The sequence below is a fragment of the Danio rerio genome, chromosome 3 (genome assembly GCF_049306965.1).
Source record: "Danio rerio strain Tuebingen ecotype United States chromosome 3, GRCz12tu, whole genome shotgun sequence".
Classification (NCBI taxonomy): Eukaryota; Metazoa; Chordata; class Actinopteri; order Cypriniformes; family Danionidae; genus Danio; species Danio rerio.
The window spans coordinates 37,573,576-37,645,664 of NC_133178.1; the positions used below are offsets into that span (position 1 = coordinate 37,573,576).

General features: G+C 35.3%; 2 protein-coding genes and 1 long non-coding RNA gene across 14 annotated transcripts in view; 1 reads left to right on the top strand and 2 right to left on the bottom strand.

Moving 5' to 3' along the window:
• The first annotated feature begins 578 nt into the window (after nt 1-578).
• LOC137490693 (uncharacterized) lies at nt 579-3,684 on the top strand. The gene is made up of 7 exons (XR_011010610.2): nt 579-684; nt 790-911; nt 1,780-1,863; nt 1,984-2,038; nt 2,138-2,213; nt 2,288-2,464; nt 2,802-3,684. It is a non-coding gene; the product is annotated as an uncharacterized lncRNA (long non-coding RNA).
• Nucleotides 3,685-6,086: 2,402 nt separating this feature from the next.
• On the bottom strand, nt 6,087-46,375 carry si:ch211-198m17.1. 10 transcript variants are annotated; one of them, XM_068219286.2, is made up of 15 exons: nt 46,165-46,375; nt 31,183-31,245; nt 23,401-25,548; nt 23,174-23,275; nt 22,286-22,392; nt 18,685-18,743; nt 18,459-18,604; nt 16,892-17,026; nt 16,637-16,679; nt 16,144-16,181; nt 13,814-13,904; nt 13,521-13,710; nt 11,061-11,075; nt 8,994-9,080; nt 6,087-8,469 (listed from the first exon to the last, which is right to left on the bottom strand). In XM_068219286.2, the coding sequence occupies exons 1-14, from the start codon at nt 46,235-46,237 to the stop codon at nt 9,039-9,041; spliced, it is 3,252 nt and encodes a 1,083-aa protein (XP_068075387.1). In that variant the 5' UTR covers nt 46,238-46,375; the 3' UTR covers nt 6,087-8,469; nt 8,994-9,038. The 10 variants fall into 10 exon arrangements, with proteins under 10 accessions (XP_068075387.1, XP_073800922.1, XP_073800920.1 ...); XM_073944821.1 differs by lacking the exon at nt 11,061-11,075 and having other exon boundaries at nt 25,382-25,548; XM_073944819.1 differs by lacking the exon at nt 8,994-9,080 and having other exon boundaries at nt 25,382-25,548.
• Nucleotides 46,376-63,929: 17,554 nt separating this feature from the next.
• znf281a (zinc finger protein 281a) overlaps nt 63,930-72,089 on the bottom strand; it is a 21,070-nt gene continuing 12,910 nt past the window's right edge. Inside the window, exons 3-8 of one of the 3 annotated variants that reach the window (XM_073944825.1) lie at nt 71,301-71,402; nt 71,042-71,165; nt 68,785-68,868; nt 68,516-68,634; nt 66,892-68,433; nt 63,930-64,936 (exon numbers count right to left, since the gene is read on the bottom strand). In XM_073944825.1, the coding sequence (XP_073800926.1) occupies nt 64,862-64,936; nt 66,892-68,433; nt 68,516-68,634; nt 68,785-68,868; nt 71,042-71,165; nt 71,301-71,402 (2,046 nt within the window). In that variant the 3' untranslated portion in view covers nt 63,930-64,861. Of the gene's footprint in view, nt 64,937-66,253; nt 68,434-68,515; nt 68,635-68,784; nt 68,869-71,041; nt 71,166-71,300; nt 71,403-72,089 lie in introns of those variants that run through there. The other 2 variants (XM_073944824.1, XM_001922353.9) reach the window with 2 other exon arrangements.

A 72,089-nucleotide genomic window follows, 5' to 3' on the forward strand; every position in this document is an offset into this window, starting at 1 on the left:
ATTGTACCTTTAAAGGTCCCATATTGGTCCTTAGGGTACAATTTTGTACTCAAATGGGCTATAAAGGTACAAATGTCCAGATTTAGGTTTAAAAGGTACATTTTTGTACCTTTTAAAGCACATTTGGATACAAAATTGTACCGTAAAGGACCAATTTGGAACCTTTAAAGGTACAATTATATATTTTGTTTCCCTATAGGAACAAAATTGCACCCTCAGCTCATGATAAGATCAAGACACTATATAACACTAATTTAAATGCATTAATACTAAACATTAATACTAAAATACATAATTTATAAATATAATAAATAAATAAATAAATTGATTGAATTAAATATTTTAATAATTAAAATTTTTTCATGTATTTAAATAAAAAAAATCTCAAAATCGTTAATAATTTAATTTATAATTGAATGTAATTTTAATCATAAAAAACGTAAATACTGGTCTTTGCTAACTGTTTAAGACCCTATAGTATATGGGATGTAGAATAAGAAGAACCATGCAGAGTGACAGCATCTTCATACAGGTGGTGATGTTGCTGTCTCTTTAAGAATTTGGCTTGTTGAGACGTTATAGTAGTGTTTGTTACTGAGGCGGTCGGTCGAGTATGCTGGCTGTTTACAAAGAACTTCGCACGCTTTTCAAAGAAAAGTCTATTTTCGAGTCCACATTTTTCAGGTAAGAATTGTATTAAAGATGTATTTTCAGTCTCATTTTTACATGTGAAGCCGTGTTCTGTTGATTTTGTCTGACTCTCGGGTCTCGGCTTTCCCCCGCTTTAAGTACTCCGGGCTGGCTGGTGTACGTTGGCCTGTAGGATGGAGTTTGCTAAGATGTCTGCAGCTTATTAAAGAAGTTTATACAATATGATATCGAAGTCACCGAGGGACATAAGTTTATATAAGGTGAGTATTATATGCTGTTAGTTTTCTCGGTGTAAAAGCTCCCTTTATCGCTTACGTTACGTATTCGCGCCTTATATCTTACGTAACTGCTTTATTAATAAGTGTTGCCACGGCGGAATATAATCGCAACCCAGATAGCAAAATACACTCGGGCCAGTTGCGGCTAGATTCTCGCCTGCCCGAGTCCGTCTGCTGTATCGTTAACGTTACTTGGGCCAGATGCGGCGGCAGAAGCGAGCCGACGCTGCCGTAACCGTGCACCGGAATCGGGCCGTGAGTAATGTGCGGTGTGGCCCGGAGCTGGCGCGACTAAAGTCTTCATATACCTTGATATAAAACCTTTTGTTATTAATACTGGAAATTTGTAATTATCGATAATGTTTTATATTTTGAGGCCATTTTCTAGCCACGGTTGACCGAGGAAATGTAATTGTAGACGGTTATACACCGCCATTTTGTGAAGCAAAATCACAATTTTGTCACCGGCAATGCGACTGATTATGTAACGTAAACGTGGCTAGTTACAAACGTGGCGTGTGTATGCTTGTACTTATCTTCGTTTCAGTGTCTAAGTTATATTAATGTTGAGGAGTGTCCACAAACTCTCATGTCCAGAATTGTTGGTGCTTTAATATCGTTTAACGTTATACTTATGTTAATGTAGAATAATTATTAACATACCACGTTGTATAAATCGACGTTTTAAATTATTTGTTCTTTAATGTAATAATTTGTCTTATCTGTTCTGAAACTGGTAACTTACCTTGAGCTATTTTACCTATTTTATTAATATCTCAAAATAAATAAATAGTTATTGCTTTATCTTATTGCTTTCCAGAAGTTTATGAAGTTTCCAATTGTATTTCAGGACAAGATTGAACAACATAATGTAGGCTAACAGCATCAGACCAATGAAGGCATGTCATATGAAAGCATGGCTCAGTTACAAGATGTAAGTATGTCTCATTATCTATACCATGGTTTTAATGGCTTACATACTATTTTAAATTTGTAGGTTTTTACTTACAAACAACAATAAATGTACACCTACGTGTTTAAAATTATTTTCTAGGTATTCATCGAAAGATGAGAGATCAACTGAAGAATGCTATGGACCTGACTCTAAGGTACTCTTTCTAAACTTTCTCCACTTGATTAATATTATTAAATTCTAGCTTTGTATGGATTCCTTCATATTTGTTTGTATGCCACATCTTATGTTCCAGGAATTGATTTTACAGCAGCACTTCTCATGTTGCCAGCCTTGTTAAGCGAGACACTTCAACATTTCGTTGTGCTCCGGTTCGTATGTTGTTTTCTGTTTAGTATATGCTGTGATAAATGCATTTTATAATTCTTGATATTCTTTATATTAGGATGACGCAGTGGGTAGTGCTGTCACCTTACAGCAAGAAGGTCGCTGGTTCGAGCCTCGGCTGGGTCAGTTGGCATTTGTGTGAGGAGTTTGCATATTCTTACAGTGTTTGTGAGGGTTTCCTCCAAGTGCTCCGGTTTCCCCACAAGTCCAAAGACATGCGCTATAGCTAAATTTGGTAAGCTTATTTGTCTGTAGTGTATAAATGTGTGTGTGAATAAGTGTGTCTGGATGTTTCGTAATACTGGGTTGCAGCTAGAAGGGCATCTGCTGCATAAAACATATGCTGGATAAGTTGGTGGTTCATTCCACTGTGGCAACCCCAGATTAATAAAGGGACTAAGCCAAAAAGAAATTGAATGAATGAATGAAATTTATATTAGTCTTTTAATCTGTGATACTTTTTTTTTTTAATCAGTGAATATTAATTATTTTACTTTCTATGCATGTTGATTTTCTCTTCATCAGTGATAGAGTGACTGATATTAATGTAATTATTGCTTTGTCATTTACAGTGAACCATCTTCACCACATCCAACAGTTCAAGTACAGGAGGAGGCCACCGACTGGACAACTGTGTTAACAAGACGAGTCACGGCAGTCTTCAGAGTTGATGGGATTGTGATTGGCCGGGCTAATGATGTGGACGAATATACATTTTTGACATATCCATCTTACTAGAAGAACACCTTGATGTTTCTGCAGTGGAATGTTTTGAATGAACGGTGGACGGTGACAAGCCTGGATCTACTCCAGTTACCAAAGTGATCAACCTTGTTTTTTGTTTCTCTACATGCTCAATCATAAAGTTAATCCAGCACACTGCTCTCATTCATGCATAAAGCAAAATTTTTAAATAACTTGTGGTCCTAATGATCCAGATATGAGTGCTTTACATGTCATGTTTATCAAAAGCATAAACACATATTGTGTTACAACTAATTACAACTCCACTTGAGGATGATGAGGAGTAATCTACTGATGTTGAGGAAGAGGCTACTGATGTATTTGGTTTTCTGCACTGTTGAAGCAATTTATAGAGAAAAATTGCCTTCATTCTGAAATACAGAGAAAATTTTGATGACAAATTATTTATTATGACTGAGTATTCTGACTCAAGACAAATACTTTGGACTTTATAAAGTGAAGTACTTGATGTAGCCTGTGTAATGTGTTTATAAATCTTAAACAGTATTCTTGTGGTCTTTGTATTAAGGGTAGATTATATACTGTACAGTGAGTGAACAGTTTTTATTTGTTATCTAAATTGTTCTTTTTACTGTTTTACATGTCTGCTTTATACTTGCTGTGTAATTTTATTCCTTAACACATTCAGTTGTGAGTTGTAATGAAATATTTCTACATTAATAAATAAAAATGGACATCTGCGAACCAAAATATTTAATTTATTTATTTATTTGTGCATGCAGTTACCAAAGGATCAAAATGCCTGGGTCAGTACCCTGAAAATGCTATATAATATAAAAAGGTACATTTTTGTACCTTCGGTGGGGGTACAAAATTGTCCCTTAAAGGGTACAAATGTAGAAGGTACAATTTTGTACCTTCAAAAAGAGGTACAAATTTGTACCCTTAAGGGTACCACCCCAGTGACGGGCCATTTGTACCCTAAAAGGTACAATTTTGTACCTTTTTTCCTGAGAGTGTAGGCAAAGCATACACAACATACTAATAGAGAATCAAGGATTACTCTAATGAGAAATAGAAAAAATACTATAGAAACAAATTCTATTTTCTACACTCTCCAGGACACCGGCCCTCCAGGACCGAGTTTGGAAACCCGTGGTATATATTAAATTGAAAACAAACAAAAAAATTATGAACAAAAATCAAAATGTTCAATTTCATTAATTTATTTTCTTGTCGGCTTAGTCCCTTTATTAATCTGGTGTCGCCAGAGCGGAATGAACTGCCACAAAATGTTTGTAAATGTAATTATTTATAAAGATTTATGATGTACATTTCACAGATTTCTCTATAGACATGCTTGTTAAGTATGGCAATCCCTTTTGTTTAAGCTGGTTTTGACAGAAAAAAAGTCACATCACTGGTCAGTATTGGACTTTCATTCCATAAATGTTATATTTTCAGCAAATAAGATTTTGTTTAAAAGGGGGTTTTTGTTTAAAGGGGGGGGGGGGGGGGGGCTAATTGGGGTGAATGTGAAAAGAATGTCAAGTGTGTCAAATAGGAGTGCTAATGCCCTCTATTACACACATTTAGGGGAATAGGGAAGAGAAAAATTCTATGAATTCTGCAGTCATAAACTAATCCTCTACTTGTTCCAAACATTTGCTCACATTTCTGTTAAACAGAAAAGATATACTGAAGATTACTGAAAAAACATGACTTTTATAGTATTTTTTGTTCCTACTATGAATGTCAGTAACATTATTCAGTCCATCTTGTTTTGTGTTCAACAGAAAGAAAAGTCTTCAGTAAAGTTTAGAACCTCTTGAGTGTTAAGATATTTTTTTGGGTCATTTAATTGGTCTATAGGTGACGCAGTGGCGCAGAAGGTCTCCTCACAGCAAGAAGGTCGCAGGTTCAATCCTCGGCTCGGTCAGTTGAAGTTTCTTTGTTGAGTTTGCATGTTCTCTCCATGTTGGCGTGGGTTGCCTCCGGGCGCTCCGGTTTCCCCCACAGTCCAAAGACATGTGGTAGAGGTGAATTGGGTAAGCTAAATTGTCCGTAGTGTATGTGTGTGAAGGAGTGTGTGTGAATGTTTCCAAGAGATGGGTTGCAGCTGGAAGGGCATCCGCTGCGTAAAAACGTGCTAAATAAGTTGGCAGTTCATTCCGCTGTGGCAACCCCAGATTAATAAAGGGACTAAGCCGAAAAGAAAATGAATTAATTAATAATTGGGCTATATGCACACTGACTTTTAATTTTCAGCCAGGCAGCCAAAGGGCTTCCGTTAAACTGTCTTTCTATTACAAAATTGTCAAATATAAGATCTGATTTCATTAAAAAAAGCGATCTTCACTGCCTGTTAGATATGATATAAAGTGGGTCTCAGATCGGACAAGAAGCACTGCATTAGATTCCATTTCCCCCCACCATGTCTTTATAATATGTCAGTTTATTTTACCCCAGTATTTTCAATGGAATTTCTGTGCTAGCCTGTTGCTACTGACGGAGTTGGTGGTTACAACAGTCTTTCATCTAGTTTTACCCTTGAACAACTAAATCAGGGGTCACCAATCCTGGTCCTGGAGGGCTGGGGTCCCTGCAAGGTTTAGCTCCATCTTGGCTCAACACACCTGCCTGGATGTTTCAAGTATACCTACTAAGACCTTGATTAGCTTGTTCAGGTGTATTTGATTAGGGTTGGAGCTAAAATCTGCAGGACACCGGCCCTCCAAGAACAAGTTTGGTGACCACTGGACTAAATGATTGCTTAAGTCTATTTAACTGAATGTGTTGTAATTACATTATGACATGGATGCTGGAAAAAACAACCTTGTGAAATTGAAAATAGTCACATTAACCTTTCACCGGTAGTTTATCGTTGGCTTTAAAACTCCAGCTGTCCATAAAGCCCATTCAAACTGATTACCATCAAAACCGGTAAATGCCAAATAAATATATAATATTACTTTAATTAATAAAACTATATTACTTTTTCTTAACACTTAGCAAAATAGCTGAATTTAATTCAGCTATGAGTGGAAATATGAGTGAATATGCATAAACACACAACAAAACAAATTAATTACTTAATGAATAAAAACACATTGGTGAATGTGTGGAAGCATACACAAAAACACCTAGACAACTTTTAGATAACTACATCTTTATATTAATTTATTTAGTTTCAACATACAGAACAACATGAATAATCACTCTGTCCCAAGAGCATTTATTTTTACAAAAGCCTTATGTACAGATAGAAAACATCCCAGTGACACATAAATAAGTCTATATGTAGCAAACAGACAGTTAAATAAACACTGTCAGGTTCTGGTGTACATAAATTTGATTATTGGCACGTCTACAGAGGAGACATGATTAAAAGAAAACTCCTCTTTAATTCATATTTCTCCTATTCGAAAGACCACGTCAAAGTCAGGCACAGAGATCAATTTCTGCTGGCATGCATTGTCCTGGCAGGAAATAAATTAATTCTTTGGAGAAATATATGTATATACCAAAAAGTCATAAATACAATGTTCTGTCATGAAACTCTATCCACTTGTTAAGTTGTGATGTAGGAAATACTGTTTCCGGGTCCAAGCCCCTACTCATTTGAACTAAGAAAATATTATATGGCCACTTTTTAGTCCTATCACACATTAAAGGGAATTTTATATCAAATCATGCTGTACACAACCATCTCTGGACTTTCTGCATTACAAATACCAACATTTTACCAATTTATAAAAATGTATTACTTTTAGGCCAACGGATATTAGGTATGGATATTTATGTATTGTGATTGCGATATAATCGAAGGTATTATATCATTTTGTAAATGTTTTTTATTATTATTTGTCGAGTCTCCCCATACAGTTTGATAGAGTGCTTGGACCCGTAAGCTGATTTGCAAGACGTCACACTTAACAGGCGGATTGGGCAGGCCCATAAGTTCTATGTTTCCAACTGCATGATTGGTTGCTGTCCCTTCATCAGCCAATGAGCTTGATCCTCAATATTTAAATACCTCAGTGTCATTTACATTAGCATTCTGCCATGCATTTACTTCTACCATCCTCCACCTGTGTATGGATCTGCTATAGGAGGTTTATGTATGTTATGTTTGCAGCAGAAGCGTTTTACATTCTCAGACAGTATATGTTTGTGAAAATACTGGCAGTATAGACCATTTTAAGGGATGCAAACAAAAGCAATGGTCTTATTGTATTTCCTGTTTTACATTTTTCATTTCTATAGCTTCAGAGAATCCAAAAAGAGCCACATATTGATAATGTTATGGCAGCTGTTTTAACATTAAGTTATGATTAAATTGCCTCTTGTTACAGTTATGAAATAATTTGATAAGCAGGAAATGTTCATGGGCCAATGACATGACCACATTGAAATGGTCTAGAAGTACAAGCTCTGCACCAATAATCATTGATTACAAACGTTTCCATATACATATAACTATACTCTCTTCAAACGTTGTCATGACAGAACTGAATATATCAGAGGGCATTGTCATATAACTTAAAACACACACAGACACAAATACAGACACCCTTTCTCCTTAAAAGTGCAATTACTGGATTGATTAGATGCCTTTTAAAAACAAGAAACTGGATTATATTGAATATTATGCCCCTAATTTATTGCAATAACAGAATAATTTCAATAAAATGTGACCATAGACCACAAAACTAGTCATAAGTGTCAAAATTTAGGAAGAAAAAATAAGACCTGAAAGTTAAATAAATACGTTTGCATATGGTTTGTAAAGAAAAGACAATATTTGGCAGAGATACAACTATTTGAAAATCTGGAATATGTTAAAAAATATAAATACAATGTAAAACAAATCTATAATTTGACCCATATGTAGATTTTACTATTGCTAAAAAACCATGCATGCAACATATGACTGGTTAAGTCATCAACGATCACTTACATGGTTCAATATTACATCCTTTTATAGTAAAGTGTTCTGAGATGAAAACCATAGCAACATACGGATGATCTTTGAAATATTAACAAACACTGGATATGAAATGTGCAGATGAAACATTCTAAAAAAATAAAGACATATGAACAGAAAAAAGAGTGTTCTGTGTTCATCTCTCATCCTCATACATAAAACACACCAGTCAAACTTGTGGAAAAAGAAACCCAATCATCAATGCACTTATAGGAAGCGAGCATTTTATCCTGGGTAATAGAATTTAGAATAAAAGCTGCATTTTAAAATATTAAAAACGATAAATCTCTCTAAAGCTGTTTGCATGTATGCACTGAGTCAGCTGTGTGGTTAATCTTTCCTGAAATGTTTTGATCCAAGGCCTTTTTATAATTCACGTTATTATTATTGCACTCTTGTCCTCTTACTTTCCTCTTCTGCATTCCTCATCTCTTCTCATCTCCCGGTATGAAATAGGGGTTTTCATGACCCACCAGATAAGAGTACCGTGTAGGGTTCGGGTCTTTAAAGGTTCTCATGCTATCTGAAGTGAGATCATACGAGCCCGTCTAAGGAAGAAATGAAAGGTCATATTAGCCACACAATCAAAAACACAACAATCCATAAATCATAAAAGTCTCTTTTTACAATACCAGCATGCAGGACAAATCACAAAACACTGCTTAAAAAAATCCATGCAAAGCTTATGATGGCATGCAAAAAGTCCAAAACAGATCAAAATCAAGATGTCATGCAGAGAATAATAGCAATTTACTGCAGAACCAGAATGTATGTAGTGGTGGTAAGTCCATCAATCACACAGAGAAAGGAAGAAAATAGAGGAATATTCCTTACAGGTTAAATACAGCTTAAAGGGACAGTTCACTAAAATTAGAAAATCTGGACCTTTTTTACCGACCAATCTCCTGCGGAAAAACTGATTGACAGGTGGTAGTTTGTGTGCAACTTATCTTTATTTATTTATGATTTGTTTATGGGTAAAAAAGACCATGAGAGTCAGGTAGCTGAAACGGTAGGCTACAAAAATTCATTTGTTCAGAATTAATTCATTATTCATGAATAATTAATTCACCTCTGCCTATGACGACGATGCCATCGTCCATCGGAATGTTTCACATTAGACATCGTATGATGCCAAATTGGTCAACGTCACCCAACCCTAGTTTTTATAAGAATTTACAAGTTGAAACTTGAGGATTACAGTTGAAACACTAAAGTCACTTGGAATGTTTGAATATATATATATATATATATATATATATATATATATATATATATATATATATATATATATATATATATATATATATATATATCTTGTTACCTTATAATTATAAGGTTCTATCTGAATTTTTTGTCAAAATTGAGATATTGACATTCTTATCAAATGATAACTTATTAACATTATAGGATGTTTTTTATAAGTTGTTTACATTTTAATGTTTACATGTTTTTTCTTTTGGAGAAAGTCTTATTTGTTGCATTTCAGCGTGGATAAAAGCAGTTTTTAATTTTTAAAAATTCATTTTAAGGTCAAAATTATTAGCCCCTTTAAGCTATAATTTTTTTGATAGTCTACAGAACAAACCATCGTTATACAATAACTTGCCTAATTACCCTAACCTGCCTAGTTAACCTAATTAACCTAGTTAAGCCTTTAAATGTCACTTTAAGCTGTATAGAAGTGTCTTGAAAAATATCTAGTAAAATATTATGTACTGTCATCATGGCAAAGATAAAATAAATCAGTTATTAGAGATGAGTTATTAAAACTATTATGTTTAGAAATGTGCTGAAAAAAAATCTTCTCCCCATTAAACAGAAATTGGGGAAAAAATAAACAGGGGGCTAATAAATCTGACTTCAACTGATATATATATATATATATATATATATATATATATATATATATATATATATATATATATATATATATATGTATCGTTTCAAGACCGGTGCTGTTTATGGAGGACGAGGGGAAAAATTTTGTATTCATCAAAAATATCGTAATTTATGTTCTGAAGATGATAGCAGGTCACAGGAGTTTGGAATGACATGAAGATAAATAATTAATAACAGAATTTTCCTTTATAGGTGAACTGTCTTTAATTGAATCACTCTCAGGCCATCCAAGATGTTTTTTTTTCTGTAGTAGAACTTTTTTTTTTTGGCTAGTTTCTTTTTTTATGTGGTCCTTATTAAATTCATAAAATGTAAGTCGGTGGCCACCAACACCTCATTTTTAGGTGAACTATCCTTTTAATTTAATAACTCTCAGGCCATCCAATATCTTTTTTTTTCTTTGTTGTTTTATTATCATTTATTTTGTTCTTGGTAAATTCATAAAATGCAAGTCAGTGCAGTCCACCAGCACATTGAAAAAAACAACAAAACAAAAACATATACAAGCAAAACTAAATGAAGGTTCCAGATGACACATCAATTCCTCATGGTATGAAATGATTGATCTGAAGTTTTTGAATTTATGGTTATTGAAATGGCTATTATTTCATTTATTTTATTTATCATTATTATTTCAAAAATTTCCCTTTATAAGACATCAATGTTTCACCAGGAACCAAGGGTATTCCATTTGTCCCCCCTATTTTGTTGTCGCAGATTTTGCAGATAAATATCATGCTCATCTTTGATTGCATTTTACAGATAACCAAGAGCCAGGACTTCAACGAAGTTACCATTTATGTTAAGAATTGGTAAGCGTGATGTTTTTTACTGAAGACAAAAAGTTGCCTATATCTTGAATGATGTGAGAGCAAATTAACATCCAATTTGTACTTTCGTCTGATCTATCACTTCATGTCATAGTTGATGTTGCACGTGTTATTTTGGTAACATCTGTGCTGCAGAAAGTGCTCACTTAACTTTAAGTTGTATTTAACTCAGAACATGGGCACCAAATTCCCCATTAAGGCAAGTCAGTTCACTTGGTGGCCATATTCAGAACAGCCATTTAGTGTTTTAATGTATTGTTTTACTAACACAATTGTCTCTTTTTTACTACAGAATTACAGCCCATACAGTATGTTGTGCATTCATATATATCCAAGTCTGTCTCTGCCTTGACGCAAAAGAACACACATTAACAGCCCATGTTTTTTCCATCGAGTCGGTGACTTACCTTTCCTCCAATCTTCTAGTGTTTGGAGTGAGGAGGAATCATGTCGGGACACAAACATACACAACGACCACGATACGTGCACAAACATACACAGAGAGAGGTTTTTTATGAGCTAACTTGAATATCCATTATGTATGCTAAAATGAACATTTAAAAACAATAAAGTTTTAAAATCTACTTATAAATAGTTGTATGTACATGTATGTCATTACTATTGTCTTAGCTTCACACTAAAATAATGTTTCACACAAGCAATAGGCCCTCTTTACAGTTTGAGTGGCCTTGTTGAGATTCATCTACTTAACGAAGTTCAGTCAATCACTCAATGTAATCATTGATTCAGTTAGAAGGAGATTGTTAGCAGAGTTCAGCTTGACAGACGGAGTAAAGATTTGGAGATGAGCTTGAGTCTGATTGAACATTATGTTTAGGATTTGTTAGTGGTGTTACTATGTTAGTATGTGTCTATCCTGAAGCTGCTTGCATGTTTAAAATACATGAAGGGTTTTTTAATACTTGAATAAATTGAACTGTAACTTACAGTGAGTTCATTTCTACAATTAAAAAACATGTAGAATTATAAGCACTATAAAAAGTCAAAGTAAAAATTGTATATTAAAATTATATATATATATATATATATATATATATATATATATATATATATATGATTTTTTATTCAATTTATATCTTCATACTGATCATAAACATTTGGGGTCAACAAACTGTATTTTACATAAAAAAAATACAGTATACGCAATAATGTGTATGTATAAGTAATCACTTTTTTGTTTATCTAGATCAGGGGTGCTCAATCCTGTTCCTGGAGATCTACCTTCATGTACAGTTTAGCGCCTACCCTGATCACACCCACCTGAACCAATTAATTAGGACCTGAAATCCACTTGATAATTACAGACAGGTGTGTTTGATAAGGGTTGCAACTGAAATCTGCAGGAAGGTAGATCTCCAGGAACAGGATTGGCCAACCCTGATCTAGATTCATAATTTATTGTTTTGCGTTTGTATTTATTCATCCATTCAATTTCTTTCGGCTTAGTCCCATTAATCTGGGGTCGTCACAATGGAATGAACTCCCAACTTATCCAGCATATGTACGCTTACGGCTGCAACCCATCACTGGGAAACATCCATCCACACTCATTCACACACATACACTATGGACAATTTAGCCTACTCAATTCACCTGTACCACATGTTTGTGGACTTGTGGGGGAAACCGGAGGACCCGGAGGAAACCCACGTGAACATGGAGAGAACATGCGAACTCCGCACAGAAGCGCCAACTGACTCATGTGTTTAAATTAGTATTTTTATTTTATTAAAAAAAATTATGATTATATAACTTGTCCAAGTGACATGTTTGTTAATCTTTCAGAGTAAGGGTTTGTTACAACAGTTACAGCAGATTTGGTCTATCTTTGAGCAATCGTGAGCTACAGTATAATCAAAAGAGAAATTTAGTGTCATGAATTTCTTCCAAGTTAGAAATTAAATATTGTCCTTTACGTCATTTCTTTTGCATAAAATAATAAAAAGTGTCTAAAATGTGTTATCAATGTTGAAAAAAGTTATTCTGCTTAATATTTTAATAGCAAACTGACCCCAAACTTGAGAATGATCTTAATAATTCTTTTATAACATGATTAAATAAAACTAAACTTAATTTCACTTACTAATATATAACACTGAATGACAAAATCAGTCCAGACTATTTTTGGCAATAGTCAAAAGAGCATTGAATGGGTCAAAATTCTATGTTTTTTTTTTTCTTTTATGCCAAAAATTCTTAGAATATTAAGAAAGATCATGTTTTATGAAGATATTTTTAAAAAGTGGTTGCTTAAAAGGTGGTTGTCTCAACATTTAGAATTTTTTTCAACCCTCAGATTCCAGATTTTGAATAGTATCTCAGTCAAATATTGTCCTATCATAACAAACCATACATCAATACACAATTCATAAAGCCTCAATTTCAAAATAAGTGACAATTTTTCCCCAGAGTCACAAATAAGCTTTCCATGAATGTGTGGTTTGTTAAGACAGAACAATATTTGTCCAAGATATGGAATATAAGTGTTCAAAAAATCCAAATACTGAGAAAATTGGCTATAAAATTGCCATTATTGCCTATGAATTGCAATTAAGTGCACTTATATACAATGTTTCTTTTTCATGTGACCTTTTCTTTATGTAATATCCTAATTATCTTTGGCATAATAGAAATTATGTACTTTACAATGTATTTTTGGATATTGCCAAAAATGTACCCATGCAACATAAGACTGCTTTTGCTCTCCAGGGTCACTTATTAATATTATCTTTATTAAATCTTTCAATAAATCATTATTTAAAAACTCACTGTAAGCTAAAGATAAGTACACCTAGAACCTTTAACAGATTTACATCTCTGAGGTTCTATTAAAAGGGGATTCTCACCAATCCATTACTGTGCCCTTTCCCTTTGCCCATCGCTTCAGACATCTCCAGACTGTTCCCAGAGACATCATGGCTGGAGGTGGATGTGAGAGTGGCACGGGGGATATGGCCGACCTCTTGAGAGGTCCAATGGGTCCGGTAGTCCCCAGCAGAGTAGGGGCTGCTGAAATAATTGATGTCTGGCTTCTTCCTGCAGAAAAATCAATAATACGCACACACAATGTCAACAAATGCACAGAAAGCACAGAAAACAAATGCAGAGACATTTAAATCTACCTCTCAAAAAATCTTACCTCTTGCAGATGTAGATGATAGCTACCACAATCACAATGAGCAGAAGACCCCCTAATACACAGGCCACCACCACCAGAGCCAACAGAGAGGCTGTGCAGAGAGACAGAAAGCATTAGACATACATACTGTACACATACAAAGTCATTGTTAAATGAACAAATGCCTCTAATGAATTGTGTAAATTAAAATAACTTTAACCCCATAATGCATTCAAGTTTTTTTATTTATTTATTTTTTGATCAGAGCTTCTTTTTCACATTAAAGGCATATTTTAAATAAAGGGAACACATTTTGCAAATGTTTTAATATCCTCAAAATATGTATGTTATTTTAATAATTTTAAGAGGTTTTTAATGCATTTTTTTTTTGTGTTTTGCCCTGTGGTCATTTTAAACCCATGGATTGTATATAGTAAATAAGGATTACCCATTTTTTCTATTATATTTGTGGCAAAAAAAATCTTAATATGCTTTTCTTTAAACTTATTTCAAGAGCTCACACTTGTGGTGACACTGGTGCTTGATAAAGCGTTTGGCATGCTGTCCTAGGAGAGCCCTGAGCTCAGAAGATCCTTGAGCCCAGGGGTCCCTCCTGTTTAATCAAGAAAGAGAGGGGAGTCTGAGCTCAGGTAGGTCTCAAAAACTCCCCTGAATTGAGCTAAGAAAAAGGGCAGGAGTCAGGGTGGACGGAGGGATTCTTCAAGACAAAGGCCTTGTTTACATTAATACATTTTAGTTTTAAAACGCATAAATTTTGCTACGGTTGCTCCCTCCGTCCACACTACCCCGAAGTTTTCATGCCCTGTTTTGGAAACGCTGGTGAGATTTTGGTTTTAAAACACTGCTGTTCTGTGTCATTGCGGATGGGGAGAAAAGGAGACATCTAAAAACTATCCGACTGGGGATTTTTCCTCAATATTAAGAGCCTAAAGTTCAGTCTTGCACACTTTCATCAAAAGATCCAACTTTACAAGTTTGACATGAAAAACAAGGTGGTTTAGGCAAGGAAATTGGGCTATTTATGAGTGTTTGGATTCATCTGATTGGAATATCATGCAAGACCAGCCGTGGTCAATCATAAGCACGTGATCCTTTCAAAAATAGGTTATAATTAAACTTCACTTATTTTTTGGGACTGGATTTTGTTGATAAAAAATGCTGACAAAAATATGCACACCAATGGTCATTGCAGCTAAAATTTCTCCATTAAAATAAGTTATTTTGCTTTGAGTTTGTTTTGTTAGGACATATTTTTTAAAAATTGTGCTGTCTGAACTATCAGAACATTAATTCCATTCAACCCAATGTTGTTAATACTGGTAATTCTTTGATTGCATGTTTTGCATGTAAAACAAATAAAGTCAATAATATATTCAAATAAAATGTCTCACCAGTAATGATTTGTTTTAAATTATTGTTTTATTATCATTTATTTTAAATGGTCTATGTGTTTTGTTTAAAATGTTATTAACATGATTAATATAAAATCACTAAATGTATTATTAATAAAAAGGTGAGAACATTGTCACTTGTAAACTTGTAAAAACATTTTTTTAAATTAGTCAATTTGAACAAGAATTTGCTGATCATAATCATTATTTTTTTAAAATATTTTTTACTTTTCTAACTGCCTCACCAAGAAAAAAAAATGGATTGCATTTTGTAACTCCTAATGTCGCTAACACACTCAATGCATTTTTCCTCAACACATCCATTAATTTCTAAAACGTTAACCTCTACCAAATGGTTGATATGTTGGTTTAAAATAAAAGTGCTGTAATTAATACATGTACAGTGAAAAGTCTCAAAATATGAAGTGTAAGACCAATTTTATATATATATATATATATATATATATATATATATATATATATATATATATATATATATATATATATATATATATATATATATAAAATCTACATAAAACATTTCTGAATACTACATCATCTTTACTTTTTGGAGTATGCCATAAAATATTTCAGATTCTCATTTAACATATTTTCTTTTTTCTTTCTTTTTTTTACAACAAAGTCAAAATCAAGTGTATTAGTGCAACAGGATTATGTTTGTTTGATTTATCTGTAAATCAACAATGCTGTGTGTTTAAACTATTATTTTAAACAATCATTCTTTAAAAGTCATTATTTAATGGCAATATTTAAAACAGTCAAAATATGGTCAACCATTTGGTAGAGCAGGAAGTTAAAGGAGTATAACAACACATTGTGGAATTGTGAAATAGTATTTTATAGTAACAATTTGAATGCATTGCGTAGGTCGTCATCTTAAAAAGCAAGAAATACTGTAATAAAATATATATATCTTACAGTCATTACAGTTGAATCCAGAATATCCAAACGAACATCTGTTTAAAGACAATAAATAAATATGATGAAGCATCTTCACATATATAAAACTGTTGCAATTTTCCCTTGACACAAGAGGGCAGTGTTTTCTCGTATAAATAATGAACACATTAGTTCAGTTCGCAACAGAAGACAACTGGAATTACTGAAACATCTTGTTTAAAGTATGACTGTGAGTATGTGGTTATTATTACTTATACAGTAGTCATCACAAAGTGGATCAAAACAGTTTTTCAATATCGCCCAAAGACTAAAGTGATTGATGTTCAATAGTTTTAGTCCAACTTTGATGAAAAATCCACTTTAAATGTTGACTATACCTAAACAAAAACTGCTATACTAATGTCTTATAGGTTGCCCTATATATTGACATCATGACTTTAACTTCAACTCGTCTAGACAGAAACAAACTTGACACTGGTGTGTATTAAAAAAAGAATGAAATTCTACTCACGGCACACATTTATTTTCATATGCTTTGGAGCCACTTGGGCAAGCTGTGAAAAAAAAAAGACAGAAAATAAACCGAATCAATTGGTGAAGAGAGTAGAGTACATTATAAACACTGATGTCCCCAGATCAGGATTAATATGTCTGTTGCCATGGCAGAAACCACGTCAAACTCAAAGGTCAGCAATGAATATTATATGCAAACATAAACATACATGGTAGCTCATGTGATTTTTTTTATGCAGTAATAAAAACTCACCACTGCAGCTTTTGATCTGGTAAGGACTGGGGATGTAACCAGTTACACAGGTACAGATGGCAGACCCATCTTTAGTATTACACACTGTAGTTTCGGTATCACAAGGAGGAGGATTTTGAGCACACAGACTAGTTTCTAGAAATAGACAATCATAAAGAAACAGAGCCCAGTATACATATATTAGATATTTCATCATAAGAATGCTTTCTCTGCCTACCATGCAACTAAAGGACTTGTAATGTAAAGTAATAGATTTATGTCCTAAAAAGCTACTGTAAATGGACAACAAAAGAAGCCATTGGTGTAATTCCTCGAAAACTGAGATGTATGTATCTGAAAGTTGATGTATGATTTGTTAGGAGAAAATTTGGCCGAGATACAACTACTTAAAGGCGAAGCAGTGGCGCAGTAGGTAGTGCTGTCGCCTCACAGCAAGAAGGTTGCTGGGTCGCTGGTTCGAGCCTCGGCTCAGTTAGCGTTTCAGTGAGGAGTTTGCATGTTCTCCCTGCCTTTGCATGGGTTTCCTCCAGGTGCTCCGGTTTCTCCCACACTCCAAAGACATGTGGTACAGGTGAATTGGGTAGGCTAAGTTGTCTGTAGTGTATGAGTGTGTGTGAGGATGTTTGTGTGGATGTTTCCCAGAGATGGGTTGCAGCTGGAAGGGCATCCACTGTGTAAAAACTTGCTGGATAAGTTGGCGGTTCATTCCGCTGTGGTGACCCCAGATTAATAAAGGGGAATGAATGACAACTATTTAAAAATCTAGAATCTGATGTTTAAAAAATCTAAATACTAAGAAAATCACTTTTGAAGGTATGCAAATTAAGTTCTTAGCGATGCATATTACTAATCAAAAATTGAGTTTTGAGATATTTGCCTTAGGAAATTAGCTTAATACTCTTTACTTAATATTCTAATGATTCTTGGCATAAAAGTAAAATCTATCATTTGAACTCAAACATTACAATGTTTTTAGCTTCAAACCAGTTTTTTATTATTCATTTTTGATTGTTATGTCAGCTTCTGAAATGTAATTTAAAAATTTAGAATGATTTTTATGTTATCTAAAGAGAAAAGTTTTGAGAAGTTGAGATAAACTATGGTTTTAGACGTTAAAATATCAAGCTATGACAGTTTTACTAATCTATGAAAAATGTACACATAAATATTTTAAATGGATCATGATGATGGTGAATCTGTTGTCCACATAGGATTTATTGTGAGTTAATGTCAAGGGGATAGTTCACATTAAAATTAAAATTTGTTATTTATCACCTCAAGTGGTTTCAAACGTTCCATCAAAATTAAAAACTACGGAAATATTTTTACAGCTTTCTTCCAAAATATCACTTTGTGTTCCACAGAAAAAGAAACTTATGAAGCTTTGAAACAAGAGTGAGTAAATGATGGAAGCATTTGTAATTTGTGTGAACTACCCTTTTAAGATATAAATAAATGTACTGTGGTGTAAAGATTGATCAATGTGAAAAACATGAGTATGTGCAGCTGTATTGTATTGCTTCACTATTTGGTATCAGCCAATGGTGGATTTTTTCAAGACACTCACCACTGTATTGTGCACCAGCAAGAATCCCACAATTTGTGTTATTGCACTGTTGTATAGCAGTAGTTATGGCAGATGAAACTGATTCCTGGGTGACTTGAGAGTTGGGCTCAAAAAGCATGTTAACTGTGGCCACTACACTGCCAGGCCTGGAAACATTTACAACGATTAGAAAATTTGAATACAATCTTTTAAGAGCTGTGTAAGAAATGTTTTAAGAGCCACTTACATCAATTTAATCACTGTACAGTTAATGTAGTTTTTCTGGTTACGCATGGCTCCATTTACCTGTGATGAAAAATGAACAGTGTTGATTTCGAATCTATGAGACTAAAAGACATGAAACAGGGCATGGACATAATTGAAATATTTACTTTGGCGTTCCTATGTCTAGTGAAATTTTATTGCCATGGCTATTACATTTTAAAAGTCTGCCCTGAAGTACATAATACATTATAACTTTTCTGCAGAATATAATTTACAATATATTCATTCTTTATGAAATGATCTGAAATAAAATAATGCAACAAAAATATAAAACATATTGAAGTAAATATAATTGTGGATTAATAATTCTGCTCTGGAAATAGTGGCCAGCATAAATGAGTACATACCTCACACATCTCCCTTTAAATAAATACTTTCTATAGGATGCTATTCAATAAGACACCTGTCTGTATGCATTATAATAGTCAATATCAAAGCTAAAACTGGTAGACATACAGTAGACATATTTGTGTTATCTTACAAAATTAGTTTAATGATCTAAAACATTAAACCATGAAACATTAAAAAAAATAAATAAATAAATCAGTTAGGGGCAAACACTTTTCGCACCATTATATATAATATATTATATACAATACATTATATACAAAAAAAAACTACCACGAGACCACAATAATTAATTAATTAATATGGTATAGAGGCTCTTTTTTGCAGCCAATACAGCATCAATTATTCTTGGTAATGACCTGCGCGATGGACAGAGGGAATTGAGTTATTCTTCTAGCAGAATAGTGGCCAGGTCACTATGTGATGCTGGTGGAGGCAAACTTTCCTGACTCCCTTCTCCAAAACACCCCAAAGTAGCTCAATAATATTTAGATCTGGTGACTGTGCAGGCCATGTGAAATGTTCAACTTCACTTTTATGTTCATCAAACAATTTTGTTACCAGTCTTACTGTGTTTTGGTGCATTATCATCCCAATACATGGGACCGCCTTCAGGATACAATAGGTGCGTCCCAAACGGCAAACTATAAATAGTGTAAGTACTAGGGATGTAACGGTATTGTAAATACCGTCATACCGCAATATTAATTTTTTTCGATATTACCGAAGTCGCATGACTCGGTAAAACTATAGGTCTTCTGAGAAAATTTGCTCAGGCGAATGAAGCGAACGGGAGGTAGCGAAAACTACAATTGCCATCAGCCCATGCTTGACCATCATCCCTTGCGGTCTGTTGTCGCTACAGATCCAGTAATGAGGAAATGGAGTGTGCTGCTAGAAGCGGGGATGAAAAGAGCTGGAAAACTCTAAGGCCCTGTTTACACTAATGCGTTTTAGTTTGAAAACGCATAAGTTTTGCTACGGTTACGCCAACCGTCCACACTACGCCGGAGTTCTCGAGCGCCGAAAACGGAGCGTTTCGAAAACGCTGTAGAAGCCGTTTTCATTCTGAAACGCTGCTGCTCCGTCTCAGTGTGGATGATGGAAAACGGAGACATCTGAAAACGGAAGCGGGGCTGCAGACATTCGCCTCTCTGATTGGGGCTTTTCCTGAATATTAAGTAGCCTAACACACACAGTTCAGTCCTGCATTATCTCCGTGTAAGTTCAGACTTCGCAAGTTTGATCAAGGCTGCAGTCTCTTCTTCTCAGTTTGATATGGAAAAGCAGATTATACCGAGGACACGGGTAAATCTTCAAAGGGAAGAGTGTACTTTATAACTTCATTCACATCACCCTGGCTTCGTTGTTTCACTTTGTCAACAATAAAATGTAAACATGATTTAAGGAACTGCCTATTTTCATTTTAATATTAGCAACTTAGACAGCAGACATGTTGAGGCGTCGTGCTGCATATATGAGCACACCCTCTCTTTTGCTGAGTATCAGTTTTAAGAATCGATAATGGCCATTTTAAAAGTATAACATACAATAAGTTTATACATTATAGGAAATAAAGGCAAGCGATCAGTCAATATACAGAATGTACGTGGTTACATTAATCATTAACTTATCTTTGCGCTCAGCCAAAACACGTTACCTGAGAACAAGTAATAGATTCCAATGCCCAAAGTCAAGGAATATGTCGTTAGATAAAGACAACAAGATAAATGAAATATCCCGTTTAATAAATATAGTGAGATTAGATCCAGCGGGAGATGCTTGATGAGAAGTCCGACTAGCAGAGCTCTCATCTGGGTAGATGGGCTGAGTGTGATTAAATGTTGAATGTGATGAGTTTTCAACAATACTAAATTGAAACTTTATTTTTTACATGGTTTAATATTTTTTTTGTTATTAAAATTGAAGTTCCTGTTTCAAAGCTTACAGATAGATGGCTAATTTGTATGTCATTGACACTTTTGGCACTATTTTGGAGTATTTTCATAAGTTTTGTTTTTTCCTGTAAATGATTCAATAAATACCGTACCGTGACATTCATACCGAGGTATTACCGTACCGTGAAATTCTGATACCGTTACATCCCTAGTAAGTACGCATTCACGCTGAAAACTCTAAAAATGATAAGTGCACTTTAAATACCAGAATGATGGACTTATTTAACTATTAAAACATGCACTCAACAGCCGCTGCTTTGCTCAAGTAGCAGAAGGGGCGGAGCTTTCAGGCACTTATGTTGGATGACTTGGATTGTGAAAGCAAAATTCTTCTACGAGAGTGATTATACCGCCTCCAGATGGTGAATGCGGTTATACTCAGGGCAATTTTATAGGGTAGTTTTGTCATTTATTTCACAAATTTGGCAACCGTCAAACGTCATCAGGGAAACGGTTTGAAATTCAGCTTAGGTAAAAAACCCTTAGTGTTCTATTTGGGATGATACTACATACATATACTATACTGTTGAATGTGTTAGTGCATAAGTGCATAGAGTGCCATTTAGGATGCAGCTAATCTTGGAACCACTAGACATGGTCCTCCACAATGGTTTGGTAGCCCTTGGCAGTGATGCACCAATGTAGCAGAAGTATTGCGCTTAGGCAATGTCATGATATTGCAGACCAAACAATCACTGATTCACCCCCATACTTCACTCTGGGCATACAACAGTCAAACACATTTAAATCTGCAGTGAGTTGGGCAGCTGTGGTTTTATGTTTTTTAAATATAATCCGGGTTAACACCCGGACATCCCTTTGAGACAGCTTCCTCTTGCAATCACAGTTACTCCTGTAGGACGTGGTTCATCCTTCTTGGTGGTATGCTGAGATTACCCTGGATAGCGTTGCTCTTGATGCATCACAAAGACTTGCCGTCTTGGTCACAGATGCACCAGCGAGATGCACACCAACAATTTCTCCTCTTTTTAATACTGTTATGTCACTCATAATGTTGTGTGCATTGCAATATTTTAAGCAAAACTCGTTCTCTGCTAAGTAAACCTTCACACTCTGCTCTTACTGTTGGAGTTTGCAACCAATGAAGATTGGCTGGTCAAATGTAGCCATGAAACCTCAAAAAAAATGTACATTGTCCCACCCCTGTATATATATTTCCATATTTACAAATATTTTTACAAATATTACATACAAATTATTTTAAGTTTTTGTGAGTAATGCAAGTTTGTAACCTACCGCAGCCATGATCTCATTTGCAAATTCCTGAAATTGAGGTGACTTGGGATCATTCATGGCATCATCAAAAGTGCGGTTCACTCGTAGGGAACTAGCAAAGGTTTTAGCTGGGAAAAGAAAAAAGTTACACTTACAATTTTTGTTATGTTCCTTTCATTATTGATACATGGCATGGACATAATTGAAATATTTACTTTCGAGTTCCTATGTCTAGTGAAATTTTATTGCCATGGCTATTACATTTTAAAAGTCTGCCCTGAAGTACATAATACATTAAACTTTTCTGCAGAATATAATTTACAATATATTCATTCTTTATGAAATTATCTGAAATAAAATAATGCAACAAAAATATAAAACATATTGAAGTAAATATAATTGTGCATTAATAATTCTGCTGTGGAAATAGTGGCTAGCATAAACCACACCTCACTTTGTCTCCTTAACCAATCACCTACTTCGTAAAATGTATTTAAGGCAGACCAGCCCTCTAGCGTTGTTCGTCTCATTCTTTAGAACCCACCCTCCCCTCCTCTGTTTCCTTGCTTCCCATTCACAACCCTCTCTTCACTCCTAGGTTGAATCGGGGGTTCAATCAGTCTACCAAAATATTACAGAGACGGTACCCTGACTCTGAGTCTCTGGGCATCATCGTAGGATGTCCGATCAACCTACCTACCTGTTCAATGTTTATCCTCTTATTTCCCCTCCCGTTCATTCCACTGTTCTCTTAACATCCCCTTCATCCCTACAATAAAGTCTAGCTCAAAGTGTGGCATGGTTTATGCTGGTGAAATGCAACTTAAAATAAGAGTGATTCAGTATGATGGCCCCATGTGAGGACAAATAGGGCAAGTGAATGAAAGAGGCTTGACAACAGGTACTTACTTTCCACACAAACATTATTTAAAAGAACAGTTCCTGCCAAGCACTGGCAGACGGAGTTCACACAGACACTGAGTGATGGGCAGGGCACTGTAGGACAAGTACCTAAAAGGGGGGAAAAGGAATGGAACTTAGTGTTTATGAATGTGGGACATATTAAAGACATTTATGTACAACACTGCATGCACATTATATTTGAGAAGTACACAATCACATTCATTCAAACACACCTGGTGTGGTGGTGTTAGTTGGGTTAGTAGTAGATACGATGGGTCCAGTTGTTGAGTTGGTTATAGGTGGTAGAGTAGTATTTCCTGGAGTAGATTGTGGTGGTGTGGTAGCATTTACTGTTGTATTGCTCCCTGGTGTAGTAATGGGTGTTGTTGTAGCATTTACTGTGGTATTGCTCCCTGGTGTAGTAATGGCTGGTGTAGTAGCATTTACTGTTGTGTTGCTCCCTGGTGTAGTAATGGCTGGTGTTGTAGCATTTACTGTTGTGTTGCTCCCTGGTGTAGTAATGGGTGGTGTTGTAGCATTTACTGTTGTGTTGCTCCCTGGTGTAGTAATGGGTGGTGTTGTAGCATTTACTGTTGTGTTACTCCCTGGTGTAGTAATTGTCGGTGTTGTAGCATTTCCTGTGGAATTGTTTCCGGGTGTAGTATTGTGTGGTGTAGTAGCATTTACTGTTGTGTTGCTCCCTGGTGTAGTTATGGAGGGTGTAGTAGCATTTACTGTGGTATTGTTTCCTGGTGTGCTAGTGGATGGTGTGGTAGTATGTACTGTTGTGTTGCTCCCTGGTGTAGTTATGGTTGGTGTAGTGGCATTTACTGTGGTATTGCTCCCTGTTGTAGTAATTTGTGGTGTAGTAGCATTTATTGTGGTATTGCTTCCTGGAGTAGTATATTGTGGTGTAGTTGCAATTACTGTGGAATGGTTCCCGGGTGTAGTTATAGGTGGCGTAGTAGCATTTACTGTTGTATTGCTTCCTTGAGTGGTACTTTGTGGGGTAGTAGCATTTACTGTTGTATTGCTCCCTGGTGTAGTTATGAGTGGTGTAGTTGCATTTACTGTGGTATGGTTCCCGGGTGTAGTTATGGGTGGTGGTGTTGAAGCATTTACTGTGGTATGGTTCCCGGGTGTGGTTATGAGTGGTGTGGTAGTACTTACTGTTGAATTGCTCACTGGTGAAGTAAAGTGGGGTGTAGTTGCATTTACAGTGGTATTGCTCCAGGGTGTAGTTATGGGTGGTGTAGTAGCATTTACTGTTGTGTTGCTCCCTGGTGTAGTAGTGTGTGGTGTGGTAGCATTTACTGTGGCATTGTTCGTTGTTGTACTGATGTGTGGTGTGGTAGCATTTACTGTCGTATTGCTCCCTGGAGTAGTTTTGGGTGGTGTAGTAGCATGTATTGGTGTGGTCATGGGTGGTGTGGTGGCGTTTACTGTTGCATTGTTTTCTAGAGTAGTTAAAGGTTGTGTAGTAGCACTCACTGGTGTAGTCATGGATGGTGCAGAAGTGTTACCTGTTGTATTGTTCTCTGGTGTAGTTAAGGGTTGTGTAGTAGCAATTACTGGTGTAGTCATAGATGGTGCAGTAGCATTCCCTGATGTATTGCTTTCTGGTGTAGAAATGGGGGGTATAGTAGAATTCACTGGTGTAGTCATGGATGGTCTAGAAGGACTCTCCGTTGTACCATTCCCTGTTGTAATTAAGGGTTGTGTAGTAGCATTTACTGGTGTAGTCATGGGTGATGCAGTAGCGTTCCCTGTTGTATTACTTCCTGATGAAGTTAAGGGTGGTGAAGTAGCGTCACCTGTTGTAAAGTTCCCTGGTGTAGTGATGGGTGGTGTGGTAGCGCTCCCTGTTGCATTGTTCTCTGGTGTTGGTAAGTGTGTGGCTGAGGGTGACGTCGTGGCATAGTTTGCTGTTGTATCGTTACCTGATGTGGTTTGGGCGGTAATTGTGACATTGCTTGGGGTTGTAATGGATGGAGCAGTGGTGTAGCCTGGTGAGCTAATGAGAGGAGATGTGTAATTGCCACTTGTAGTGTGGGGTAGAGATGTGCTGTTGCCTGACTCAAGGAAATTAGTAGTTGTGCTGTCCCCTGGTGCAGTTACAGGATCGGTTGTTGCATTCCCCGCTGTAGGTTCAAGTGGACTTGTGATGTTGGCTACAGGTGCAGGTGAAGTTGTGGCATTTCCTGATGTACTCACTGATGAGCTTGTAGCATTAACTAGTGGAGTTGTGGATGAGCTCGAAATGCTGTCTTGAGTAGATGAGAGTAGAGAAGTGACATCACCACGACGTGTTGTCAACAGAGCTGAAGTTGTAGCACTGTTTGGGAATGCTGTACTTGTATTCCCAGATGGAATGCTTGGTGCTGTTGGCCACAAATACATCATTAGGAACACTTAAAAGGATAACTGTATAAGGACATGGGTCTCTATTTTAACGATCTAGGTGCAAAGTCTAAAGCTCATGGAGCAAAAGTATTAAAGGCATGTTGGAATCCACTTTTGCTATTTTAAGGACGGAAAAATACGGTTTGCGCCACGGCTCATGCTCTAACAGGGTTGTGATATTCTCTTAATGAATTATGTGTGTGTTTTGAGCATAACTAGCATTAAACCAATCAGAGTCTCATCTCCCATTCCCTTTAGGAGTCAGTTGCGTCATGCCATGGCACATTTGCTATTTACATGGCAGACTTTGTAAGTGGAAAAACTGAATGCTTTACTAGTGAGAAAATCTGACCATCTGCAGTGCTAAGACAAAGAATAAGCCTCCTCCATTCGGCCTCTTTCTCTTCACTCCTTCACTTTCACAGAGTAAGGAAACGGTCTTGTACGAATTCCACTGAAGACATTCACTAGCCTACACATTTAATTTCACTTGTTAAGCACAAATATTTGTTTAAAAACTATTTCTAAATTCAGTTCTAATTTCCAGCAACGAATACATGAGCAATAATAATGAAGTGTGGTCAACAAATTGAGTTATATCCAAGCACACGTCCTATGCCTCATATAGTCCAAAACACGACAGGTGGACAAATCTAAGCTTGTTTTTATTAAAACAAATATAAATTTGCAAAGAATTAATAATAATAATAATAATAACAATATACAAAAGCAAGTTGTCATGAATAAACTGGAAAAAGCCCCCCAAGATAAAGATACAGAGTTAGTGGCTTTTATATTTATGTAGAAAATAATACATTTTGTAATTTTTTTCTTGTCCATTCTAGACCAGCAGATCCATGAGTCCACAAAGCGATGCAAATGGATTTGCTATTTAAACAACGTGGTGCAAAATGGGAAAATTAGGGTTGCATTGTTCTGAAAATAGCAACACATTGCACCAAATACATCTTGCTCCTTATTGCGCCGGGTGTATGATAGGGCCCATAAGGGTTAGTTCACCCAAAAGTGAAAATCCTGTTATTAATTACTCACCCTAATTTTTTGCTAATCCCCTAGACCTCCATTCATCTTCACAAAGGAGGATATTTTAGATGAAACCTTAAAGCTCTCTCAACATATATTAAAAAGCAAAGTCATGGGATAAGGAAACACGATGTATAAGCACAAAGCAATCCATCTGACTTCAGTGGTTCAACTGTAACCACAGGAACTTCCAAGAACAAAACTGTAAAAACAACTTTGTTCGCCAGTGTCTTCTGTATCAGATCAGAGTGTGTTTACTATGGGCTATAGTAGTGGCAAAACATTTGTCCACCATAACAACGTAAGAACGAAGATATAGGTAAAAAGAGAAGTATTTATAGTTTTTTGGCACACAAAGGTGTTTTTAAATATTTGTATGAAGACAATTGAACCACTGAATTTACATGGAATGTTTAGACAATGTTTTTAGATCCTTTTCTGGACTTTAAATGTCTCGAGACCAGTAGTGTCTATGGAGGATAAAAGAGCTCTCGTATTTCATCTAAAATATTTTGAATTGTGTTCTGATAAATAAAGGTATCCTGGGATTGGAAAAACATGAGGGTGAGTAATTATTAATATCATTGTCATATTTTGATGAACTAACATTTAAACAATGTAAATAGAAAATCTTTGTCCACCCTAACACTTAAATCAGAGGCACTAACTTTGTTGTTTTTGCACTGTGTGTGTCCAGTGACAAACTAAAAGGAGCTCCCCCTCAAAACACCAGGGCAAAAAAATGTTCTGTTTATTGCTGTTCTAGCTGAGTGCTTGTTTTGAATAGTGTCAAGTCTAAAATAAGTGTAATAATTATTATAATTCCATCAATGTCTGGCATAGGATTCAAAAAATCTCCTAAAAAAAATGCAAAGAAACTGTAAGTAAATTCGTTTTTCAGCATACAATATGAGGGTGCTTAAACCTGTTCTTGGAGGGCCACTGTCCTGCAGAGTTTAGTTCTAACCCAAATTAAATACACATGAACCGGCTAATAAAGGTAATTGTTCTGGAGCTTGTTTGAGTTACACTCTGCAGGACACTGGCCCTCCTGGAGCAGAATTAGACATTCACGATCACTCTCATTCACTCATTAATTCCCTGCTTTAGCAGGCGTTGCCACAATGGAATGAACTGTCAATTACTCTGTTTTACCGGTAGATGTTTTAGCCTTCCTGCCTCAACCCAGCCCTAAGTGAGCACATCTCGTAAAATACCCATACGCTCTCTCATTCACAAACACATACTCATGTCCAATGTAGTTTATTTAAGTCACCTATGCCACGTGTCTTTGGACATTTAAGGTTTACCACTTCCAATTACTACTCATAATTAAAATCTAACTTGATTTTGTGATTTGGCTCATGTCCAGTTTCCTTACATAGAAAAGAGAGGATTTATGCAACTCAGACTTTTTCTGATTAAGTACACCCAACGCAATCTCATGGAAATTAGTAACTTTTTGATTTAGGGGCTAAATTGAATGAATTCGTACAATTTAATTTAATTTAATTTGTACAATTTAGTATGATTTGCTTATCAACCAATGACGGTTGGGTTTAGGGGCAGGGTTGGGTGTCACGCCTCCTTTTTAAAATCATACATTTTCGAACAACTCAACTGGATTCTTATGAATTAGCCACTAAACTCATAAAACGTAAAGTACTTACGTTTCCTTGTGAGATCAGGCTGGTACACCTATATAGATTTCTGGAGAGAGCAAAATACGTCCCAGGAGCTGATTTTATAACACTTTTTGTTATCGCAAATCAACCCGAGGTCAATGTGTACGCTTTTTCAGATCTCAAATTTCTTTCGCAAGTCCTATTCGTGCCTGCTCTTTTCACGTAAATCCACAAGAGGCCGCTGTTGTCTGATTTACTGACTGACCGATCTCCCACCCACCCGCTTCCCTTAACCCAACTGCAGTATTTTAAAGAGCAATCCAGAATTTTTACCATTGTTTTCAGATTTTACCACATTCTTACCCTGTTATTTACTTGTTTATTTAATTTTTTTGGCTTCTGTTTTTGCCAAACAAAAACATTTAGGAAGCGTTCTTCATTGGACTCAACCCTGTTGTCGCGATCAACTCCGCTCTGCGTCTCAAGTCCGTCAACATACTAGTAACAGTGGAAAAGCCGTCCATACAGAGATAAGTGGTCAGCTGGTAAGTGAGAAAAGGACCGCTGTCATACCGGCCCTGTAGCATTCGTTTTAAAGATGAAAGGCAGCCATACGTAGCTCTGGCTACATAATTTGCAATCCAGAAACGTATATAGGGCTATGTTTTCAGAAAGAGACTATGTTGGATTTACAACGTATTCCTCAAAATTATACGTGTGAAAGCCCAAACCAACATGACACCCTAAACCAGTGGTCACCAAACTTGTTCCTGGAGGGCCGGTGTCCTGCAGATTTTAGCTCCAACCCTAATCAAACACACCTGAACAAGCTAATCAAGGTCTTACTTGGTATACTTGAAACATCCAGGCAGGTGTGTTGAGGCAAGTTGGAGCTAAACCCTGCAGGGACACCGGCCCTCCAGGACCAGGATTGGTGACCCCTGCCCTTTACCCTTATGTTCTTCATCTGAGTCTCTATTTTCGTGACATTATTCTACTTTGACATATGGGCCAAATTCTACAAAAAGCTCACTGTTTGGCAGAAGTGCAAATGACTGCTCAATGGGGGCACTTGTCAACCTGCTTCTGGAAGCTAAAATGTTTAATAAGTCGTGTGAACTAAACAAACGTGATAACTGTTGCAAAATATATCAAAATTAATTTTATATGGCCTGTACTACTGTAAGGGTTCACTCACACAAAATGTGTTTTTCCATTCTAATTTGCTACTTTTACCATTGCTTTTCAAATATACATGCTTGACAAACATACAGGATATGCTTAGGTCTCACATCTTCACAACATGAAGTGCTGCACAAATGAGCATTTTACGTCTGAACTTTCAACACATTTGTTTCATGTTTTCAGGAACAAACTTGGCTAGAAGTTTCTGAAGAGTCTGAAGACCTTGATTAATTGATTTAGCTGTCTTTAATTAGGGCAGGGAATAAACTCTGCAAGACAGTGGCCCTCCAGGAACAGGTATGGGCACCACACTTTTTTCATGGCAACCACTGGTTTATAGCATGCTATTAGTAACAGATCCGCCATCACTATGGAAATGACCATGTGAAAGTAAGCATTCACCAACAAATATTTGAATTAAGCTGTAGATATTTTTTCAAAGACAAAAGCTCTTTATACTAAAATGTTCAAATAAAGCTACTGTTTATTTATGACTTTGAGTTATAGTTCCTCCTCTTAAATGATTAAAGCCCATTCTCACATCATTAAATAAACAAAAGAATGTGAAACCAGTATTAAAAGCAATATGAGTGGAGATTTTATTATTGTGCAAGCAATGGAATTCTTTTTAAATATATAATTGGTCACTTTTTAATTAACAACATTAAATACTGCCTTATTACCTGCCTATTATTAAGATATTCCCAGTTTATTGGCACCTATAATGTATAATATTATTTTACACTCCTAACCCTACCCAATACCTAAACCCAACTACTACTGTACTTTACTAACTATTAAATCGGGTGGTCCAGAGTGTATTTTAAGGCTTGCCTGTATTTATTAGATGCAAAGCAATGTGCTCATGCTTCACTTGTAGAAAATGACGTTATTTTTTCATATATCTTACTTTCATTATATACAGCTACTCAGCTAATATGAAAACCACTGTCATGTTTCCTAGTTCCTCCAAAAGCCCGCCCTCAAGAGGCTCTGATTGGTCAGCTAAAATAATGTGCTGCGATTCACAGATCAGCTCCACATCACCAGGACAAGCGTCACGCCCCTACAAGCAGGAGTTTTTAGCCGAATCCAGCACTGAACTGGGAGAGATTCTGGAAGCTGTCATTTGTCAAATGCTTTTATAAATCTCTGGAACATAATTCAAATTAAACTGTAAGCACTTCTCTCTTTGTGTTGTGTCCTTCGGAAGCTAAAACAGAACGAGCTCTGTGGAATATACAGTAGCAGCATTTGGATGCTTTCTCTGCTATAACATTACAGCTTCTCTGGCCACGCCCCTTCGCTGTGCAGTGTATATGCGCATGATAAATGCATGTAACCTGAAATGTTTGTGATCTCATTAACCCTGATGTTTTTTTTTTTGTTTTTTTTGTAGTCCCCAAACTTCATTCGCTGTAGGCTTTGCTAAGCTAACTCTGTAAAAGCCAATGTCTCCCTTTGCATTGAACTTTGATAATTACTTTGAGCGTATTACATTACAGAGATGTTGTTTATGTTTCACACAGCTACATTTCTTATCAACTGAAGTTTAAAATATGATATCGTAGAGGACAACCCTTTTAACTGAGCTTAAAGTCTTATTTAATGGGTTGTTAATAGTGTGAATTGTACATTAAAATACACTGTGAGCATATATTCATTATGACTAACATGACAGCTTCACCTGATGATGTTAAAGAAAAGTTTTGATGAAACTAAACAGTTTTGTGTTGGGAGCAGTTAAGATGAACTTACCAACAGTCATGGTGGGATCACTAGTGGGTGAGCCTGTGGCATTTGCATCTATCTCTGTTACAGCTGTGAAAACACAGACAAAATGGTATGAACAACAGATATACAACAAAAGCATACAACCTAAGACACAAAATTCAATTGTCAGTCAGTTTCCTGTAAGTATGTTTCTTATAATCCAATCAGGCACACTCTGTTAATGATTCAGCGGTCAATAAGGAACTATTTACTGTCAGACGCAAAAAATGCATCACATCCTGACAGTTATTTCATTATTTTCCAAGAACAAACAGTCATACGGAGTGACTGCCACCTGCAGTTATATGCTGCCTCAGTTAATACCTAGCAACCACAAACAAAAGAACAATACATGACAAGGAAAAGTGAACTCCTAAACACACACACAGCCGCCATGTACCTATTATAACTTACTTTCAGAATGAAGTCGGAAATTCAAGTGCGGACATAGAAAGAAAGTTATAGAGAAATGAAGAACTATTAAGCTATTTGCATAACTTCCCGGTTATATATTAATCTAGTTTTCCACACACCTAAATGGTCACACAGACCTCTTGATTCACAGTTTACCCAGCAATAAAGTCACATTCATTCACGCTTAATGGAGAAGAAAAGGTCAATAAAACGGAGTTGAAATAGGCTTTCATTATTTGTTTAAAAACTATTTAGGCCAGATTAATCAATCAATAGTGATGTTTCCACTCAGTTAACCAAAAGGAAAATAATCATTTAAAAATAAAGAATAGTCATTTAATTCATCCCACGTGTACAAGAGAACACAACTGCACTTTGTGGAAAACTAGCACAAATTATAAATAAAATAATAATAAAATAAATGATGCTACAAACGTGGAACCCCCTGTAGCTTTCCCTCCCTTCATAATAAATGTCAGATAATTATTTGAATAACATGTAATGTCATGTTATCTTGCTTTCAGTAATGGATGACTTGTCACATAATCTTGTTTGGGAGGTTATTTAACCAAATCATTTAGATGACAGACTTTGGCTCAACAACATGTTAAATGTGTGCACAAAGACAGGTTCACTGGTTTGTCCACAGTCAAGTAACATGATCTGTTGTGATGCAGACACAGGAGCTTTTCATTGTAGATCAAATTATTCATTTAAATATATGTGTTTCAATTAAAGCTTGTTGACAATTTTATTATCATGCATAAAAAAAATTCTCATGTAAGCATTCCTGAGCACATGTTAGGATTTTATGCATATTTGTGTTTCCATTCAGCTTTTTTTCAAGCAATATCCCTAGATTGCTATGAAAAAAATGCAGATGAAGTACAACATACAGTGGTGGCCAAAATACAAACATTTAATTGGCATAGTTTTCTGTTGTTTCTGAGGAGTTGGCCCTTACAACCCACATAAATTGTATGAAATATCTGAGCAATTTCAGTGTTACGGATGTGACGTTTGCAGTAAACTCAAAGCATAAACTCACATAGAAGGTATATGTTAACATGTTAACAAAATATCAATCTGCAAACATGTTTTGTACTTTAAATGAGGAAAATAAGCATGTGTTATGGATGTGACAAATAAAAAATTGTCTGCGGGTTTACAGTCCACAACATACTTTGTAGAAATTCTGTGAATTAAACTGCACAATACAAAATAAACAGTGCTAATCAAAAGGAAAATAGTTCTCTCTATAAAAAAAAAAAAATGATTGGTTTTATTTAATTGAATATTTTCACATTTTTGAGGAAAAATCTAAAATGTTGTGGATGTGACATCTCTCTGTTATGGATGTAACAGATGTGAAATTGCCACTTGTGACTTTGGTAAATCAAATAAAATAGTTTGAAAACACTGACAGAGACATTTTTTAGTATTTCTAAAGTACTGTAAAATACTTGCTTACCCAAAAAACCCAAAAACAGTTTCTGTATTTTGGTGAAAAAAATAAAAAATCATGGCAAGGTTGACATTTGCATGTAGTTTTCCCTACAAATATGAATGTAAAAGAAAATTGGCAATGACTATAGCTAATGTATCTTATAAAAACTTTTAAAGACCTAGCAAAGGTCATTTGAAGTAAATCAATTAACCTGAAACAAAGCAGTCAAATGTTTGCACTGTCTATTTTTGTCTATCTGTGTCTATCTTTGAATGTAAATCTGGCTTAACAGATCTGCATATCATTAGGTAAGTTATTAAACAATGCATTTTTAATAAATGATGATATATAGATTCGTTAAACAATGCTATAACCTTCATTTACTGTGAATTTAAGGAGATTATAGGTTACAATTATGTCATCGTTTGGAAACCAATAATTAGTGACTTCTGTGGTATTTTTTTTTCTACTATGGATGTCAATGCTTCCGGTTACTAACATTAGTACCACTTGAGAGAGCTTGAATTTTATATGAGTTAGAATTTTAGGTGAAGTGTCCCTTCAAGGGGTTTCTTAAAAAGTAATGATGCACCAGACGTTTAGGCACTATGTTTAAATTACAAACATCTGTTTCTGTTTTAGATTGAGGGCAAATGTAAAAAAATAACTGACACTCCTGAAAATGGTGTGCATGCATACATATATTTAAAATATCAGATCATACAAACGTGTATGCTTCAGAAATAATGGTATTCCACATTTATTTCTTGAGTATAAAATGCACTATTAATAAAGCCCTATTAGCATACTACAAATCGCATGTAACCAAACCTGAGGTAGAAAAGAAAAAAAGAAAAGAAAAAAAAACACCCCGGTTAAAATACAAGACTGCTTGATCTTGCATTGTTTTATTAAACAGTGGCATTAATAAAGCATCTTGTGTGTTTTCTCAAGGGCAGTGCATGATTTAGGGTGATTAGCCTACTACTTGCTAATCCTTTCCAGACACAAAAGAGATGAGTGGGTTATGTAAGGTCCAGTTCCTGCTCAAAGCATCACCAGAAAACTAAAGCTGAACGAGGAATGAGACTCTCTGGGTCAAAGAGCACATAAGGTTTCACTTCTGACCAGAGCAGAGGTCGGGTCACTGATGATTGTAATGGAATTTGAACTTTCGACAAAAAATCTCCTCTAATTAAGGTAGTAGTTTTCTAGACAGCAAAGGTTGTAAATTTTTAATTGTTTCATGTTCATTTTTTTACATTAATGTAAATGTAACTAAAAAAGCTATAGCCATCTAATATCAAGTGGGTCATATATATTATAATAAAAAGTTACCTGAAATATATAGTAAAAAATGTCTAATATATATTTTATTTTATTTTATTTTACAGATATATTTAGAATCTACAGATCAAATAAAACAACATCAAATAAAATAACATAATATAACCATATATATAATTATTATCATATTTTAAAATAATTACATAACTACACACCTAAAACTTACATTTATAAAAAAATGAACAAGAAAAAAAAACATAGCAGCAATCAATACTAGAATACAGAAAAATATTCACTAAACAAAAAACAACAACAAAACAAATTCATTAAAAACTAAATAACTAAATTAAAACCAAATGATCAGCATATCACATCAGATTTTCTTTAGACCTTTAATAAAACAACAGGTATTATAAAGTGTTTGTAATATATCAGTAAAGCAATGAACCTTCAATTCTTTGGGTCGTTTAAGAATTCTACTACACACTCATAGTAAGCATTCATTCCGGTCAAAGGAAATGAAGCTGCTTCAATTCTGTTACCAGAGGAGCTGATGTCTCAACACTCTGTCCTCCAACCAAATTCCACTACTGATACATACAGTAGGACCTCTATTTCCGAATGTGTGTGTGTGTGTGTGTGTGTGTGTGTGTGTGTGTGTGTTTGGGTGTGTGTGTGTGTGTGTGTGTGTGTGTATGTGTGTGGTAGGAATAATCTCTCACACAGAAACACACATATTAAACTTGCGAACCATGCGTTGTTAAATTTAACTGTAAGATTACATTTTATTTAAGAACTATTTCAAAATGAATTATGTGCAATGTATGAATTTAAAGTCTTATAACACCATTTGTCATTGAAATCTATTATTTTATATAATATAAAATAATTATTATTTTATATTATATTTAACTAACAGGGACTCTTTATAGTATTTAGATGTTGATCTTTTTTATTTTGGATAAAAGTAATTGCTATATATATATATATATATATATATATATATATATATATATATATATATATATATATATATATATATATATATATATATATATATATATATATATATATATAAAAACTTTCATTCTACAAAAAAAAAAGCATTTTCACACTATGAATTATTTCTCACATTCACACTATAAATTTAAAAAATAGACATTTGGTCACGCTTCACACAGTGTAACTAACTATTCATTTAAGTACTGAGTAGCATTAATTAATAGCACATCCTTGATATGTTTAGGGTTAGAATGTGGGTTAGGTTTGGGGTTAGTTGCATGTAATTATAATAAATTATAAGTTCACAAATTGTGTAATTAGGAAACTTTACCAAACAAAGTGTTACCAAACATTTCACTTAAATATTCTTTGAGGAACATATTATTTGTATACTGCGTTTGATTAACTGGCACTCTTTAAAGTATTTACATGTTGTTCTTATTTTGATAAAAGCATCTGCTAAATGAAACTGACGTGACACAGAAAACGACATGAAAATTTTAAGTGCAATATAAAAATATGTATTTTTTTATTTGTGTTGATGATAGAAACTTTCATTCGATAAAAATGCATTTTTAAGTATTCTGAAAAAAACTAGATTATACAGATACTCTTCACATTATAAATGAAAATTATATACATTCGGTCACACTTTATTTTAATGTGTCCTTGTTACAGTGTAACTAACTATTCATTTAAGTACTGAGTAGCATTAATTAATTGCACATACTTGATATGTTTAGGGTTAGAATGTGGGTTAGGTTTAGGGTTAGTTGCATGTATTTATGCATAATTAATTGTAAGTACATAGAATGTGTAATAAGGAAACCTTCAAATGGAGTGTTACCCAACATTTCATTTAAATATTCTTTAAAGAACCAAAATTGTATTTTCTATAGCATCACTGTTTGTAAAAATCCATTTATAGTGGTTCTTTGGTCTATTTTCAAGAATGTATATAAAGTCGATAATATGTCCTCATAACGAAGGCACAGAGAGACAAAAGTGTATAAGAAGGACAAAATATGATGAGAGTGCGTGTATGTGTGCGTGTGTGAGAGAGAGAGTGAAATGTGTGGGTTGATGGGCAGATCTGACATGCCCTTAGGCTGCAGTCTCCTGTGCTGCTCCAAAGCAGAAAACTTGATGCCAGGCAGCAAAAAAAAATTCTGACAACTGTGAACTGCTTTCACCTCCACCTCCCACAGATCAACACACACTCACATCTATCATTCTCCGTCCCCAAAACACAACACAAAATCCTTTCTGTTTAATCATATCCTCTTTTCACTCCATGACTCTAATAAAATTCTTTGTTAAGTCATGAAAGGGGTGTTTATATGGGTCAATGGCCAGATATTAGTGTCAGTTTTCAAACAAGTTGTTAAATGTACTTTAATTAAGATCATATTTCCTTGTCCCATTTTGAGGTTTGTGTACTACTAATCTACTACTACCACTACTAATCATATTGACCATTAGTGAATACATTCAGCTCCATGCGAGCTGTGAAAACAACCAGCTGGATAAACATCATTCCTTGCATTCTCTGGAATGCTGGATTCTGACTGGTCAGTCAGGACATTATTCCCAGATAACTAATAACACAGGCTCATATGAATTCTTGCAATCATCATAACCATCAGTGATTACATTTACATCCATATTTATATGCTCGTCTGTCTTGCCACTCATTTAAACTGTTTGGCGCCACTTTGTGACTGAATAATATGTAGATTAGCGTTTGCTCCATTCAGCTGTTGTCGTTTCTGTCAGCTTTCCATTTAATTAAAATGATTACTAAATTATTATGAATATTTTTAGTACATTTTGTAAAAAGTAGCCATGTAATAAGTGGAATATAGTACATCCAGGCAATTGTTTTCATAAATTCCGCTTCACATCAGGGAGCTGTCAGGCTTTATTCTGCGACAACAACCACCTGGATGTACTGTATCCCTTACAAATAAGGAATAATCAATGGATTGATTGAATTTAAAGTCCCCAAGAAATCAAATCTAATTATATGATTTTGTTAGCTCACATTGCTAGTTTTGTGGTGAACAATTCATTTGTGCATGTCATTAAGAAAAAAAAAATTGTTTGGCCTTCCAATCTTTAATTGAAACCTGAAAATCCACTTCCTGTTTCTTTTTTCAGTTAAATCAGGTCAGATCACATATATCTTAGCATATGGGCGTGGCTAACATATTTAATCATGACGCTCTAGCTGTCAAATTGGACAACAAACAGTAATTGTGAGAAGGAGGGGTCTGTTAGGTTGTAATAACTCTCCGCAAACGCTTTTCCTGATCTTTCTGAATGAAATGTTTACTTTACTGCATCCAAGCTCTACTAAGCTCAGGTGTTCTATAGTGGGTTGCACACCCGATGCGCCGCTCAGTGCCATGACGCTTGGATTTGAAACCTCCATGTGTAGTGTTCTGTCTTTACAAATGTCCTAAATATAAAATAATAACTTATTTGGGATCAGGACGCTTTTCTGCATTTCATAAAGATGCTTAGTATTCAGAAGTGGATCTAGCAGAACACGAATAACAACTGTTTTTGCTTAAAAGCAAGTTGCAGTAACGTATTAATTTATTTGCGATGCCCCTTTAACAGAAAACAACTGTTGTCAGAGGTTAATATCATTATTAGAAGAGACCACCACTCAACTCATACGGTAACTTTAATCAGACAAACATTTTGTTCAAAAATTTGGATCATTTGAGTGGCTTAATCTCTATTGGTTTGGAAAATTAAGAAATGAACACTGAGGAAAGAAAGGCTACGTTAACTATCACTAGAGTACTATGGTTACTACCAATGTTTGAGGAAAGCAGATTTATTTGATCAAAATGGACTGTAACAACCCATGTTTCATTTTTTTGTCGGCTTAGTCCCTTTATTAATCCGGGGTCACCACAGCGGAATGAACTGCCAACTTATCCAACAAGTTTTTACGCAGCAGATGCCCTTCCAGCCGCAACCCATCTCTGGGAAACATTCACACACACACACTCATACACTACGGACAATTTAGCCTACCCAATTCACCTGTACCGCATGTCTTTGGACTGTGGTGGAAACCGGAGCACCCGTAGGAAACCCACGCGAATGCAGGGAGAACATGCAAACTCCACACAGAAACGCGAACTGAGCCGAGGCTCAAACCAGCAACCCAGCGACCTATATTTTATCACACACATTCCAGCCAATCAGGAACATGAATTTCATGTTTATATGTTTTAATATATATATATATATATATATATTTTTTTTTTTTTTAACTGTGATCTTAAGTTTTTTTTTTTTTTATTATTATATTAGTTCAGGTTTTGGCTTTACTACTGACTAATTTATTGTATATGCACAACTGTATTATTGTAAAGTATCAAATAGAAAATATTAATTTAAAAGAGAGATCTGTGAAGACTAAACTACTATGTCAAGTGAAATTATATTTGCACTTTTCCCTTTAATATTTGCACTTTTCCCTTATGATATTTGTACTTTTCCCTTTTACAGGTAGGGTGTGAACGGTACGTCAGTCTGAACACAATGTTATCCGATGTTTTCAGTGCACTTTGTTTTCCGAACAACGTTTTCAGTATTTCAGATTTTCGTGGATTATTATGAGGTAACAGATTCACTTAAAGTTATGAAAAAGTTTTGAATGTCACAAGAGTGAGAAAATTGTAAGAGAATTCTATTTTGGGATGAACTATCACATTACCTGTCTCTATGCCAACAGACATAGGATAATAAATGTCTGCTATCAACTAGAATGAAAAAAAGGTATCTATAAGAGGGCCATAAAACTGTGACTTCTTTAAACAAGTCATGTTGTGACACATTCACAACGTCATAGTGTTGCCCCATTTCAGGCGTTGCCTGTGTCATTGTTATCAAAGTAATTTTAATTATTATGTAAACCATTAATATGACAGGAATTTATTTAAGTGAATGCATTTTAATGTGCAGTGAATCTATTTATATGTTTGATTTCTAATGTTAGAAATGTAGACCTAGAACATCTTACAAATCACATCCAATCACAACAAACTTATTGAGAATAATGTTCTCTTTTATTAATTCATAAGTCAGTTTAAAAATGCCTGTCTTTACATTTGCAGTTTATCATCAATAATTCCAAGGTATTTTTCCATCACATCAGCTGTTTAAATATCTTATGTTCCACAGCTAGCATGGTTTTAATCACATAAACATTTTATTTGTAGTTAAACAATTTTAATTGTTTTACGATTAAAAAATCATACTAATTTAAAAATCATTCTTCCCAACTGCTTTCAAATGAAATTTAGAAATAGGTGTAACTAGTACATTTTATTTTGTCAAATATTATTTTATATTTGTTATTTAATTCTGTGTGAAATTATTGCAATTCTTTTTTTAATGGCCACATCTTTAAAAAAAAGTGTGTGTGTATGTATATATATATATATATATATATATATATATATATATATATATATATATATATATATATATATATATATATATATATATATATATATATATATACAGTATATATATATATATATATATATATATATATATATATATATATATATATATATATATATATATATATATATATATATATTTATATTTAAGTGTCTTTTATAAATCTATTGTGATGTAACTGAAATGATTCTCTAAAGACGAATATTACGAATAAGCGATATTTATGACATCACAGACACTTTTGTATGTCTTCGGTAATTAGCTACCATTTACCGCTAACACTGTTAAACCATGCCAATGTTGTTCCTCTATTTTTTCTTGTTTTACACTCTTTGTTTAATGGCACATACATGCTCTTAGTCTGTTCCTCTTTCACAAAGCCTTATATGTAACAGTCATATGACCTCTGCTTAGAGTTACTGCTGTGCTGGAAGCAATATCTTAGACTGAAATGTCTTAAAGCTATTATCAAATTGACCCCACCATTGCATGTCATATTTAAAGCTGAAATAGTTGCACACAATATCAGATACATTTGATTTGATGTACTGCTTTTTAAAATAAAATAAAATACGTAAATGTATTAAGCAAAACAATGTAAAAAGCAAAACAAAATAAAATCTTTAAACAAAGAAATATTAATAACTAATTAACTTTAAACTAATAATAAAATTACAAAAGCACAAATTTGCTCAAACAGTAACAAAAAATATAAAGATTTAGTAAAATCACTATACTTGTTTAAAAATAATACCAGCTGTATATAGAACTGTGATACGATCTAAAATAAAATAATAATAATAAAATAATAATTCTAAATATAACAAACCACTAATCCTAAATTAAAGAGGTGCATCAATATAATAATATTTTATATCCTGGGGCTTGGAAAAATGTATGATATTACTTTTGTAAAACTAAGTTACTTTTGAAAGCCTAAATTGATGCACTTTTCATTTGGACACCTTTCAAACCATCAGAAAGCTTTACTGTACACATTCACAACACCAATGGCTGCATTTTTGTCATGTTATCAATACAATGTCAAACTGTAGTTTCGAATCATATACCACTGAGCTAAATGTTCGTTTTTAAATATTTGAGTTCCTCTCTTTTTTGTTCCTTAACCACACTTCCTTCTTTCTGTCTAAAACTGGCTGATCCGGCCATCTGTACACAAAACAAGCCATTTTAATATACTCTCCCTTACTCTCTCCTCCAATGGCTTACAAAGCATTAAATGGCACTTAGGTAACAGATGGTTCCCTGGAGAAGCACTTCTGCGCTGGTACACACTACACAAACCCACACTCGATCATATCCAATTAAAGCACAGTCGGCCTATGCTGTCCAATTAGAAGCAGATTTACAACCTGTAATCCCAATAAACCTAGAGAGAAGAGAAGAGAAGAGAAGAGAAGAGAAGAGAAGAGAAGAGAAGAGAAGAGAAGAGAAGAGAAGAGAAGAGAAGAGAAGAGAAGAGCCAGCATGAAAAAATAATTCATGTTGAATCCTAAAAAAAACAAGAAACATCAAAAGTGACGATGCATTTTTATGTACAGTGAGAAGTCTGTAATTAACTCTGTGTGGATTTGTTTGAAGTTTATAGTTAATTTATAAAGCAGACAGCATTAATTAACTATACTGGCTGTGTTAGAGAGCTTCTTTATCCCTCAGACGCCCAGATTAGCATTACAGCACTTTGCCTGGATTAGTGAACTCTCCGAAACAAAGACCTTATTCCACAATCCTCCCAGACCCAGAGAAAAAGAGCTCACATGATTTACTAGCATGTCTAAATCTGTGTGTCCGTCTGTCTATCTGTATGCAGAAAAACTTTTGATTAGATGAACTGGTTGCTTATAAACATGCATTATAATAGTAAGTTTGGTGTTTTTGGTCCTTATAAAACACATATTAATACAAAACCATATTCTAGATCCCCTAAACCAACTTTAAAACAACTATGTCACAATCAATAAGCAGTAATTAGAAGTTTATGAGGGGGGACAACTCTTATTGCTGAATATATGTTTACTATAGTTTTTGCTATCAAATATGATTAATATAAGCACTCACTGTGCTGTGAAGGCAACAAGAGCAAAATTCTCAGATACTTAGTCAAGCGCTAAACATTTTGACACATATTCTAGTGGTTTAATCACATTTTACAGGTTTGTATCTAAAGGTTTCTTTGATAAGTCTCACATGTAGCATCTGGCTCACACTGCATGTTAGTTGATCATGCCCACTTATATATCATGGTATACAGAGATTTGAAAAATTCTTTTTTTTTGACATGCTATTTCATATAAATATCATAATAATATATATAATGTTGTATTTCACAACTTTAATGATAAAATAATTGCAAGATTAAAAGTGTTTAGTGCATCATATGGGGCACAATTTATTGTTTTACTTAAAAAAACACTATAAAAGTTTTCTGCCCTTAAAATAGCAGTATGTAAGCATACAAGCCCACATAGTTGTTGAACTAGGTATGGCAGTTCAAATTTAAAATATTGGAGACACTTTCTTTTTTCTACCCGACTCCTCAAATGATGCTCTGCACAAATGCAGGCTGCCAGACTGATGACGCCAACAGGAGTGAGCGCCCCTGTGTTTTCCACCAAGGCAACCTGGGAGGCTGAGGGTGTACTCTGACTAGGCACGGTTGCCTTGAACTTTGCCAAAGCGCAGTTGTCCCCTCACCACTCTCCCCCGGATGGCCTGCACTCACACTGCATCTTTACATTCTGAGCCCGAGCACACGTACGTCATCAAGAAGCGATTTTGCTCAGCACAATGTTCGTTGCTTTAGTTATATTGTTTTGTATTTTGGAATGGATGCAGTGACACACAGACACAAAGATTTTTCTAAACAGATCCATGACTTTTGATGTTCATAAATTATCATAAAAAAGTCCTTGTGCTGGCAGGTATTAGGAAGTATACTGAAGGTAGCAGCTGACGTGTAGTGAGGGGTATGACAGTTCATGTTCATTGAAAAATAAGAATGATTAATAAATCCATTTAACAGTCCCTTAAAAGTTACGTTGTCTTTTGCACTCACACTACAAAGATACTGCACAAAAGCCCAACTAAACCGTGCTCTGGCACACCTTTTCCAGCCAGGCCAAACATTAAAGCGCAACTTGCAGCGATCGCCTGTTTTCCTAATGTAATCGGAGCGATCTACTGCACGTACATTGCTATAAAGGCGCTATATGAAGATGAATATGCATACATGAATCAGAAAAATTTCCATTCAATAAATGTGCAAATAAAATATGATGCACACACTTATTAATGATTCCGACTTGTCTTCCTCGTGATGAAGAGTAGGCAAAATCTGATATGTAGCGGGAAAAAAAAGAATAAGTTCATCAGACGCTGGATTCGAATCGAATTCATGCTCGAACATGTCAAAACATGTTACCATGTGCTTTACGAGCTACGCCACTCACGCTGTTAAAGACACTATAAAATTTTACACCTATACATCGCACTATTTCTTTTTTAATCCACTCAGTGTGATGTTCAGACCCAACTGTGTTAACTGCATCAGCTAAACTCTCCCATTCTATTTTTTTTTCTTCTGTTATTAATTCCGGAGGACAAACTTGCAAATAACACCGTTTTTCTCCGGTCTATCCGAAAGCAGCACCTCCAAATCACATTCTGTTCAAAGTTTCTTTTTTTGCTTGCTTTTTGCCATTGCTTTTTCGTTAAGTTTAGCCAAAGTAGAGTCATTAGCATATTTATAAGGGAGGGGTTTTGTGCTCATGCATGTTGCGCTCAGTTTCACGTTTATTCGCATGTACGAAGAGAATATGCGTGGGATTCGGCATACGCAGTGTTTCATACATCTGAATTTTTTACTGCGTACGCACATTTACAGCTTTGTGTGCACGCAATGTTTTAGTATGATTTCAACACAAGCCTACGTACATAAGGCCCCTGGTATTTTTATGTTTTAGAACAGTCAAGAAAAGAATTACATACAGGGCCTTTAAAACAATGTCCCTAAAAAGTGTAGTCAGTGGTTGAATAACTTTTAACTAGATGAATTCTGCTGCTGCGTCTACCAGATCTGCCTCATGTCATCTGAAATCATGCTTACAGCCCAGTAAACACAACCTCAGCCATCAGAACCATGGATATATACAGAACTGACTATGAGCGGAACAGTCAGATCTACCTTGCTGGTAACACGCAATTGCACTTAGCAACTACAAGGGAACTATGAGAGAAAGTTGCATAGTGTTGCTTTGAGGATTTAATTCAATGACTTCATTTGGTTTACAACTTAATGTGCGACTATAAACTTACAAATTGCATTTGTGTTGTCACATTATGTGACCCACAGCAACAGTTACATTGCTTCAATGTCATTTGCAAACCCTTTTCTGTGGCTTCATGGGATATAATAAAGTTTTCCCTGGAACCCTACAATGGAAGTAGTAGGTCATCTGGGTACATCTCACCTGCTGTTTTATGAATATGCAAAACCTCAGAGAATCTTTATCCATTACATCGTAAACATGATTATTATTGGCTACTGCAGATAATAATTCAGAGATCTTTCTCACACATGTTTGTTATTTCCCCTCACACATGACATTTGCCATCAAGCTGCTAACCTGTCAATCTCTCTTTCACTAGCTCTCTGTCTTTGACGACTCCACTAGTGGGACACAGCTGGACTTGGTGCCAGACTGAAAGACAGGACATAGCCACAGGCTATTCCTCTACTGAAGACACTTCACACACACTTCACACACACACACACACACACACACACACACACACACACACACACACACACACACACACACACACACACACACACACTTCTCTCTTTTTACACAAACACACAGCAGGACTTATATCATTAGGAACACAAGCAAGCCCTGAGGCAAAGGTACATGTGCTGCTGTATATACATTTTAGGGTTTTACGTTTAACTAGGACTCCTGTTTGACATCAAAATGTTAGTAAAATTTAAGAAATAATATTGAATTGACCAAGGAAGCATCGTCACAAATAAACCACAATTATATTACAAATAAAACACATTTAATAACCTGCTTCTATGGTAGTTTTGCTAAATTAAAGGATATGATGTAGCTAGTTCCGAGAGTGCTTGCTAACACACAAGTGTGTGTGCATGAATGCGCAGTGGAGAGTCTCAAAGTCATGCCTGACTGTGTGTGATACTGTGACTCACCACACACTAATCATCACACCACACAGTGACCAAACTAAACCTAAAAACATGCACACACATACACACACACACACACACACACACTGTGCACTAGAAAATAAAAGGAACTCATATATAATGTAATTCCCAATATAACAATGAAAATATTTGTTATATTCTCTTTGAATTGTTATCTTTAAAGAGGTTTGGGTACAATAACTGCTCAATTTGTCCTTCAGTTTGTTATAAGATTAATCTATTTTTTGCCACTGACCACAATATTTCCATGTGATCATTTATGTGACGAAGAGACTTTAAATAAAAGGGAAAAATCCCAATGAGCTCTTGTTTGTCAATATTTGTTAGGCATTGAACTAACAATAAAAATAGCACTTTTCTGCATTTATTAATCTTCTTATAATCTTGTGGTTAAATAATGTTGCTGTCGGTTCAGTGCATTAGCTAAAGTAAATGTTAACATTTAATCTTTATATTATGCTATCTTAGATCTGCAGTTCTACTAAATGTGGTGGCTGTATCTGTATTATAGGCTACTGCATGATTTACATGTGAATATTTACCCTAGCCATATAAATGTTCACATAAAATCAAGGCATGGTAATACACGTTCATAGTTTAAACGTAAATGCTGGCGTTTTTACATGTTGACCACAAAACCAGTTAGCAAAGGACAAGGCTGAACACTTTCCCCAAAAAATACTGCTGTCTATCAAGTCAACTCAGGTATAGTAACAGTTATTTCATCATTTATTTCGTTTAAAACAATAATGGCTTTCATGTTTAAACTCTTCCTTCGGTTAATTCTTCCTTCAGACTATTAAAATGTGTCTCACGTTTTGTTTGGTGTTGCCACGCTAAAGTATTGCCACTAACAAAAACTAATAAATATCAGGTCAACGTTGATATTAAACTAAAAAGAAATCGCTCGAGACTGTCCATGGTCCTTAACTCAACTCGGCGAAAGTCAAATCACCACAAGCGGGTTTTACTTAACATAATAATATCTGTGTACATAACTTCATTTCAAATACGGGCAGCTTGTTGAATATCTCAAATAAACCCATTAGCTAACACAAAGAGATCGCAGGCTTACCTGAAGTCGAGATTAATATCAATAGGAAGAAGAGTCGGTGCGTCAGTAACATAGTTCTCTTCTTAATTAACATTCATACAAATACAAAAAATATAATGATATAAGAAAAAAACAATGAAAACAGAAGATGTCTCCCGTCACAGGGGCTTCGTGCCCGGTGTCTTGGTGGCTTTCGGAGGTTTATATCCGTTGGAGGACACAGATCCGCTACAGGTGGTTTGAAAGCGTCCAGCGGGTTAAATACGCCCGCAGTGGGAGGATTCTGAGCCCACAGATTGCGAAAGACTTTTGAAATCAGTGTGACATTCACTTTATCCCCACACACACCCAACATTGAGACACGCGTGCAGGTAACCAGTGTTAATAATATCACCAAACACTAACACAAGGGTTTTGTTAGCAGTAGTTTAACGTGTAGCCTAAACTAAAATTTAGCTAAGGTTATTTTCAACATATAGGCTACTAAGTAGGCTAAGCTATTAATATATAAAGTCTTCCATTCCATCATGGAAATTAGTACCATCCTATTCATTTTTTATACTATATCTAAAACAACTCTATTCCATCATTTTTTGATATATCGAGTTTTTTTATTATTATTATTATTATTATTATTATTATTATTATTATTATTATTATTAATAATAATAATAATAATAAAAATAATAATATAACAGCAACAACAACAACAACAATAACAATAATAATAATAATAGTTGCCAAAATATAAATGCATTATTATTATTATTATTATTATTATTATTATTATTATTATTGTTGTTGTTGTTGTTGTTAACATCATCCACAAAAACAGCATGTTATTCATTTACTAAATAATTTGACTTTCTGTGGCATATTTGGTTCACCGTCTTGGCTCTCATGCCAGAATATCATTGAACAAGATGTCCATTACTAGATTAATGGTTAACTTCCTATTTTTAAATGTGCCAAGTTAGATTTGATGTGGACAGCTTTGAGTCTCCATTTATTTATTTTTTTATATGCATCTATTTGGAGTTTATTTGCTATGTTAAGAGTTAAATCTAAAAAATCCAAGACTTCCTCAGTGTGTGTATGTGAGTATGTGATTATTTTGAAAATAAATTTGTAGATTTCAGCTGCAAAAACCTCTATGTGGTGTCTGAAACTTCCATCAAAATGAACATTTTCTCAGCCTGTTGAGATGTTTCACTTTAAAGACCAGGAAAATTCTTTGCCATAAAAGTGATATTATTGAATATACACGCCTGATAAAAAAATACAAACATGCACAGCCTGATAAATATATAACATACACAGAGCCTGATAAAAATAATAAATAATAAATAATTAAAAGACAAAATTTAAAGGATAATTTCAGATGGCATTTAGATGTTTTTGCATCTAAAATCTTAATTTTGTAAGGAAACTAAACTTGATAAAACATCGGGAAAAAACAAACAAACAAAAAAACATTTATTTTATGAATAAAAACTTTTTCACAGATTTTTAAATACATTTATCTTTATTTAATTATTTAAAATCTGTATATAGATCTTGTTTTTAGTTTGAACTGTAGCAATTCATAAAGTTTGAGGTTTTACTAGCTGTGGTACAAAAACAGCAAACGTTGTGCCAATTTAGACAGCAATGAACGAGTATTTGAATGAATTCATTATTTTATTATCATTTTCCATAGAAACACTTAATTCAATAATTTATCCAATCATTTTAGCAAGAAATAAAAGCAAAATGCTTTTCTGACAATATTTGTCAATATTACAATATATATTGAAAGATGTTGCTAATAACACCATCATCTTTCAACATAAATTGTCATATCGGTCATACGCTGACGCACAAGTGGCCAATTAACACACCTTATACTGTAAAACATTTTACAAATTCTTTTCCATAAAATGAACTCAAGCCTTCGAGTATGACATGCATTTTATGAGGCTATAAAAGAGCTCCTGCTATGAACTATAAAGTATATCTGGAAATGTCCAACTTTACAGGCATATGTTTGCAGATGGTATAATAAAGTATAACTAAACCCCATTAACAAATAGAAAAAAAACGACAACTGCTGAGAAGAGAAATTGAAAAGTAGCCAATGCTTTATATCTCTGATTCATTCTAAAACTCAATCAAACCTTCACAATAAGGGTGGCAATCACTGATGTATGTGATGGAAACGGTCTGTTTGATATGGTTTTAAAGAAGAATGTCTTGACATTTAGTGCTCCAACTCCTTCAATTTGTGTCAAGTAGCTACAGACACTCCCTTCCTTCTTATCAATTTGGAAAATGTGTGGATTGCCAAGGACAGGATGGCAACATAGGCCTTTTGTTTAACCAGCAGCGATAAAAGGAAAGACTGTGAGCACTCCAAATCCCAACAGATAAAGCTTAGCCATGCCGAGACTTGGTGTCAACTAGCAAAGCCAGAGCAAAATGTCAGTATAACGTTCTGCTGCTTGAATAATTACTGGTTGATAACTAACACTTAACACTAATGTGTATAATTTAGGCTTTATAAAGCAATTAAGATAGTTCAGTGTATGTAAATTGTATCTCGTATAGAGCATTGGTGATCAGAACAAAATGTAATGAGAATATGTCCAGTAGGTCTAATCATTCATTTCCTAAATGTTCCACACAGACACATTTTATTGAAACATTATCAAAAGCTTCCATTTGTGTCATTTACAGTGTGATAAAGAACTGAACTGGACTGGTGTTCAGATTATACAAGAGGGTAAAGAGTTCTAGAACTGTAGATCACCAGTATTGTTAGCACTTTAAAAGATAATAAAGACAAATGAGTGAGTGCGTGTGAAATGAGGAGAGCCTCTAATCTATGCTGGAATGTACAATCAATCCATGTTGATTATGTCATTAGTCAATATGTAGAGAGGACAATTTCAAGGAGATACAAACGGATTTGTTAAAAATAATAAGACGTTCCATGTTATGGTTTTTACTTCCTAAAATGAATTTGGAATATTTTCTCATGCAGTCTTTTATTTAGAAAAAAGTGTCTTATTTTACCTGAATTCATCTTCTTATTAATAATTCTATTTATTAATTTTGAACAAATTGTATGTGTATATATATATATATATATATATATATATATATATATATATATATATATATATATATATATATATATATATATATATATAAGGGGAGAATTGGAACAAACTTTTTGGATAATAGCAGAAAAACTATAGAGGTAAATGAAAAGGTATCATAATGATTACAAGTTCATTTCAAAGCAAGACTCAAACTGTTACTTTCATATTGCATTTGTTACCCCTAAAACTATCATAAAAATATACAAGAGTTATTTTTCACTAGGCCACTAATACTTTCTACAAGGCTCAATTATGCCAAAATTATTGGAACATTCAACCAACATAGGGGACATTTATATAATATGAAAACATTTGACTACTTTGATTCAGTTCAACTAATTTTCCACGACTTACGATCACTTCAATTGTAAAAAAATAAAATAAAATGCTGCGGCTCCAAAACAAAATCTGCTTTATGATATCCGAACTCAAATTAATAAAGGTAAACTTTTTTTTGACAAATTTAAGAGCATTGAACATAAATCTATTACGTTGTCTAGATTTGTGTTGTTTTGGCTCATTTTAACTAAATAGTTTGAACAGTATGCAGAAGTCTGCTATATGTATAGGTTTTAATAGGGGACAATAGCTACAGTGGTGGCCATAATGATAAGGACATCTCATAGATCTGAAAATATTGACCTTTTTGTCTCCAAATGTTCATGAAACATGCAGACAGGTGCTCCAAGCACAACAAACATCAGTGAACCATACAATGTACTTTATAAATCTACTTTGTGGGTTCGAGTTGGTCTTCTGCAGTATTTGTGATGATTGGGATGCAATTCAACATGATTCATCAGAAAAAATCTACCGTCTGCCACTTTTCCAAAGGATCAACTAGAAGTCAAGTTATTATCTGTAGCTCTTACAACTGGGATCAACGACAAGACTTATGTTAGGTAGTGTAATTATTATTTTTGAACAATGATTAGCAGCAGGCCAAATTACTCCACAGGGAATCATCATGGTGCTAGCTGGGATGATTTGGCCCACTGCCAGCCAGCCAGTATTTTTTTATAATTATTAAATAATATATTAGTATTATTTTTTCCTATACAGCAGTATATCGATAGAACAATCTATTTAATTAGTGACATTCTTCCAAATATTCACCTTTGTGTTCAGTAGAACAATTTTCATTTCTGAAAGTAGAAGAGTTTCATTTCTGGTTAAACTATGCCTTTAAGGAGAATCTACAGAACACTACTACAATCAAACTACAGTAGCACAAGCTCTGGTGCAGCGATCACACTTCAAATTCAGCCAGGGAGTGAGAGATATAGAAGAAAATTTTGTTTTAACACATTGTTTGACATATAATGTTTTACTGAATTTTGGATCCATTCAAATAAATACATATTTGATTTGTCAGTCACTTTGGAAAAAAACCTCTAAACTAATAAATGTGTTGTAAATTTAAAGCTGCTTGTTTTGCACTAAGGTGGTGACAGTTCTGTTTGTAACACTAGAAGATGTATAATGACGGGGACCATTCTTTGGCATTGAGATGAGGCTTCCAGTAAAACTAGTTCTTATCTTTGCACAGTAAATGTGATGATCCTTGTTGATGGGAAGCATAAAGATATTAGAGAAATTGAAAAGGGAAGAGATGGTGCCATTAAGGAGAGAAAGCCTTTAATTGTGTTTGCATGACCAGAGCCTACGAAAAATGAAATAATCTCTTAGTAAACAGAGTAGGAAATGGAGTCAAAACTCTTATACTGTTCAATTTTTTTTTCAGGCATTGTTTATTTATCAAACATTTACCTGAGTATGTCCCAGTCTATTGATGAATGCTACATCTCAAAAACACTGCTTTAACGGCTAAAGTGAAACAGCTCATTCCCTTTATTTCCTCAAGACTAAATTATTTTAATGTTATAAGGCAGTTGCCCTGCAGGTCTAACAAGCACAGTTTGAGAGGCAAACACGCTTCATCAGTTTAAATATAGATGATAGATAAGTCTCTTTGCACTAATACACACACACACACACACACACACACACACACACACACACACACACACACACACACACACACACACACACACACACACACACATACACACACACATACACATACACACACACACACACACACACACACAAAACAACACAATTTTAAAATCCAAATCAAATAAATGATTCTTAGGCTGCATTAAAAGGTTAGTTCACCCAAATTTGAAAATTATGTTATTAATTATCATGTCATCCCAATTCACCTTCGTTCATTTTCAGAAAGCAAACTAAGATCAAAAATAAGTTCAGATGAAATCTGAGAGCTTCCTCAGCCTCCAGAGACAGCAAGGGTCCTGAGACGGTCAAAGAAAAATATGAAACATTTCCTCAAAACAGACCACATTACTTTATCGGTTCAATCGTAATAATGTCAAGCCACAAGCATCTTTTAGTGTGCACATAATACAAAAAAAATAACTTTATTTAACAGTTTCTTCAGTTGTCAGTACTTCGAGACTGTTTTGATCACGTTGACTGGGAGATGTTTTTGGCAGCTTCTGATGACGACATCGAAGCGTACTCAGACACAGTTACGTGCTTCATCAGAAAATGTATACAAGACGTGGTCCCAACAAAAACTGTCCGTATCTACCCCAACCAAAAACCATGGATCAATGGCGAAGTTCGAACAGCCGTATTTGTGCGAGCTTCTGCCTATAAATCCAGAAATGCTGAGGAACAAAAACAAGCAAATTACAACCTCAGAAAAACGCCAAAACAGAGACAAGATCACTTTAACACCAATAACGCAGGGCAGGGACTTAATTACATCACGGACTTTAAAAGTAACAAACCCGCCACTGTAAACATTGCTCCATCTCTCCCGGATGAGCTCAACTCATTCTACGTCCGCTTTGAAGCCCATGACAGCGTGCACACACTCCACGCTCCCGCGGCCGATACAGAAACCACCAGCACGCTATTTGTTTCTGTAGCGGATGTAACAAGATCTTTCCATCGCGCGAACATCCAAAAAGCGACGGGCCCAGTTGGCATTCCTGGATGTGTACTTAAAGCATGAGCACACCAGCTAGCGGGGGTTTTCACAGACATCTTTAACCTCTCACTCTCTAGGCCTGTGGTTCCCACATGCTTTAAGACAGCTACTATTCTGCCCATACCGAAATCAGCTAAAACCACATGCTTGAATGACTGGCGTCCGGTTGCACTGACACCCATCTTTAGCAAGTGTTTTGAGAAGCTGATTAAAAAGCACATCTCCTCTGTACTGCCTGCTCACACTGACCCTCTGTAATTTGTATACAGGAATAACGGCTCCACTGATGATGCAATTGCTTTCACCTTGCACAATGCTCTGTCTCACCTGGAAAACAAAAAAACATACACTGCTGGCCGCGTAGTAGGAGGTGAGCTTCCCTCCCTCCAGGACATCAACACCAGGTGCATGAGGAAAGCCAAGAGAATCATCAGCAACTTCAGCCACCCAAGCCATAGACTTTTCTCTCTGCTACCCAAAGGCAGACAGTACCTGCACACCATTAATTTGTAGCATGCACGGCACATTAACCAAATTATACTCAAAACAATACTGCCTACAGCCATGGGTACACCTATTCATTGTACATATCGCTGTCAACACTGCCAATTTTACATTGTCCTGTTTTGTTGGGAGTATGCTGTTGCATGTCGTTGTATTTGCACTGTCTGGAGCCAGCACCTAAGCTTTTCACTCATCACAGCACACGTGCTGCTGATGATGTGACAATAAAAGTGATTTGATTTCATTTGTAAAAGCTTAAAATTGACTAAAAATTAATTCTCATTTGAAAAGAGTTTTGAGGAGTTTTGAGTGTTGAAGGTAATGAGTTATTCAAATATTTCATTACTCCAACTTAAATGGAGTAAGTTCACAGTACTCATTTACTCGTTTTTTTAACTCAAATGTTTTATTGCAATCATTTTCCTCAAATGGTTTGAGTTGCCTTAACTTATTGGGTTTTACTGTGCTCCAATTGCTGCGTTTACTCAAATGGATTAAGTTCACAGTACTCATTAGGATTAGATTTCGAACTTAAATAGCTTGTTGCAGTTTTCTCAAATGGTTTGAGTTACTTTAACTTTGTGTTTTACAGTGTATAAAACACGTGTCCACATGCTCTGAATATCTGTCGTGCTTAAGAATGGAACGATAACCAGTTTCAACGTTTACCGCAATTTGGAAAAGTCAAGGTTTTAAAACTGCTAAATTTTCCTGGTGTATATGTAAGAATTATTTTTTTTACATATTTTCATGACTATTTTACTATTTTTTCACATCAAAAGCTAATGCTCAGTCATTGATTAAGCAAACTTTTAAAAAAATATTGCTTACTCTGGACCTGAACAGTTCAGTGACTTACTTTATATCTAAAGAAGAGCATTTTTTTTTAAACTAATCAAGATTGCCAAAGTAAATGATTTATTCTAATTATTTAGCCTAACATGTTTACTGTTCCAAAATATTTTAGTGTTTTTTTTTAAATAAAGTGTATTTTGTACAATGGGGGGAGGGTGGAAATATTTTAGAACTGTAATCACAATACAGTGATATTTTTATCCAGTTTTAGTCTTGGTCATGCCTCTGATGTATATGAATGCCCCTTGTGCTTTGTTTCAAAGAGAAGAAGTAAAGCACGGTCATCCAGGCTCCATGTCAATGCTCATACTTGTATGCAATATAACACTATGGAGAAGAAGCTGGATAACAAAGTCATTATGTTTTAATGTGCTCACAAAAGTATCTTTATAGCATCATAATATTTCATCTAATATATTAATTTGTGTTCAAAATATAAACAAATGTCTCTTTAGAACTACATGAGGGTGTGTAATTAATGACAGAATTTTTGGGGGTGAACTAATCTGTTCACTAGGGAAATCGTACTCTTTCCCAAAGCTATGTACAGTTCAAGTCTTATTCAAGAATTATTAACCCCCCTTTTAATTTCTTTTCTCTTTTAAATATTTCCAAAATGATATTGAACCGAGCAAGAACATTTTCACAGTATGTCTGATATTTTTTATCTGAAGAAAGTCTTATTTGTTGCATTTAGGCTAGAATAAAAGCTTTTATTTTTTTTAAAGTCATTTTAAGTTCAAAATTATTAGCCCCTTTAAGCAAAAATTTTTTTAGAAGTCAACAGAACAAACTATCGTTATACAATAACCTAATAACCCTTACATGCCTAGTTAACCTAATTAACCAAGTTAAGCCTTTAAATGTCACTTTAAGCTGTATAGAGCTGCATGTCTTGAAAAATATTATTTACTGTCCTCATGACAAAGATAAAATAAATCAGTTTTTAGAAATGAGTTATTAAAACTATTAGAAATGTGTTGAAAAAAAAATCTGCTCTCCGCTAAACAGAAAAAGGGAAAAAATAAAGAGGGGGCTAATAAATTTGACATCAACTATAGTCTGTCTCTCCCTCTCCCTTATCCCAATGTTAACAGTCACATCAGAACTCATTCTGTATGACTACTGAAAATGATCAAATGTACTTGTGGCAGTGTGCCGATTTACTTTGAATCTTTTGCTACAAATGTACTTGTATCACAACGGTAAAACTTCACAGCTCATTTAATTACCTTATGTCCATCACTGAAACTAAAGGTGACTTGACTTTGGTGATTGATTTTGCATAAATTCAATAATTCTAGTCTACATACCAGAGCTGCACACACAAAATATAGCAAGCTTATTTTCTCAGAGATGTATTTATGTATTTCAAGAGAACCGTCTTCATTATTTACTCATGAAAATATGAGGCAGGCAAATCATCATGAGAGGAAAGCAGATACCATATGCTGCTCACCATTGTTCTGAGAATGATTACAGAACTCTGGAAACTTGCAGCATTTGAAAATGTTTTATCATCTTGTTAAATTAATTTATATTTACATACAGAAGGCGGTAGATATTTCAGAAGGTAAAACATGAACTTTCAGAGAAACTCATTGCTAACAACATTAATCTTCGGCGTGCAACTTCAAATGATTATTTTCTTGAGCAAACATGTTTTAATTTGCTCGGCACAAGTTTCCTTTTCTTGTTACAGATGGAATGAATAAGGGGAAAATAAACAAACACAAAAAACCTTTTATTTATATTATCAATCCATAGCTGTAGGAGTTACTGGCTACTGACGTAAAACATGAAGTAAAATAAGGAAATAGGAACAGAAATTTAATGCAATGCACACAAAGAAGTAAATGAAAGTTCCCAGGAAGTTATTAAATATCAATTGTCATGATTGTTTTATGACGCATTATCTGGCACAAAAATCTCTCAATAAAAGACTCTGACACACATCTGAGGTGTTGTTTTGATGTCAACTTCTCAAAGTAGGACAAAAAATAATCAAATGTGTAAGTGGCTGCTCAAGATTACCATGTTCGAATATGTTTCTTGGTTCTAAGATATACTCAGGACGGTTTTATGTGTGCCAATCATTCATCGAAGAGACAGGACACTGAGAACTGCAGTAAATCCTTTCACCTTTAATTAAAGCAGAAGAAGAAGAACATGGCCAAGTTCCTAAGGTCATTTTTAAATATTTCCCAAATGATGTTTAACAGAGCAAGGAAATTTTCACAGTATGTCTGATAATACTTTTTCTCCTAGAAAAAGTCTTATTTGTTATAATTTGGCTATAATATAAACAGTTTTTAGTATTTTTTTTAAAAACCATGTTAAGGTCAAAATTATTAGCCCCTTAAAGCTATTTTTCATAGTCTACAGAACAAACCATCGTTATACAATAACTTGTCTAATTACCCTAACCTGCCTAGTTAACCTAATTAACCTAGGTAAGCCTTTAAATGTCACTTTAAGCTGTATAGAAGAAGTTTCTTGAAAAATATCTAGTCAAATATTATTTACTGTCATCATGACAAAATTTTTTTATAAAAATCAGAAGATAGAAGTTTAGAAATGTGTTAAAAAAATCTTCTCTCCGTTAATCAGAAATTGGGGGAAAAAATAAAGGGGGCTAATAATTCAGGAGGGCTTCAACTTCAACTGTATAATCCCTTTGAGTTTAATTACATACTAAATTGTGATGTTGATAGATATAACCACCCACAGATGTCTACTTCCCTTTGTCTTTAAGCAATGAACTTATCTGAGTTTATAGAAAGTGGGAGGTCTGTTACAGGACAAGGAAACATTGAAGAGCCCCTATTTACACCTTAAAAACATTATTCTTCCTTATAGTTTCGATTTTATTGGAGGTATACAAGTCAATTTTGAAATCAAAAAGTTTGGTTTCAATGTTCTAGGCCAAAAATGATTTAGTAGACAGTACACATGACAGTAAACTGAGTATTATATATATATATATATATATATATATATATATATATATATATATATATATATATATATATATATATATATATATATATATATATATATATATATATATATATATATTACCTTTAAGTTTAATTATTTACTTAAGTGTGATGCTATAATCAACCACAGATGTCTACTTCCCTTTGTCTTAAAGCAATGAGCATATCAGTTATGAGAATGTGGGAGGTCTGTTATGGGACAAGGAAACCTTGAAGAGCCCTTATTTACACCTTAAAAATATAATTCTTCCTTATAGTTAAAGTCAGACCTTACTGTCCTAATTTAATAATTAAAAATCAAGGCATGATCATATTTTATTTAGGTAAAATAAGCATAATCTAGAGGTCAATTCTGACACCAAATGATCAACTAGTAGTCAAGCTATTATTGTTGTTTCTAAAATTTGGATAGGAGACAAGACTTTAAACAGGTTTTGTAAATTGACTATACCCCATCTTTGAAATGCCAAAAACAAAAAAAAAAATCTTAAAAATCACAACATTAAGTTGCATGTGCACTCTGATTCTACTGAGATCTACTGTTATAAACAAATAAAAGTTAAGGTATAAAGCATAACAAAGTTTAGTATAGAAATGAGTAATCTTGTTTTATGACTAATCTCCAGATACTAATAAGAACAGGATTACTTGTATAGATTATTCTTACCCACTACATGCACTACATGGCATCATGGCACTGATACTATTGGAATATGTCTGCATGAGCTGGTGTCTGTAGTTTGTTTGGAAGCATGCCAATTCTATAGGTGGAATTTGATGGCATAATGTGATGATGTAGTGCAGCATTAAGGCCACAAATAGGTATACTGCAATACATGTCATAAAATTCTAATTTTCTGAAGAAAGATGCTTGCAGGCAAATCCAAGGAGTGACATGATGACATAGAGTCTGGCTCCTTTATAAGATGATGTTGGGATTACATATGTAACTTAAGACATTCACTTTCAAAAGGAACTTGGTACAGTAAAGGCTCCTACACATCGGGGCGCTTTTTGTTTGCGTTTATCGGCAGCGTTTTACGAGACGTTTTTCCGTATTCAAACCCAAGCGAGTTTCACTGGCGTCAAGCAGAAGATTCTCTTCCTTGACAAAATCCTCCTTGACATTAGATGGCGTTACACAACTTTAAGCTTCTGACACCCGCTTATAACACAGAAGAAGAGGAAAAGAGGAAGTTCACACCCTTGTTGTTAAAGTTACTGGTGACTCGAACAAGCATGGATGGTTCAAGCGGCAGCTCCAGCTCTAGCGTTGAAGAAATGATTGTTCACCATGCAACAAGCAGCTCCAGGTTCATATCACTTCTGGCCCTGGGCATCTTCTTCAATGCGCTCGCATTGACAGTTTTGCGCTTGAGTGCCTCCAAGTGCTGTTTACTGTAACTTCAGCAGCTCCGTGCACGTGAACAATAGTGCCAATCTGATTGGTGGAGAAGGTTTTGACATTGACTACAGCTTTCTGGCATACACCAAGCCTACCAAGTAAGGGTAACTGTTTGCAGTGAAAACAAATGTCTGATCAGGGTGACCTATTCCAAATCTTATCATACTGTACAAAACTGTTCCATACCGCTCATAGGAAACAAGGCATAAATGAATATCAACACTAATGCCAACACAATGAGGAAGAATGCCGGCCCAATTTGGCTTTGTAACACTGACAAAGCAAAGTGCAGAGAACAGAAGAATGGATAAGTCGCAGAGGACCTGAAATCCTACAGTTGAAACAATGTCTTAACTACAAAACAGAGGAAAGTGTTTGGAGAAGACAAACTTGCCGAACAAATATATAGATAAAAATTGGAAGATACTACACTCCTGGTGCAGTGGGTTCTGGATCCTAGACTACCCTTTTGCACAAGTTTGAATGGTGGATTTAAAGACTGGACACACAAGTTAGAGGTCTTCATGCTCCAGAGCTTAATGGGGTTAAGGAAATATAGGCAGAATGAAGTTTGTACAAACTGTAGGAAAGAGGTGGCAACTGACTTGACCTGCAAATCCTTCTCTCTGAAGTGTGGTCAAATCTTCAGAGTCAGTATCTTCTTTGAGGTTGAAACTAAGCAATCGCAGGGAGCCAACAGTCTGGCACAGAGCCAAAATCAAGGCATGAAGGATGCCTATAACCACAGAAGTTTTATAAATGGGTAGATGGCAAGCAAAACAGTCACCACATACAGTTTTAGAGACACAAGATCTAGGCTGTTGGAAGGAGAAGAATTCCAGCACTGTACCAAGCAAGCAATGGACTTTGTTGAGTCAGCACTGCTTATGGTGCAAGAAAGTTCCTAATAGAGGAAGCTCTGGATCTCACAATAATCTCAACAAGATCTATGGTATGCATCGGAGTCCCTGATGCTGTTCCATGATGACTGTGACAGCCTTGAAAGTGTGCAGCCAGTGGCATGGAATGTCTTCTTGGGGACAGTAAGGGAAAGAGCTGTGGCTTGGTCGAGATCAACTTGGGGCTCTATCCCTTGCCAAGATCGGTATGTCTGTTGGTATTTAACATGATTTTATCTGCCCTTTTGATTTTCAAGCTTCCACAATCTGTGCACAAAAAACATAACAAATGTGGCCAGATGCTTACACTCACCAGCCGCTTTATTAGGTACACCTTACCAGTACAGAGTTGGACCCCCTTTTGCCTTCAGAACGGTCTTAATCCTTTGTGGCATAGATTCAACAGGGTAGTGGAAGTATTCCTCAGAGATTTTGGTCCATATTGACATGATAGCATCACGCAGTTGCTGCAGATTTGTCAGCTACACATCCATGATGCGAATCTCCCGTTCTACCACATCCCAAAGGTGCTCTAATGGTTTGAGATCTGATTACTGTGGAAGCCATTTGAATCCAGTGAACTCATTATAATGTTCAAGAAACCAGTCCGAGATGATTCATGCTTTATGACATGACGTATAATCGGCTGTAAGTAGCCGTCAGAGATGGTCATAAAGGTTGGACATGGTCAGCAAGAATACTCAGGTAGGCTGTGGCGTTAACACAATGCTCAATTGGTACTAATGGGCCCAAAGTGTGCCAAGAAAATATCTTCTACACTTTTACACCACCACCAGCCTGAAGCGTTGATACAATAAAGGATGGATCCATACTTTCATGTTGTTGATGCCAAATTCTGACCCTACCATCCGAATGTGTCAACCATCTGGCACCAACAACCATGCCACGCTTAGTCACTTAAAACACCGTTATTCGCCATTCTGATAGTCGGTTTGAACTGCAGCAGATCATCTTGATGATGTCTGCATGCCTAAATGCATTGAGTTGCTGCCATGTGATTGGCTGATTAGAAATTTGTGGTTACGAGCAGTTAGACGGCTGTACCTAATAAAGTGGTCAGTGAGTGTATGTTTCTGAGAATGTTTAACTCAGTTTTTTTGTTGTTGTTGTTGAAACAACCAGAACTAGCCATTTTTGCACAAGTGTTGCCAATTAAAAGCGATTCTGTTTGGTCAAGTGTGCACAGAACATGATACAGCTTTTACAGTATGATATGCAGGTTTTTTGACAAAGGCCACTTGTACAGACATTGTAAACCTTTCTAGAAAGCTGCTCCTTTGGTTGCTTTGCTTATTGGGACTGATACTAATTTAGAAACCTAGCCTGATAAGATGAGTACTAAACCATTTTAATAGCGGCCTATGTAATATGTGACATGGATGACGACAAACAAACAGTGAATGGACTTTACCCCTTCTAAGCGGCTGCACATTATGTCTACGGTGTTATAAATAGGAAAAATATAAAGCAGATCTCAGAATATTAAAGATTCATCTTTAAAAAAGAATCTTTGGAAAGTTATACTAACATATAAAATGTCAAATAAATCTAATAAAAAAACACAAGCATCCTATTTTTCTTACATTTAAAAATGTGAAGTCCAGCATATTTTTCATACATTCAAATTGCTTCACTCCTCAAACAAAACGAACAATGTTTCTGTTGATAACGAAGCTGAATTTATGATCCTAAAATGAACAGGGCCATAAATATCTTTGTTGACTATAACAGTATTAAAAACTTCCTTGATGCTGTAAGATATGACGAGAACATGCTTCAACTTGAAAATGACTTGTGTACATGTTTGATCAACACTGAGCTGTCCGCACAGAATACGCACAGAAATCTAAACACCCCTTTTAAAAAAATAAATAAATAAATAAAAATCTGGTTAACTTCAAAATGATTGTATAAATTTTAATGAACAAATATTAAACTTTTATTTTGTATGTATTCACAAAATTCACTATTGAAATTGTTTTATTTTATTTTATCTTTTTTTTTAAACAATTCAGCTAGTGTAAACTTGTATTTTTTTATTAGTTATGTAAAATGAATTTACTCTCTTACAAAAAAGACAAAAAACAATTGTTCTTTTTTGTTTTAAAACTTTTAATTTCAGATTTTTTTAATATCTAAAAACTGTTAGTAGTCACTTTGTAACAATTTAAAACATTCTAGCCAAATATTAATTATTAGTGTGGGTCCTATTAAAAAAAAAAAAAAAAAAAAAAAACATCATTACACTTTATTTTAGGGTGCTGTAGTTGTAGTATTAGTCTATTTATTTAACTATTGAGTAATATTATTATCTTACATATATGTACTATACGGTTGGGGTAAGAATGTGGATTAGGTTTAGGGTTACATGTAATTATAATTAAATGTAATTACTACAGTAAGTGCACGGAACATAACATTTCCAGATTTGTCCATCGTTCTCTTTTTAGGGGAGTTGCTATGTGGTCATGACTGCAGAATTCTGTGAACTTCATGGGCAAGTGTAGATAACTAGGACTGGGCAGGGAAAAGATCTATAAAAAGACCTCAAACACAGAGTCCACACTCCACCCTGATACAGACATTACCTCATGATGGAGCAAGCAATAAGATTAAAAAAAAACACAATTATAGAATGTAATGCCAAAATTTCAAAAAGATTTGCCTCTATATATTTAAAGTAATTAAAGTACACTTTCAGAAATGTTGTACAAGAGATGCACTGTAAAGAATGCTGGGTTCCACACAATTCATTCATGTTGTCCCAACACAAATCTATTAAGTTACCTTATATTTTTACAAAGTTAGGACATACATAAACAATAAACAATTGAGTAAGTAGTTTAAACTGGAGTTGGGTCAATAGATGATGCCATCGACCATTGAGATTCTCCTCCTCCGTTGCGGCAGCAATCGCTCATGAAAAATACACACTCGGGTATTAATAATATGTCTTAGTTTTAAAATGGCATTTTCAAATAACAATGATCCAAGTCCACACTGGCGTTTCATGTAGCATTTCTGAACAGCCCCCCTTCCACACTATACCACTGAAAACGCACATCACGTGATGACACACACACACACACACATATACCACACATTCCGTCATGCACTGCAGCCTATGTGCGCATCTGAGCTCCGGGCAATCAGCGGGTGATTTGAACATAAAACCACAGAAAGCAGTGCACGTTGGACATACCTATCAAGGATGTACTGTTGGATCGGGTCTCATTATTGTTAAACGTGATATTTAAATAATCTTGTCTCCATCTATTGACTCTTCAGTCATTTGAATCTATCGGGTAAGATATCACAGCGTCAGCACACTGTATCAATATTCCGCTTTTATGCGTGTACTTTTAATGAAAACCTCAGATACTGTTGGTTGCGCTCCTTTTTTTTAACAACCAAGTTTTACAACACTATTGCCTATTCATGCCAGAGTTCTACGGAAAAAGTGATTGACGGGGTCATTTGTGTGTAACTTATCTTTACTTATTTATTTATGATTTGGTTATGAGTAAAAACAAAAATCATGAGGGTCAGGTAGTTAAAACGGTAGGCTACAAATAATTAATTTGTTCCCAATTATTTAATTATTTATAATTAATTCACAGATGCCATCGTCCATTGCAATGTTTCACATTAGATAGGCTATTGTATGATGCCAAATTTGTCGACATCGCCCAACCCTAGTTTGAACAAGCAGCAAAAGTCATATTTTGGGTCTGTCACTGGGGTGGTTCTTATCAATCTCACGGCAATTTGTAACTTTATGATTTAGTGGCTAATTCGTATGAATTTGTACGATCTAATTCGTACAATTTACTACGATTTGCTCATCACCCAGTGACGGTTGGGGTTAGGTGACACGCCTCCTTTTTAAAATCGTACATTTTCGTACGACTGAACCACTAAACTAATAAAACGAAAAATACTGTGTTTCCTTGTGTGATCAGGCTGGTTCTTATTCAAAAGGCTAACATTTGTACTCACTGGTATAATGGTAATTTTGGAGAGCTAGAGCTAAACATGAAGAAATTTTCAAATGGCCTAGATGGAAACGATTCTTATTTGCCTTATTACAAAACATTACAAATTAATACATTTAATAATACAATAATTTAAAAATTAAGAATATATATTTTAGATATTTATTCACCAAATATTTTAAATATTGTGTAAAAACAAGCAAGCTCTACTTGACTCCGTACACTTTTTTCAAAATATTTTATTTATAAAATAAAGTTTTAAAAAGTACAATAAACTAAATTAATAACAATCTGTCCAGGTCGGTGTCCCTAGCAGTCAATACGGAACACTTTTACACTAATGTTATTTTAAGGAAAATAATTGGTAAACAGAGTTTAAAATTTAAAATAATATTTTTTAATAAAAAGTTAACATTTTATTGAGATGGTTTGTTGGTAATAATATGGGTGTTGACTAGATTGACTTGAAAATTAAAACCTGTTAAAAAAAAAAAATATATATATATATATATATATATATATATATATATATATATATATATATATATATATATATATTCAAAACACACAAGACAATATTTCAGCAAACCTAAGACTTTTTAAAGCCCCACAGACATGAGGTACAAATATAGACCTTTTAGATACACGTGTGTGTGCCTTTTGAAAAGGTACCGCCCCAGTGACAGCACCCGTACCTTTATTTCTGAGACTGTAGGCTAATTGCTGTAATTGTCAGCTTAAGTACCTTGATTTATAGGCACCATGACAGAGCAAGTCCTAAGATTAGATACAAATTCAGCCACATTAGAGGTTCAGAAGATTAAGTCCACTTACATAAGTCCTTCAACTTTACCTGCTGAGCTAATCAGAATATTTATCACACAAGATACGTTATGCAGAAGTGTCTCAACCTTGTGACATCACAATGGAAATAAATCCACATGTCCAAACACACTGATACCAGCATTTTTATTGTTTTTCCTAATCAATAATAGTCAAAATGGACAGGTATAGTCCTGTGTATCAGATCACAAGAATCTGCCATAAAATAAGACAGGAGAGGAAAAAAAAGATCATTAGCTACAAATTTGGCATGGCGACAAAAGGGGGGCAAAAAGAAAACATTATTTTACATGCAAAAAAAGAAGAATAATGATGGGAAAAGAATCTGATGTAGTGTTTATAACCGTATGTAAACAAAATAAATACTTTCTGGATTATACAGCAAGAAGGCAAAAGAAAAAAAAAAAAACAGGACCTTAAGGTGGCAACCACTGACAGATTGATGGCTGGCATTATTCAAGCCAAATAGGATATCATTCGAGGTTTAACAGGGTTTTAAAAGGGCTTTACACATTAAACTGGAAACCATATTTTAGAAGTGGTCTGCATTCAAACACAAAACAAATTATAAAACATTATTGCAGGGAGCGCGATCAATTCTTAACAAAACGTAAGCATTCGCACTGCCTGTGTTGAATAAATTTGATGTCGTTTCAGAGCTTCTTTGGATCTCCCGTCCTTACAGTTACCAAAACATTAAAAAGTGGCCAACTTTAAGAAGCTTTTGTATTCAGAAACTCTCTCTGTGCGCAGTCCAGACATCAATGTTCAGAGAAGTCTCTCAGCAGAGCGATTTAAAAGCAAACTGCGTAATAAAAAAGGGCAAGTTTAATGGCGAGGGAATATTTTGAGGCGCTTCTCAACAGTAGCCACATCAGTCATGCTACATAGTCACTTTTTGATATCCCTGCTTCTGTCATCGGTGATATGAGGTATAAAAACATCATCAGCTGTGGTGCTTACATCGTAGCCATCACACTCCTCATTATTTTGATTATTATTACTAGCATTATTGTGAACAAAGTACCCCAACCTTTAGAAATGAGTCCTAGTGGTTGGTCTGTGCTCCCTAGAAGATGTCTGACAAACAATCTTGCATGTGGTTCTGTCCTTTCGGGGATTGGTAGAAGAAATAAACATGAAAGAAAAAACATCATTGGATGACAGTAATTCAACAACAGTGTAACAGCAGCCAATGGTGATTATGGAAGACAGTTATTGATCGTTCAAATAAAAACATTATTTTTTTTTACAATAACACTTGTACAGTACAAAATAAACAGAAAAATGTAGTTCAAGGTAATACTTTGCCCTGCATGCACGCTGCAATAGGTTGGCTGAATTCCTTTTGGGCTGTAAGTCAGTCAATTTAGGACCAAAACTATATAAATTACTAAGAGTGGGACTTTTTACAAGTCACCTCTGGCAAAAACATGGTACAGCAGGGGCCGTTTTAACACACAGCACATTTCCCCAACCCAAAACATTTGAAAAATAAAATAAACAAAGAAGACAAAATCCCCTTATAACTAACCTATGTCCATGAGACCTGGGAATGAAATATAAAATAAGACACCCTACACTCCCACCCCAAGTAAAGCCCACCCTAAATTCCAGCAAACACTTCCCAATGAAACTAAAGTTTTCCATTAGAAAGACCATTTATCCCTGGTCATTTCAACATAATCTATACACTTACTAAAATGACTCCCGCCTGTTTGTCCACTGCCCCCTTTTTAAAAACGGCATGTCAGTTACACAGTTCACATTCTGTGTGATGATCTGTCTGGGTGATTTTATTCACCATGTAAAATGAACCAGATCATAAAAGTGCTAGATGGGATTCTTTCTGACTCTGAAGGTAAAGGAGGAGTGGACTGAGGGAGAGAGGGATGAGCAAGCCAGACAGGCGCAGAAGAATCCCGTGATCTGACCTGTGCCAAGAGGCACTCACACGCTAGCATGCAGCGCCCTCTAGTGTACAGCCCTTGGCGTTGCAATCCAAGGTAAGAAAAGAAAAAAAGAAAGGAGGACAGGGTGAGAAGGGGTTATGCGTTGTCAGACACAGGCCTCCCTTCACAGACTCAATCCCTCCTTATCCCCATCCAAGTCACTTGCCAGTCTCAAGAAAGAGTAAATGTTAATTTACATACAGATATTCTTATAAATATATATATTTATATATTTATATATATGGCCCTTACTGAAAGAGAATGTGAGCATTTCACATTGACATAAAAGTACCATAATCTCTATACAGCTAAGTGGAAAGTGGTGTCAGTGTAATTTAGCAGGCAGCGCTTTTGTCTTCTACTTGTCGTGCTCATTCAGAAGAATTAAAAAAATGCATCTCCTGATAAAGCTCTTTGTATTTGCCAAACGTCTGCCTCTTCAATTAATGCTTTCTTACAGTTTTGCCATCCACACATTTTCCTGAGTAACACTTGAATCATTGTAACAGACAATTTCATTTCTGGGTGACTCCCTGCCATTGCCACGTACAGTTAATTTTACACGCTTCTAAAGTCAATTGCTAAAACGTGGGAGCAAACAACTTTTTTTGCTTGTTTTCCCTCAACTATTAATTAACAGAGCAGAACTAAAAGTCTACTGACATTAAAAAACTGGTATGTTTCCTTTTTTTCTAAAGGAACTTGAAACAAAAAAATAATAATAATAATAATGGAAAATGCATCGCAGGCCAACGGAGGGCAAAATTTCATATGAAAATTGGCAGAGAGAAAAAAAAAACATTACAATTTCATTAAAGTAGGAGAACTAAATAACAATAATAATAACAATATCATTAATAATAATAATATTAATAACAATAATAATAACAACAACAACATCAACATCAACAACAACACAAAAAGACAGCATGACAAAATAAAAATAGGGAACCTCCATCTGAGCATCTAGGCACAGGAGCCCATTCACCTGTAGCTTTGGCTTGTTGGGGTTTTGGAGCCACTACTGACTGGGTCGCTGGCATCAGCCAAGAGACTGCTATACCCTGAGAATTCGGAGACAGTAAGCCCTGCTGTTTGTAAGCGGTGATTTACCTCTCCCCCCGAGTCACTGCTGAAGGCCAGGGACACTCTGCCCCCTTTAAACTGTGCCCCAAAAGCCTGGGCAAAGTTTTCAATCTGATATGGAGCCTTGACTGAATCCAGGGTAGCCAAGTCCTGGGAAGCAGCCAGAGAGAATCCACCGGTGGTGGCTGTAGCGCCATTTTTGGGACCTTGCGGTTCCTTTGGACCGCCCAGGTCGGGAGGCTGAGGTGCGATTTGGTAGGCATTGGTGTTGGGGGTATGTGGAGGGGGCGGAGGGGAGGTGTGCTGCTTGTCCAGCTGTTCAGTGAGCTCCTGGGAAGGTGTGAGTTGCTGTGTGTGCGCTGACTGCTCCAGGCTGCTCAAGTGGAAGCCCGGGGGAGGTGACGAGCCCTCAAGAAGACCAAAGTGGGACTTTGGCACAGACGAAAGTGAGGGTGAAGACGAGACCGGATGTGAGAATGAGTACTCAAGAGGTGAGGAAGTATACACATGCTTGTCTGACAAAAGTGGGCTAGTCCCAGGAAAAGGTCCCGTGGTGGTCACGCCAGAACCAGGACCCAGTACAAAGCTTGCACTGTGACTGGTCCGCTCTAGTGCTTGTAGGAGAAACCGTGAGTACTCGTGCATGATCACTGCTTTGTCGCCACTGTTGGGACTTGATGGGTTGTCCTCGGGTCCCAATGGGTCTGTGGCATCTGGGGCAGCCGGCTGAAGCTCAACATGATGGTGATCAGGGATGTCAAAGCTAACATCGGGCTTGTGAGCATAGTGGTCTAACAAGCTCTGTAGAACCTCATCCGGGATTCCAGACTTGTCTGGTTTTATATCTACCAGAGAGGAAGCGTCCAGTAGGCTAAGTGTGCCGTCACTGTCTAGAACCCCAGAAACGACACCCTGATTGACGGTCGGCTGTGACTGCAGATGGCTGACATCGTAGTCTGAAGCTCCAGAACCAGCACTGCCACTGTTTGTCACATTAAGGTATCGCCTCTTCTTCAGGAACTGCATTGCATCATCGTAGTTACTGCCGCTGCTGCTGGGACCAACTTTGGCCCCTGGACCTGGAAGAAGCCCGAGACTATCCAAGCCTCCTCCAGAAGGCAACTCCATGTCCTCTGGCTTAGAATGAACCATGGGGTGGGTGGTCTTCTCCAGGGACTTTCTGTTTCCTTTTTTGAGGGCCATCTTGGGTGACTGGCCATGTTCGGTATGAATGTTGGGGTCTGGCTGGGCTGAAGCTGAAGTTGTTGATGCCCCGTGGTTCACAGCTGAACCAAAGTCATGAACCCCATAACCATCCACCCCTTGACTATGTTGCATCCCCATAGGCCCTGATGCCTTTTTACGCTTGCGTTCCCCCCCCTCACCAGGGGTTTTTGACTTGCCCCGTTTGCGTGCAGGGGTAGGCGTATTTCCCTGAGAGATACCGTAGCTGCCGTGTTCTGTGTCACCTGCTGAGCCCAACTCATGATCTGCTCCATCCAGACCCTTTTTGATGGCATCCCCACATGTCCGCTTGTGCTTCAGCAATCGGTCTGTTCTGGAAAAATACTAAAAAAACCACACGTGTGTGAAAACACGATACAGCCAAACTGCAAACTGAACTTGTTTAAAACTCACACAACAAACACACCTGTTGGCAGGTGTCACACTTGTATGGCTTTTCTCCACTATGTGTTCTCTTGTGTCTTTCCATGTGATACTTCTGAATAAAACGCATGTTGCACTGGTCACAGCTGAATGGCTTCTCTCCTGGAAACCGAACAAGAAAGGAAAGAAAAACAAGTTGGCAAAACTTACAACGAAAACAGAAGCATTTGAAGCATGATTGACATGTTGCAAACAAATAAGCTAGAAATGAGGATATGAAAGTTGAAGTTGATGCGAACTTGAGGAACTTACCACTGTGGATCTTTTCGTGTCTCTGTAAGAGGTATTTTTGAATGAAACTCATGTTACACTGCGTACAGCGGAAAGGCCTCTCACCTGTAAAGGACATGGAGTGGCAAGCATAGATTGTGTTTTAGTAGCTACAGAGGCAGCAATACTTCATGATGCTTTATCGGAGCTAGCAGAACTTCAAAGTATCTGCATGGCATCAGATGTTAAAATGATTACCTCAAATACAACCAAACTGACCTTCTCAGAAAACCAATAAATGGGCAGAACTAAACTAGAAATCAACAAACCAAAAATCTTGCTGAAAATCAAAAAGATAGTTATTAGGGCTGCATGATTAATCGAAAAAAGATCACAATCTCAATTCCACCTATGCTATCTTAATCTAAGTCTTTACTGTTTTATACGTTGCTCAGCAACATGGACAACTCCAAATGGTGTTGAAAGTATCACATATTGTATTTATAATGTGTAATTCAACAAAAAATGTCATTTCTGTCTTTATGAATTAATGTATTTGCAGCCATGAAATAACACGAGCTGTGCGCTTACCAGAGAGGATACGTGCGCACGTCTACTTTAGTTAACAGAACCTTAACAGAACCAATAACAGGTACTAAAGTGCTAAAATAAAGTTGAGTTCGTTAAAACTCAACTAGCGATCTTTTGGGAATCATGTGGGGAAGTATTATCTGCATATATGTTTTTTTTTTTTTCTTAAAGTGACGGCAGCCATGACATGAACCGCTCTCACCATCAAAAGTGAAACTGAAAGCATGCACATAATTTAAATGATCACTTTACATTTTAGAGTTATGATTAGGCATGGGCCAGTATTAGATTCTGATGGTATAATTACCTTGGATAAAAATATCCCATTTTCACGGTATTGTGATAACTGTTCTAAAATATATTCTGTTTAAAGGTCTGGTTTAAAAATAAAACCTTTTTCTCTTTTTGAACAAATATTTTAATTTGAGAAACATTTAAAATATTTTGGAAGAGCAAACATGTCAGGCTAAATTAATTATTGACTTGTACGGTCTTCATTTGTTTCAAAAACAGATTTTTTTGTAATTTAAAACGGCATCTTTAAAAATCTTTTCTACTGGAGATACTGTTGTCCTAAAAAACAAAACAAAAAAACTAAATAAAAAAAATCTTAGACATACCTTAGGAACAGTATTGCAGAAAATTGTGAAAGTTTTTTTTTTCTTTTAAGCTTTGACCTTTTCAAACAGAGGTATACCTTGAAAACGGTTATCGTCCCATGCCTAGTTATGATTACGATATGTTTTTTCTTTCATAGCGAACCAAGAATGTTGTGAATGAGAATAATCATGTAACAGTGTCAGTATAACTACTCTAGCCTATATAATGGTAATTATAATGGCCTAATATTGACAAATCTCATTTTACCAGTAAAAATAGGTTAACAACATTGTCAATGACAGATTGCAAGCATATCTCAAACATAATAATTCAGAATTATGAATAATTGTATTCTGATAATCACTTAACTGTGAATTAATGACCAAGACATATTTAAAGTCTGTTCAAGCCCACAATTTAAAAGTCTATGCAAAATTTTGACCTACACATAGGCCTGATATTATTATTGCTTATCTCACCAAATGTTTGAGAAATAACAATAAAAATGGCCTACTCATATTAACCTTTATTTCACATCTAAAGAATCGTGAGAAAAACGTGATCTTTATTTTATTAATTAATTAAAAAAATTAAGATTTTAATTTTATCAAAAATCCTGCAGCCCTACTTACTAGCTATTCTATTTTAAATTATATTATTATCATGAAAGGTCATTTGTGCTTGGTTGAATTGTCATTTTCATGCTTCACAATTATTGCTTCAATTACACATGAACAAATATTTTTATGCACTATTTTTATGTAGTAATTGAATGGTATTTTCTAATCAAATTATTTAATGACAATTTTTTAAATGCTTTTTTAAACCTTTTAATTTTAATTTAAACAATGAATTAATTAATTATGTTTAAAAGATAATCCAGTTATTCATAGCAAGAAATTGTGTAATAAAAAAAGAGCTTAACTATTTGGGGAACCTGACAAACCAGCTATTTTAGAACGCAAGCCCCATTAATCACTACTTGATACTAGTTGTTAATCCTTAGAACAAAGTCACTTGTGATGATACTGTGTGCACAGACCAATGTCTTCAGTGTAGTACACATACTATCCCATGCATGAAGTTGTAAGTATAAACACATGCTGACCTGTGTGTATAAGCACATGTCTGCGTAAATGATAGGAGCTCCGGAACGCTGCATTGCAGTGCTCACAGATGTGCGGTTTGGAGTTCGGAGACAAGCTCCCTCCATCTGGATCCAGCATCATTGACTGCAGATGAGACATTGTTCAGCATTAGACAACACTAATATTATCACATGAACAAAAAAACACTTCAATTCTAACAGCAATCACGGCTGAGGAAAAACAAATAAGCTGCATGCAAAATGCTGTGCGCGTTTGCACCTTCGATTCTCCTCGTTTCCTCCGTGTTTTGGCCTCCTGTCCCTCACCGTTTGACCTTCGACCTTTCCTCCCTGAGGATTCCTTTACCAGCCGCCCTGACAGCTGGAAGGATAACAAAGATAGAATGGGATTGGGAGCGGACTAAATAAAAGCCAACAAAATCCCATTCATTCACACAACATTTGTGGAACACAAATCTGTTTTTCATTATGTATGCACAGGCCGTCGCGCTGCGCCTTGGATTTATTTATTTGCTTTGCTTTGTTTTAAACTGAAACAAATGCACACATAAAAATTAGAATAGATTACATTCTAGTTTGAATATTAAAAAGCACTCCCTAATGTCTATGTGGCAGAAGGCAGGGTGGTAAATCTCTTATTTACGAGATTCTACATCTATCCCATGAGAGCGAACGCCACTTTTACTCATTTTGAAGACAACTATGGAAAAAGACTATGTGGATTATTGACCAGCTGCACATCTGAATAATGTCATACACTTGGGTAGAATAAAAACAAAGAGAAAGCTGAAAACAAGCACAAAAAACCATCCCGGATGGAGATTAAAATATGAATTGTCATTCTGACACTCATTGTCCTTCTGAAGGCTTTGGCGTATTTAACAAAAGAACAAACTAAACCGAGGAAAAGACAGAATTTTTAATTGCACTCAGAGCTAGCCAAAACAAATCTTAATCTTTGCTCTAGCTAGACATTTAAAACGACCTTTGCTTCAACAGAAAAAAAACACACGAGGAAGAGCCACTGGGAATGATTAAAACCAACCAA

Bases quoted from the DNA above. Each gene is read 5' to 3' on its own strand.
- si:ch211-198m17.1 (XM_005164163.6), bottom strand. From the start codon at position 46,237: ATGTTAATTAAGAAGAGAACTATGTTACTGACGCACCGACTCTTCTTC. The intron at 31,246-46,164 runs GTAAGCCTGCGA...GTGTTTTCACAG, and splicing joins GATATTAATCTCGACTTCAG to CTGTAACAGAGATAGATGCA. The intron at 25,549-31,182 runs GTAAGTTCATCT...TGTGGCCAACAG, and splicing joins TGATCCCACCATGACTGTTG to CACCAAGCATTCCATCTGGG.